Source organism: Rutidosis leptorrhynchoides, chromosome 1 (genome assembly GCF_046630445.1).
Source record: "Rutidosis leptorrhynchoides isolate AG116_Rl617_1_P2 chromosome 1, CSIRO_AGI_Rlap_v1, whole genome shotgun sequence".
Taxonomy (NCBI): Eukaryota; Viridiplantae; Streptophyta; class Magnoliopsida; order Asterales; family Asteraceae; genus Rutidosis; species Rutidosis leptorrhynchoides.
In genome coordinates, this window is record NC_092333.1 from 431,627,079 (window position 1) to 431,688,026 (window position 60,948).

Consider the following 60,948-nt stretch of genomic DNA (forward strand, 5'->3'; position numbering starts at 1 on the left):
TTCTTGTCTTTCACCGTTTTCGCTCTAGAATATTCGTTTTAGCTCCGTTTTTGACGATTCTTGTGCCCACGCGTTCATAATTAAATATTCTACAACATGAGTTTAAGTAATTAAACTTTTCCAAAAATTATAAAATAAGTTATTTAAGCGCGAGTTAATCGTCTTAGCTGATTTTGCTCGTTTTTCCTCGTTTCTCATCCGTTTTTAGTGATTCTTGAAACATAGCCTTTGTAATGACTAAATCTATCAAATTAACCAATAAAGTGATTATTTTGGTGATAAAGTTTGAAACTTTATGGTTTTAGGGCTCAATATCGGGGGTAAAAACGTGACTTTTTGGCCGATATCAGTGAGAATAATGGAACGGAAGAGTTTACTTTATAATGGAAATATCAGACAGAGTAATCGAGGCAGATCACCGTATTTAATTATAGAGATCTTAATTTCCTTACTTACCGAAGAATCAAATCTTATATAGATTACGAAGATTTTCTCTAAATTTCTTGAATTCCGGAAATCCACTGTGACTACGTCAAAAGTTAAGATGAATTCCTATTATCTCATTTCACTGTTCTGTAATAGCTTCACTCGTACACTTTGAATAATTGAAATCTTTTATCTGTATTACTCAATAATGATAAAACTCTATTTACCAACTAATATTCGTCATGAAAATATTCTTACTATTAGTTATGACGACCCCAATCAAATTTCGGGATGAAATTTCTTTAACGGATAGGTACTGTGATGACCCGGAAATTTTCGATCAAATTTAAACTTAAATCTTCTATGATTTCGACACGATAAGCAAGGTCTATTTAACCGAGTCTCAAAATGTTTGAACTATTTTTCATGAATGCATTTGACCTTGACTATTCTTGACGATTCACGAACAATTAATTGTAAATAGATATGTGTGTATGTTTATATAAATAATAATTCGAAATATAATTTGAAGTATTATATGTTGTTGTTATTAAAAATTAATAAAATAAAAATAGGATATTATAATAATTATTATTTAAAATATATCTCTATACATAAATAAAGTATATTAAAAATAAATATTAAATGATTGTAATACTCGTTTGATGTTTCGATTGATATTAAGCAAGTTAAATTCAAACTTATGTAATTTTAAAATAAACGGTGATACGAAAATGAGTTCTATAAATTTTACGCTTACTAAAAATGTATTTAGAAACTATTTATTGAATTTAAAATTTTTTATATTTTACTTAGGGTTGGGAGTGAATAATTGATGTAATTTTTATTTAAATAGTTAATGTTCGAATTTTATACCATAATGACCTAAATAAATAAATATAATTACTATGTAAATTTGAGAATTTTCTGAGTACTTTTATCCGCCACTGAATAACAAAGGACTATGAAATATACCTAATGAAATTGTCGGCAGTCTGATGTCTATATCTTTTAGCTGTAACCACGTTTTTAATTCTAGTGATTCATAAGAGGTACACATTTAATATTATATATTACATATGCAAGAACATATTGACACACACATTTAACAAACTAAAATTCCCTTTGACAAACTTCACTAACCATCACCAACCATGGGTGTTCTTACGGCAACCATCATCGACCACCAAACAATGGCAACTATCAACACCACCATCTAGGTCACCAATTAAACCCCTATAATCATCACCATCACCAAACGTAATTGCTAATGCTTCTGTTTCTACCCGATTTCAATAACCAAATCAAGTCCACACACAAGATCATCGTGAATTGCTATTGAGAACCCAACAACCGTCACCCAACACCATCGAAACCCACCAAAAACCTGCAACTATACATCGTGTTTCTGTGATGATGAATGATACGATGATGATGAGGTGATAATGATTGATGATGTTGTTTGATGATGATGAAGATTAGATCATAATGATTATGATCGTGATGATATACGATTAGATTAGGATAAGAATGATCATGGTGACGATGTGTATGATTACGTTTATGATGATGAAAGTAAAAGCAATTGGTATATAAATTTGTTTGATTATAATTATATGTGTTAATATATATATATAAATGATATAGGTTCGTGAATCTGAGGTCAACCATGCACTTGTTCAGTGACGTCGTATGCATATTTTTACTACAATATATCGTATTGTGAGTTTCATTTGCTCCCTTTTTAAATGCTTTTGCAATATATATTTTTGGAACTGAGAATACATGCGCTGCTTTTAAAAATGTTTTACGAAATAGATACAAGTAATCGAAACTACATTCTATGGTTGAATTGTTATACCAGATATCGCCCTTGTTGAACTTGGTAGCCTAAGAATTGGTGTTTATTATAATTGCCACCAATTGACGCGAATCCTAAAGATAGATCTATGGGCTTTGACACGCCCCAGTCTGAGAATTTGAACTGCTTTAGTACTTCGATGTTTATATGTTTGGGGATATTCTAGATGCATTTTGTTAATGTCGGTTACCAGGTGTTCAATCCATATGAATGAATTTTAAACACTTGCGAGTGTATGATTATTAAATGAAATCTTGTGGTCTATTAAAATGATGGAAAATATTGTTTATGATAAACTAATGAACTCACCAACCTTTTGGTTGACACTTTTAAGCATGTTTATTCTCAGGTATGAAAGAAATCTTCCGCTGTGCATTTGCTCGTTTTAAAGATATTACTTGGAGTCATTCATGGCATATTTCAAAAGACGTTGCATTCGAGTTGTTGAGTTCATCAAGATTATTATTAAGTCAATTATAGTTGGATATATTATGAAATGGTATGCATGCCATCTACTTTCGATGTAAAGAAAGTTTGTCTTTTAAAAACGAATGCAATGTTTGTAAAATGTATCATATAGAGGTCAAGTACCTCGCGATGTAACCAAATGTAATGTATTCGTCCAGATGGATTAGGACGGGTCGTTATATAGACGCACATGTGTCCATGGTCCAACCCGAGTTACCATAGTCGGGAAGAGTGGTGGCGTTAATAGGTTGCGGAATTAATGTTTCCTGATCGGGTCCTTGTTGGGCTGCTGTAAAGGGGTCGTAGGCCTGTGTGTTAAGGCCAAAAGTCTGTGCTGGCCCACTGCCGAGGATGGACTGCCCATTGTAATTGGGCTGTTGTGTTTGCCGAGGCCCAATAGTAGCCAGGCCTGCTGTGGTTATTGGACTGATGTAGTTAGCCTGGTGAGCTGGTGATATAAAGCTTAGTGGAGCATTATTTTAGGCCGGGGGTGTACGTGGGCCAAACGAAGTAAATAGGGGCATGTTGGGCCGAATAAGTCCCTGTTGAGTAATATATTGTTGTTGGGCCGCAATAATCCCAAGTAATTGGGCTTGAGTGTTACCATGGGCTTAGGTGTTACCTGATGATCTATTATTATTGGAGATATACCTAGATGAGCTTCGATAGGTAGAATGCAAGTAGCGACATTTTTCTCCAAATCGGCAATTGCCTTGGTTAAAATTGCGGCAATATTGAGTGTTGGGCGCTGTTGAACGAGACTTATTCATCATTGGGGCTGCTTGTGCAAGAAGAGCTGATGGAGCAGAAGGATTGCTGGACAGGTTCACGGTTGAACTAGAGGGGTTTGTTCGATTGAACTGCAGTTCCTCCATTGTTAACATGGAGCGAACGGTTTCAAAATTTGGAAAAGGATCTCGATGGAGAATTATGTGAGCGGCATGAGGGTATTTGCCATTAAGGCCATTAACAGCATATGTGACAAGGTTGGGATCCTCGACGGTCGATCCCAAGTTCTTGAGTTGGGTTGCGATTTTATCAATCCGGCGAAAGTATTCATCTATCGTTTGATCCCCGATAGCGATGGTCCTTAGTTCGGCAGTAAGCTCTATCGTCTTGGAACGTTTATTATCTTGAAACACCTTTTGTAGAAAAGTCCATGCTTTGAAATCATTGGTTGGTTCAAAATTAAGAACCCGCTCTAGTAACGATTCTGAGATAGTTGAGAAGATCCAGGTTTGGATAACGGCGTCAGCTTTTTGCCAACCCTCCGTTGCTTGTTCTTCGGCTGTTGGTGCGGCCTTGATGAAATTCCCAACATCAAAGCCTTCACAATGGACAGTAAATAGTTTGCACCAATGGAGATAGTTAAGTTTAGTGATATCAAGTTTGATTGGAATGAGGTGAGAGATCGAAGTGACGGTATAGACTTTGTCATATTTGTTCATTGTATTTGCAAAGGAGAGATTGAGAATAAGAAGTTGATTGCTTGTAGATGCAGATGTAAGAAAGAAGCAGTCTTGGGATTTTTAGGGTTTAGGAAAGAAAAAAAAAGGCTCTGATTACCATGTTAAGTGTACAAACGATATGGAAATAATAATGAATGGGATTTTTATTACTGAATCAATAACACAACTCATCATGCGTACATATATATAGCAAATACATAAAACCTAATGTAAACATGGGCCCTTATAAGTGGGCTTCCAAAGAATATAAATGGGTAAATGTAACAGGGATCCATCTAGTGATATGTACGTCTAACACTAACCTAGCCGGACAAAAACAACCCAACGAGAAAAACTATATACAAAGAAATATAAAGACAAACAAACGATCCAAATCAACCAATTCCGGATCTAGATGCCAAAGTGACATACGAGCATGGATTGATAAGCCATTGGGACCAATCAAGGGAAGTCTTTTTGAGGCGCTTTGAAATCCAAAAGAAAGAAGTTGTTTAGATGGAATAAATGATGTTTGGAATACACCACGGGACTTTGTTAAACACTAAATCATTTCTAGCCTTCCACAAAGAGTAACAAACTACCCACTTAAGGCCTTGCCAAATGCATTTTCCAATCGAATTCAATTGGGATGAAAATAGCGAATAGTCGTCCATGATTTGTTCAGTAGATAAACTATTGATTGTAGGTAGATTCCACCATTTAAGGACGTGATTCCATAACTCAATACCACGGGAACACTGAGTGAGGAGATGGTCTACGGATTCAACATAGTTATTGCATATGGGACAAAGCACGGAATCTAAATCAATGCCTCTTTTATCTAGCTCGACTCTAACCGGTAACCTTGATTGTAAAGCTCTCCAAATAAAGATTTCCACTTTGAGAGGGATAGCTTTATTTTTGAGAGTTTTCAAATGAGGAGTCGGGATTGTGGACAATAGCGAGATGTCAATTAGATTTGATAACCCTTTTGTTTTAAAGATACCATCCGATTCCAAGTTGTATTTCCATGAATCATTAGCGTCACTTAAATACCCATTTGCTGTAATCATCGAACATAGAACCTGTAACATGCTATTAGAACGACCCCGAACACTACTAGACCAATTCCAATAGAAGGTGATGGATCCGTTTTCGTTTACCACTCGATCTGCAACCGACACGTCCTTGATAACTTCTAGTGCGAATAACCTGGGAAATTTATCCTTTAAGTTGAAATCACCAAGCCATGAATCAAACCAAAACATAGTTCACTGCCCGTTCCCTATCACTTTGATGAATGAAGCTGTGAAAACCACCTCCTTTGCATCGATTATAGATCATGCTTTGATGATGTTGCACCAATTTGTATATCCAAAGCGTGACCTGTCAAAGTTAGTATCACTTAATCCCCCATCTGCCCCATAAATACTTGAAATAATTTTAACCCAAAGTGAGTTTGGGTTTGTTTTGAACAGCCACCACCACTTGCCCAAAAGAGATAGATTTTTTGCATTTAGAGACCCAATGTTTAACCCGCCCAAATCATAAGGTAGAATCACCTTGTCCCATTTGACCCAAGAAATCTTTTTTCCCTCACCCGTCCCGCCCCAAAAGAAATTGTACCTCAAGGATTCAAGGAGCTTTGGAACACTTGCGGGAGCTCGGAAGAGAGAGAAGAAGTAGAGAGGCAAGCTACTTAGCACCGACTTCACAAGGGTTAGCCGTCCATCGAAGGATACCGATTTAGATTTCCAATCTGATAGTCTTTTTTGGAACTTTTCGATGACCGGTTGCCAAAAGTTAGCTTTGCTCATTTTAACACCAAGTGGAAGACCCAAGTATTTCAATGGGAAGGATCCGGGGGAACATTGGAATCTGTCGGCCATGTAACAAAGCTCAGAGTAATCTACCCCGACCCCGTAAAGACTACTTTTTTGGAAGTTTACCTTGAGCCCCAATAGTTTTTCAAAACACTTTAGAAGCTTCATGATGTTGTTTAAGTTTAATGCGCTCCATTCACCGAAAAGAATCGTATCATCGGCGTATTGTAAATGAGAAACAACCACCCTATCACGACCGACATGAATACCCTTGATTTCACCCATGTTAATAGCATTTTGTAAGAGCAAGTTTAAACCTTCCGAGGCAATTATAAATAAGAAAGGATATAGAGGATCTCCTTGCCTAACGCCCTTTTTCGGAATAAACTCACAAGTTGGAGAGCCATTAACAAGGATGAAAAATCGATGTAGATGAAAGACAAGCCGAGATCCATTTAACCCACTTTTCTCCGAAACACATTGAGTATTTTCACTTTGATGTATTCACTCTAACCTGATCTAATCAGATTATGTGACCTTTTCTAAAGCCCAAGTATTTTTGTACATCCAGGAGGCTTTGTATTTTTACACCATTCAGGAGGCCGAATACTTTACTCTCATTAATTGATGACTTAGAGTGCATTTAATAAAATTGAATGATTTAGCGAAGCAAAGAATGATTCATAATCTAAATGATTTAGAGGTTCAGTGAAGTTCCTTCGGACAATAACATGTTTGATAACCTTTTAAATGGATAATGTAAATGATGTAAAATTATCTTATTAATCTTTGACATTAATAAAAATTATAAAATAGTTGTTCAATCCATGTTATTGATGTAATTTAAAAAGAACTTCACATTTAATTTAAGTGTTTAACGGTTAAAAGAGAATTCCAGCACTGAAAACACCAAATGTTGAATCGTTCGACACCATCTATTATTCAGAAGTAAAAAATGGCTAAATGCAAAATGGTTAGAGATAGGTAAACAAACACACCCGACCTTAGCTTGCAATATGTATAAATGAAGTCATATTTGAAATTAAGATTAAGATAAGATCACTTTTTAGATAAGACTAGCCAGTGAGAATTGGACGTCCTTTAATAATTCTTTTTTTTTTAACAGCCAAAAAGATAATATAAAGGGAAGACTAGCAAGGCGCTAGCAACAACCAAAAACAAGGAAACAACGACCAAGAGAAAAGAAAAAACCTACAACTAATACAAGGCGCTCATCGGGTTTTGCAACCACACAGTCCAATTAATACTACTCTTATGAAAACGTGAATACAACCAATCAAAAGCACTGACTACTATGCGATCAAACACGTGTGATTTTTTGAATTTAGCATCATTGAAAACATGACTATTCCGAAGTTGCCAAATGTTTCAGAAGGAAGAAATAATGATAATTTTCAGAATTAGACGCTCATTGCCACCAATTGGAACCCTATCGACCCAAAGCCAAGCATCCGCAATAGAAGGCCAAGAGGGGAAGTTGTAGTTGGTCCAACGACTAACTCTTTGCCAAATTTGAAGAGAAGTATCACAATCAATGAACAAATGTACTTCATCTTCGTCACTTTGATTACAAAAACCACAAATAGTATTCTCCAATTCAACACCACGCAACATAAGGTTAATCTTGGTAGGAATGCGTAACAAAATCAATCTCCATATAAACACGTTTATTTTAATCGGAACAAACCTGCACCAATTTGATGAAAAGGAAGATGAGGCAATATCATGTTTATCAATAAGTTTCTGGCGCTTGAAACCGAAAATAAGTGGGTGGAGTCTTCAACCCAAAACCAATAGTCTGGAGCATCAGAAATGATAACACTCTCAAGTAAAGAAGTAAGCTCGTCAAGTTGTGAAGCTTCAGCTCCACCACGTGGAGGTCGCCTCTAAAACCAAGTCCAGTCGTTTGAAGAAAATCGGTCAGCCACCTTACTGTTCTGGAAGGAATCGAGCATGAATAACCGAGGGAAACGACTAGCCAAGGAGGTGCCATCCATCCAAGGGTCATGCCAAAAACTTGAAGAGAGACCATTCCCAAGTTGCAAGCGAATGCTCTTAATAGGAATGGTGTTGGAATCATGTAAACCTGAAATGCATTTAACAATGTTCACCCATGTTCCAGAATACGAAGTCTTGACTGGAAGATAACTACCAAGACCCGGGCCATGAATAGCCGTAATAATAGAAGCCCAAGAAGCATTTTTGTTAATCAAAAATCTCCACCTCCATTTGTAAATCATGGCCAAATTCAAAGACATTAAGCTCGCCACGTTTAACCCGCCATGTTCTAGAGTATTAAGGACTTTTCGCCATTTAACCCAATGAATTTTCCGATCACCATCTTTTTCACCCCAGAAAAATTTAGCTCTGAGAGATTCAAGTTTCTCGATAACAATCTTCGGGGCCTTAAATAAGGAAAAGTAATACGTTCCGAGAGAACACAAAACAGATTTAATTAAAGTCAGGCGTCCCCCCATTGAAATCATGTTCATTTTCCACGAAGACAGTCGTTTTTTAATCTTTTCAATAATGCAATCCCAACTAGCAATTCGATTCATGTTTTGGCCAACCGGAATACCAAGGAAATGGAAAGGAAGATTACCTGCCGAGCAGCCTAAGATCGAGGCGATTCGACTCACCTCCTGCTGGATTACTCCCACACCCATAATAGAAGATTTATGGAGATTTATTTTGAGCCCTGAGATAGCAAAGAAGCAACCAAGGATAACAATTAAGTTGGCAATGTTTATCTCGCACCAGTCACCCACAAACAAAACGTCATCAGCGTACATATTAAGCGAAAAAGGGACTTCCTGAGAGGAGATGCCAATTCGAAGACCTTGGTATAAGCTAGCATCCGAAGCGTCCTGGATAGCTGCTTGTAATCCTTTCATTCCAATGATGAAAAGAAAAGGAGAAAGGGGGTCTCCTTGCCTCAAACCGCGACCAATAGGAAATTCAGACGAGGGACTGCCGTTAAGTAGCAGAGATGCATGTGAAGAGACGAGGCAAGCTCTAATCCAAGAGATCCATCTCAAGTTAAAGCCAAGGTGATGGAGCATAGATAAAATATAATCCCAGTGTATAGAATCAAACGCCTTATCAAAATCAATCTTAAATAACATCGCTTTCTTCTTGCGTTTCTTGCACCAATTAATCAACTCATTAATAATTAAAGGACCATCCAGAATTTGCCTGCCTTTAACAAAAGCAGTTTGTTCCGGACTGATAACCTCATTAATGACCTCAGCCAATCGACTAGCAAGACATTTTGATATGATCTTGTATTGGATTCCAATGAGACTGATCGGACAGAAGTCATTAACAAAGATAGGATTATCTTTTTGGGAATTAATGAGAAGAAAAAAGAATTACAGCCTTTCGGGATCCTCTCTGAGTTTTGAAAATCTCGAACCATAGCCACGACATCATCCTTGATAAGATGCCAAAAATGTTTAACGAATTTAAAATTGAAACCATCCGGACCCGGAGCCTTGTCACTACTGCAAGCCCACACAGCATCTTTGATTTCGGAAAAGGTAAAGTCAGTGGAAATTTGATCAGCCGAGTTAGAAGACAACCTGAGCAGATGGCAACTCCGAGAGGTAAGTTTAACACATTCTGCCGCCTTGAATTTTAATATAAAGGAATCCAAAAACACATCCTTAACCAGATTCGGATTTGTGACCCAGTTACCATTGTGCATAACCCCCACAATTTGTAACTTCTTTCGTTTACGATTTAACGAGGCATGAAAAAAAGAGGAGTTTTCGTCGCCCAAACAATGCTTAATCCTTTTATTTTTCTGAGCCAAGTCATGAGTTTCTAAAACCTCAAGATCAGACAACTTTTTGATAACCGAAGCTCTATCAACTGCTAAAGTCGATGGGTCAGCTCCATTGTCTAACAGAGAATCTATGACAGAAAGTTTAATTGACAATTCTGATTTCTCAGCCTTCAACGATTCGAGCCGCTTTTTGTTCCACAGCTTTAGAGCCATCTTTACATTTTTAAGTTTATCTTTGAACAATAATTGAGGATTGGAACCGGGCATAGAAGTAACTTCGTTCCAGGCTGTTATCACTGTATTGTCAAAATTGTTACCTTCAAACCAAGAATTGAAGAGCTTAAATGGAAAGGGACCATAGTCAAGAGGTTGATTCTTTAGGATAATAGGGCAATGATCGGACCAAATGTTTGACAAGATGGTCCCAATCAGATCAGGGAAAGCAGCAAGGACACCATTAGAAATAAGGAAACGGTCAAGCAATGCTCGTTGAGTGAAAGATTTGTTTGTTCGAGTGAAAGATCTGCCACCCAAGGTGATATCAGAAAGACAACCATGTGCAATAAAACTGTTAAAATTCCAAAGGACAAAAAAGGGTGCCATATCTTTCGTGAGAGAAACGAACAGCGTTAAAGTCACCAAAAACAATGTAATCACCAATGTTATTAGACATGAAGGAGGAAATATAATCCCACAGAATACGTTTCCTTACAATACTTTGAGGCGCGTAGATGTTGATAATAAAGAACTTTGAAGAACGGCCAGAGAAATGCCCTTCCACTATAAGAATGTTGGGAAAAGAGATTACACGGTTACTAACAAACACGGAAGGGTCCTAAATGGTAAGGATACCGCCCGAGCGACCGCGAGCAAACAAGGCTCTAATAGCAAAATGGTTCAAAGAGTGTAGCTTCGTCTCTTGTATTCCTAAGATAGTGATCGCATGCTCCTGACAAAGATTGAGAATCCAGTTTTGTTTATGAATTGAAGTCACCCCTCCTCCAATATTAATGGACATGATATTCATGATATCGTGTTAAAACCACCCATACTCAAAACTACATTTTTGAGGTCCTTCGAACCATTTTTTAAATCATAACCAAGAACCTCACTGAAACTGATGTACCTGTCAAGATGGACAGCAGCATCACCATTTGATTAATCGAAGCACTTGAACTAGGAGAGTGAGAGCGAACTCTAATGAAGCCTGGAGGTTTAGACAAGGATCAAGATTGTGTTGATCCAATACATTGCTTATTCTGACTATTGCTTTCAACCGGGATAGGAAGTTTGATCTCTTGGAACTGAGTTATGGTTTCATTAGGTTCAGGTATGTTAATCTCTTTTTCTTCGGGAATACTGTCAGAAATGTGAGTGACATTTTCATTAACATTGGTATCTAAATGGCAAGGTGCTTCTGTTTCAACATGGGCATGATCCTTCGATCCAACAATTACGGCTGCACATGGGTTAGCAGTTTCAGGAATACTTTCGCCTGTGACAGATTCATCATCCGAAAATTCACTTGATGAAACATCATCCTCTAATCCCAACACGGTTGCAATCCAGTTGGAAGTTTCACGCACCAAAACCTTATAAACTTTCTTCTTAACAGTAACCGAAATGACATCATGTATATAGTCCATTCTCTTAGTGACTATACAAACTTTGCCACAACCTGGATCATCCTTATGTTCCATAGTGAATGAATTGTACCCAAACATACGGGCAACTTTCCAGTACGATCCATCCGTCCACGCACAAGCAGGTAAACCAGAGATGTCAATCCAAACCGCTCTCTCGTTAAAGGTAAAAAATTCATCAAAGTCCTTACAGATTTCAATGTAAGATTGAACGGAATCGTTAGATTTGAAGTTAACCTGAGATTCGGGAGTGGGGAAAACAATGTCCACCCAGGATCCACCAAGGTGATGAATGCTAAGATCTTCGAACCCGAGGACATTCCATATGCAGCAGATATGAGTGATCAAGGCCGAATCTTTGATTTTTGCGAAAAGTAACAGAGGAACATCATTCTTTTTTATAAGCTCTTCACAGAAGGTTGTTTAGCAAGTGGTGAGGCATGCCCATGTAGTGTGGATGCGTAAGATTTCCTAGGCAAAGGAGGAAAACCCTCAAAGTTAGGGATCCTGGAAGGATGGATCGAATGAGTGCCAACAGTAGGGGGTACGAAACCAGACTTCTTCTTAAGATCATCTCTACCAAACCTGGCTAGGGTGGCATAAAGATGATAATTTCCGATCCAAACCGATGATAGCTTAAGTTCTAATGATCGAACAGAATCAACATTGAGAAACCGGACGAAAGCGAATCTGCAGCCGCGTTTCGTCAATCTTCTAGCGATGTAAACATCAAAGATCGTTCCATGTTCTTTGCACACCTCTCTTAAATCATTGATGCTGAAGTTGTTAGGGAAATTGGTCACGAACAAGGTTGTAGCGATCTTGGCAGCGTTAGAATGATCCGAGTGAGACGGCATGATGATGAAGATCACAGACGTTTGATCCCGCCGTGATCTGAGAGAGAAGATGAAACAGCGATTAAGGATTGGCAGGTTCAAATCGACGACTGAATTGGAATTTTCAGCTTGGCATTATGTCGAACAGGTGGTGTTGGAATTATTTTTTTTGATTGGGTGGTTTTTAGTTGTGGTGGATTGAGAATATTTCTTAAACACTCAACTACTAGGCCGCCATAAACACCAACTACTAGGCCGCTATTATGGTTGATTCATCATAGACTTGATTAACAAATTAAACATAATATCTGAAAAAAGATTTATGAGATTTTACATAAATTTGACATTCATGAAAACAACTCTAATAAATTACATGAAACTTTGCACTACAAAATAAAAATAAAAATATACTATAGGAACAACTTGTAATTATATACCTACACAAGAAATTTGAACTTGAACATATTGTTGTATATATTTGTCACATATCAACTTTACAAACCGGAGACCCAACCAAAGGAATTTGACCCAAAACTCCAATCTGTTAGTGCATAAATCCCGAGTTCTATTACGTTTATTGTTCTATTTGTTATGTACTTGATATTTCAGTCATATATGTACGTGGACACTTATACTTTGTGTTTATGATGCTTAGTATAATGTCGTGAATAGGTCAAGCAGTCGGTTAGCTGCTCAAGACCATCGACCGATGGTAGGGACCATCAGTCGAGGGACTGTCACCATCAGCCGAAGGTCCCCGACCACCGGCCGATGGTCGCTGTATTTAGTATAAATACGGGTTTCGTGGTTTTGTGTTAGGTTACACACCATAAACCCTTAGGCAGTCGTATTACTTGCTGCTAATCGTCCCAAAACCCTTACCAACCGAATACACAGTCTTAGGCATCGATTCTATCAATTATTCATTGGTTAATTCGATCCCGTTAGTCTAATACGTATTCGACTCATTCTAATTAGTGTTTCCGCCATTAATCTAGATACAACGTAAGATCTAAGGTCCAAACTACATCTACAAAGTGGTATCAGAGCGTTGTGTTGCTGATCCATACGTTTTTGAGTCGAATTTTTGATTTTTGTGATTAGGGTTTGTGTCAAAACGGGTTTCAATTAAAAGGTTGGAACTTTTACGTTTAAATCCAGTGTTTTCGAGTGTTTTTGTGTTCAAAGGTGTTTTTGTGAAGTTTTCATCGGTTTTGTTTGAGTCCAGAACGTTAGAATCAATCAAAATTTGAGTTTTGGCCAAAAACCCTAGTTTTTTCTGCCCAGATACGTAAGAACTACCCTCGGCCGATCGTCATTGACCATCGACCGAGTGTCTTGACCTTCGACCGATAGTCACTCACACTCGACCGATCGTCTTAAGTTGAACCGGAGGACAGTTTGTGATAACCTTGAACCGTTTGTCTAGACCATCGACCGTTCGTCCTTAGACCATCGACCGATTGTCTCAGTCCTCCGACCGATCGTCTCAGTCCATCGGCCGATCCTCTTTTAATCCAGAATAATTTAATTAATCCATAATTAATCACTTAATCAGTTAATAATGTCTGATACAAACGAGAAATTAACAAACGAATACAGTGCACTTGTTATTGCACCCGGAATTCAAAGACTATTATTAAGCGAAAGTGAATCAGGATCTAACAATAAAGTTCCGAGGCTTGAAAACTTAAAAGACTTTTTAGAATGGAAAGTTAGGTTTGTGATTTACCTTAATGGACAAGATTCTCGACTTTGGGAGTGTATTGAGACTCCTTTTGTTTGGCCATCAGGGGCTGACGGTGAACCTAAAGAAACTCATGATTTTGATCCCGCAGAACGCGAAGGGTATAATCTTGAGTGTCGGTGTTATGCTCAGTTAACGCAAGCCTTGTCTAAGGAAATCTTCGGTCAGTTTAAGAACCGTTATAAGACGTGCTATACTCTTTGGCAGGCTATTGTGTCCGCAACTGAGGGTACTGCTACTTATAAAGCAACTAAAGGTAAAGTGTTGAAGGATGAGTGGAAGGTGTTTGCAGCCCTTCCAACAGAAACTTTGAGCCAGACTTTAGAAAGGTACGGGTTATTGGTTGCCGAGATGACGGATTATGGGATTGAGGTAAAAGATGATAAGGCAATAAAAGTGTTGGCACTTGGTCTTCCTGAGAAGTGGGATTATGAAGTAGAGAAGATCCAAAACCTATATGTTGCTTCTGGACGTCCTTTGACATTGACTGCATTTACTTCAAAGTTAATGGAGAAGGATATTCAGGTTGAGGCCAAAAGGAAAAGGCTTGGTACTATAGCAGCCAATGTCACATCTAGTGCTTCTTCTTCTGGTCATGCTCCATTGCAGACAGCGTACATCACAGTAAATACAAATCAGATATCTGCACCAAAGTCACAATCTGGTTACTTTAATGCCAAAATACAGAACTCTACAATTAAGATGATTGAGGACGTTCCGACTCAGCAGACTCAGATTCCACCTCAGACTCAGACTCAGAGTCCTATGTTTCAAACTGACAATATCAGGAAAAGATCTATTGAGTCCATTCAGGAGGACATGGCTTTAGCTGCTATCGTTGTTAACTCTTACAACGATATGATTAGTGGACAGTTTCTTAACAATCATCTCGAGAATGAAGATTATGATCAGATCGATGAAGATGAGCTAGAGAGGATGGACATTCTGTACTGTATGGGTAGCATTGTTAGGCGTGCAAGGAAGTATTTAAAGAGAACTGGTCAACGATCTTTGAGTTTAAACAGGGATTCTAAGTTTGGTTTTGACATGGCGAAGGTTAGATGTTACAACTGTGATGAACTTGGTCACTTCAAGAAGACTTGTACTAGACCACCAAAGGCTGGTTATCATGATCCTTTTCTTAGTACAACCATCTCAGTGACTCCCCAACACGTCATTGTTGAGAAGGAATCATCTGGTTCTGCTCAACCTAAAGCCTTAACTGGTTCCACAATATATCCTGATGAAGTTTGTGACTGGTCTATTCCAGTTGATGCTCAGAAAGCTAATGTTGTATTTGTGGAAAAGAGTCCGGCTGAAATTGAGGAAGAAAGAGTAGTTCGAAGAAGAGCAGGTTGTAAGGGTAAAGATAATCCAAACTGCACATGCTACGTGTGCAAGTGTGATGCAAGGTTAAAGAGAGCTGAGGAGCTTATGAAATGGTGTTTCAGAAAGAGGGTTAAGGAACAGCTGTATGATAAGTTCCGGAAAGCCAAGGATTTGTCAGACATTGAGTTTACTACTGATCCATCCGATGAAGAAGAAGGTAAAAGTTGTCATGAGGGTACTTGGTTCAGAGAAGAGTTGGGTCATTTGCTCAACCGTGATTTTATGAGTGGTGATAAGAAAGTTGTGACGGTTCAAAGTCAAGTTAGTTCAGATAATAGTGAGGGTAAGGAAGGTTATGAAGCTGATTATTCGGACAGCACAAGTTCGGAGTACGAATCAGAGTCAGATGCAGAATCACAGGATGGAAGGAATAACTATGCTTTTATGGCTAATACTTCCAGTAACGATAAGGTATGTACTGATTCAATTTCTAAATGTGCTTATTGTTTTGGTTATGAACAGGAAATTGAAAGACTTGAATGCGTTATTTCTAAGCTAAGTGAAATACCTGTTACTTGTGAGACCTGCCCTAAACTTAGGACTGGCCTTAAGAACCTAAGCTTAGAAAATCAGACCAACAAGAAGAACTATGAAGATGCCCTTTTCTACCTTAACAAACAGAAAGAATATGTTGAGGTGATTAAGTCTCTAGAAAACCAAATAGGTCACATGAAATCAACCATTAGAGATGATGAAAAGGTGATCACAATGTATTTGGGGCAAATAGAGACTCTTAAGGCTGAAAAGGATTCTTTTAAGTTAAAATATGAGTCTGAGAAAGCTAGAATAGATAACTGGCAGAGGATGTCGTATGTGACTCAGACTTTTAATCATCCTAAACGGGAGGGTCTGGGATATTCTGAGGTTGCACCACCTCTTATGGGTGAGTATGTTAATAAGCCCGTAGAGAAGTTTAAGGAACCAGAGGTGGAACCACCATATGGTAAACCTAAGGAGACCCCAGTAGTTAGTGCTAGTAAGGTTGTTGATTCTAAGAACCCTACAGAGGTTGTTTATGAGACTGAGTCTGATACTGACATAGACACTGAGAAAGATAGCAAACCATTTGTGCTAGTGACTAAGCCAGTTACGATTCTTAAGAATCCAAAACACAGAGAGAATAGGAGTGAGAGTCTTAAGATGCCGACAAAGAGTGTAGAAAGGCCCAAACAGAGTAAGAAAAAGACCACTTTGTCTACTCCTATTAAGTTTGTTAAAAAAAATAATTCAGGAAAACAGCAGGTTAGTGTTCCTAAGGTAGAACAACCACCTAAAGGTAGGAGTTCTAATTCTGAGAAAGTGTCCAAGTATGTTCCGCCTAGTCGGCGTCAGACTGTTGAAAAACAGGTTTTGACACCCCCTACGATTAGACAACGTACTGAACAGCCTAGGAGACAGTTTTCACCGATTAGACGCAGGTTGTTTAACGTTAATGATTTTGATAATGTTAACTGTTTCAAATGTGGGAGGTTGGGACACAGGGCTGTGGATTGTGGACCCATTAGACAGACACCCCGCAGGAAGATTGATCTCAGCCCAAATCGTTCTTTTTATAGAAGATCATCTTCTCCTGTGCACAATTCAAATGTGAAAGTAATTGATTCAAAGGTTTTTCAAACTAACGATTATTATAGAAAACCATTGCCTAAAAATACAGTTTGGAGACCAAAATCTGAGGTGAAGGGTGTTCAACGTCCTGCAGGTCCTTCGGGATCCAAGGGACAATGGGTGGAATTGCCAGTTGTTGGCATTGACAGGAAACCCACTGCCATTAGGGCATGGGTTGCCCTTTCTAACTAATCCTCTTACTTTAATGTGCAGGTCGCCTACAATCCACGCTGCAGTACATGGATTGTTGATAGTGGGGCGTCCAGGCACATGACAGGGAACTTGTCCTTACTTTCTAATGTGAAAACAGTGGATGGTGGACCGGTTTCTTTTGCTGGTAGTGAAGGAGGGTTTATTACTGCTCAAGGTGTAATCGCGAATGAAAATGTCAGCTTTGATAAGGTTAATTTTGTGGAGCAGATGTCAAACAATCTGCTTTCAGTCTCTCAGGTTGCTGACAAGAGGTATACAGTAGCATTTGATGATAAACAATGCTATATTTTGAAGAAAGAATTTGTTATTCCGGAAGACATGATTCTGATGACTGCTCCCAGATGCAAGGATCTCTATATCCTTGACATGCATAAGGCTCATGTAAAGGAAGCTACTGGCCATCAGGCTTTCGTTTCTAAAGCTACTGAACAAGAGTCTATCATATGGCACAAGCGTATGGGTCATTTGAGTCTGAGGAAGATGAACAATCTAGTCCACAATGGATTAGTTGAGGGTGTTAATCTTAAAAGTTTTCATATTCCTGATGTGTGTCTTCCATGTAAACAGGGGAAACAAACGAAAAAGTCACATGCTACCAAAAAGCATCATTCTATTAACATTCCTTTGGAGCTGTTGCATATGGATCTCTTTGGTCCAGTCAACTGTAAAACTCTCACAGGAGAATCCTATTGCTTGGTAGTTACTGATGAATATTCACGTTTTTCTTGGGTGGTGATGTTGAAGAATAAGTCGGATACTTTTGAGCATATTAAGGTGCTGATTCTAAAGCTCGAAAGTTTATATAAATTGAAAGTGAGAAAGATTCGTACTGATAATGGTACGGAGTTTAAGAACAATCAGATGCTGCAGTTTTGTAACGAAAAGGGGATACAACAGCAGTTCAGTCCTGCTTATACACCACAGTCAAATGGTGTTGCTGAGAGAAAGAACAGGACTTTGATTGAGACCGCAAGAACAATGTTAGCTGATTCATGTCTTCCGATTGCCTTCTGAGGTGAAGCAGTGAGTACAGCGTGTTATGTTATGAACAGAGTTCTCGTGGTGAAGCGTCATGGTAAAACTTGTTACGAGCTGCTGCATAAGAGAAAACCTAATATTAAACATTTCGAACCCTTTGGCGCACCTTGTACTATTTTGGTACGTGATGCTGGAGGAAAATTTAATTCAAAGGTTGTTTCTGGTATCTTCTTGGGTTACGGGAATCCGAACAAGCGGGTGTACAACAATGAGACAAAACGTCTGGAAGAACAGTTTGAAGTTGATATTCAGCGCAATGCACCGCCTCGTGTCAGTAAAGGTTATGCATGGCAGTTTGAGTATGATAAGCTTTTTGATTCATTCAATCTTCCACCAGGTGCTACAGAGGAAGAACTTCTGACTCAGATATTGTTTGATTCTCGGAATTCTTCAGAAAATGTTATCACTATTCCTACGCAGGTTCAGAATCCGGTTTCTAGCGTGCAACCAAGTCCACAAAGTGTTCAAGGTAATCTTGAGTCTAATGAGGACGGGGTAGTTGATACAGATGAAGATAGTGAGTTAGATGATGATGTGGAACGTACAGTATTGACAGAGAGACATCTGAATCCTCTATATAACCAACCATCTACTGTGACTGATCCAGAACAGATAGCAGATGCAGGAGGTGTACGGAGATCGAATCGTGTTATTCTGCCACCAAAGCGTCTGGCAGACTATTATGTGGATACAAGAGGACTGCCTAGTGTCAATCCTCCTCAAACTACTACATCTGGGGCATCCACGTCAGGAGTTATCTCTACATCTGAGGTTCCCGCGGTTACTGAAAATATGACTGTAGTTGAAGATGTTCAAAGTGAAAGTGCGAATTTGGTGACAGCTTTTTATTCATCATTGAACAAGACAGGGAGAGTGTTTGTTCATGCCCACTCGTGTTATGTGTGTCAAATCGAGCCGGAAGATGTATACGAAGCTTTAAAGTACGATGAGTGGGTAAGTGCTATGCAGGAAGAGCTGTTGCAATTTAAACATCTTAAGGTTTGGAGGTTAGTCAATCCACCGCATGGTTGTGTACCCTATGGTCTTCGTTGGGTTTTGAAGAATAAGAAAGATGAGCAGGGTATAGTGATTCGTAATAAAGCTAGATTGGTGGTTAAGGGATATCAGTAAATCCCGGAAATTGACTATGATGAGGTTTTTGCTCCAGTTACGAGACTGGAGGCTATCAGGATTTTCTTGTCCTTCGCGTCCTATATGGGTTTCAAAGTTTATCAAATGGATGTGAAGAGTGCGTTTTTGTATGGTGAGATAAACGAGAAAGTGTTTGTTGAACAACCGCCTAGTTTTGAGGATCCGCATTTCCCAGAAAAGGTGTATCGACTAGAAAAGGCGCTATATGGTCTACACCAAGCTCCTAGAGCTTGGTATGCAACGTTGTCCAACTACATGCTTGAAAATGGTTTTCGGAGAGGTGTCATTGATCAGACACTTTTCATCAAGAAGAAAGGACAACATCTTATGTTAGTGCAGGTCTATGTTGATGATATTATTTTCGGGTCTACAGATCAGAGTATGGTTGATGAGTTCGAGAAGGTTATGCAACGGAAGTTTAAGATGAGTTCCATGGGAACTATTAAGTTTTTCTTAGGTTTGCAGGTAGCTCAAACGGATTAAGGCATCTTCTTACATCAGACGAAGTATGTTGCTGATATCCTTAAGCGGTTTCAGGTAGATACAGAGAGACCAGCTAAGACTCCGTTGTCGATTAATCATGGGATTTCACCAGATAAGGAGGGTGCTCCAGTGGACCCTACTTTGTACAGGGCTATCATAGGTTCTCTAATGTACCTAACTGCTTCTAGACCAGATATAATGTTTGCGGTGTACCTGTGTGCTCGTTATCAGGCAAACCCTAATGTTCATCATATGTTAGTGGTCAAGAAGATTCTGAGGTATCTAAAAGATACTCCCAGCTTAGAGTTATGGTATCCGTGTGAGGATGGTTTTGATCTCACAGCGTACAGTGATTCAGACTATGGAGGTTGCAAGAAAGATTTCAAGTCAACATCAGGAGGGTGTCAATTTCTTGGTAGCAAACTAGTAACCTGGCAGTGTAAGAAGCAGACAGCAGTGGCTCAGTCCACTTGTGAAGCAGAATATATTGCCACGGCCAGCTGTACATCACAGGTTATCTGGATACAACAGCAACTACGTGACTACGGTTTGAAAATCTCTAACACTCCTATTTATGTTGATAATACTGCTGCCATAGCTGTCACTAAGAATCCCGTAAATCACTCTAAAACGAAACATATAGGGATTAAATACCATTTCATTAGAGATTGCTATGAGAAAAAGTTAATTGATGTAGTGCAAATTGACACTACAGCCCAAAGGGCTGATCTCTTCACAAAAGCTTTTGATAAACCACGTTTTGAATTTCTATTAAATGAGATAGGTGTTAAGTTGCTTCAAGATGTAGTTCCTGAAACTGAAATTCCTGAAACTGAGGTTCCTGACACAGAGGAATCTAAGCCTGAGACTGAGTTGTGAATGGTTAGAAACTGCTTGTAGAGTTTGAATAGTTTTGCATGATAGCTTCTAGATCATTTGCATTTTTCGTTTGCATGATAGATTAGTTTTTACTGAAATTTGCATGTTTGCTTATGTTTTTAGATAGTTTTATGCTTTTGTACAGAGAAAATCAAAAAGCCATAAAAATTGAAAAACCAGAAAAACAAATAAAAATTAGAAAAATAGAAAATCCATAAAAAGTGAAAAATCAGAAAATGAGTTGCTTGTTATGTTTGTGGGGAAGTGATTGCAATACTGAACTGACATGTAAGTTGTGAAAAACAAGTAATACAGGATGATTGATAATATGTTGGTAAACTTTATTGATCTAATTCTAGATAGAGATGATCACACTAATAACGCGTAAATATCATGATGAGGAAATCGTGGAAAGGTTTACAGCGGTTGAGGGTAGTCACCTACTTATCACTGAATATGTACCGAGAAATGATTGAACAGAAACTCGACAGACGGTTGAGGTCTCCCCTACTACGATTTATACTCGGTAGCAAAAGGATAATTTTGTGAGTCCCCAAGGTGAGCATATTTTGTCTAGGATGCATACTTGTTTCTATTTACCTTTATTACTTGGACCGAAATCCAACAACATACATATCGGGTACCCAAAGGGAGGTGTTTTCTCTAAAAGGGTTGAGAAGTGCAGTTTTGTATCACAGACACAGAATGATTTTTAAAAGGCAACATCATCTGGTTCTAGATTTCCACATACGAAGATTGGTTTTCCGTGCAGTTATAACAAATGTCAAAGACAGTGGTGCGTCATCATCATGTTTAGTTGTAATCATTTATTTATTTATTTTGTTTATGTATTGTAAGGAGAAAATGCAACATCAGAAAATCCAAAAAAATAAAAATAAAAAAAAAAATAAAAAAATTTGTAAGTTATGGATTGTTTATGTTTATTTATGTATTTATTTCAATTTGTAAATAACATGATGCACTACATAGCTGCAAGAGAATCATGGATCAAGAATTGAACAGAGTTTCAGAGATTCCTCGGTTATCAATGTTTGAGACAACATACATTCCAATCGGAGACTTATTTGAACGATTTCGTTATCTACATCCGAGGGGGAGAATTTATCAGATCATCAGATATAGAGAACTTAAATCATTTAGTTCACATCTCAATTAGTGAACTTTACATCTTTTGTCTGTGATATGGGATTGTGCCTATTGACCTGGATAGAAGGAATATCTTCTGGAAGGTATCTTAGCGTTCCATCACTCAAATATATATATTACTTCCATCCATCCAACACCATACATCATACTATTTCTGTTTAAGTATGGGGTTTATAGCGGCCGGTATGCGTCCTTAACAGAGTATGCAATAAATTTGAGATTAACAATGTTATCTGAAACGAAAGGTATAAGTTTAAGGTAGAAGCCAAAGGCTGACAGGGTTGCTAGAAACATCGTGAGATGGTTCTGTTCAATAGAATCGAAAGTACATTGATGTGATAAGAGGACAGCGTCAACAGGTTTGTGCTCAATTGTTCTACCCGAGAAATCGTGCGATCTCAAACGAGGACTGACTTTGTGATATAAATCTGACATTGAAAAATGTTAAAGTAATTAATCTAACGTGATCATCGAAGTCTAGGGTGAAAGTTGATGAATGTTTATTGATATATTTGAAGGTTGTTCTGTATATGCTTTAATGAATAAGTTCGTGAATGAACTATGGAATAACATGTCAATATAGTTCAGTTCTGATCCCCGAATCAAAAAGATTCAATCAATTTTATATGCCAACTCACAAAAAGATATGTTATTCTTCTGGAAGTGTGACTGATGATAAGCAGTATTATTTGTTCCTATGCTGATAACATCATGAATTTGTTAATTTTAATGCTTTATGAAACTGATGTTAAAGGTTTATTATCCACAGATCTAAAAGGTTAAATGTTACTGATTATATCTGTTATTATATTGCTGATCATGATACACTTGATCTTGTACAGTTATTTGCTTTGTGTATTTGCATGAGCATGCATTTCTGAATTAGTTTGCATTCATGTGTTAGTTGCATGTGCATTTATATTTCATCTTTTAAGTCCACAACTCAGCTCTGGGTAAGGTTTACTGTGAAAGGAACCTTAGGTTTCTTATTGTTTTGAATATAAGTTGTTTTGAGCTTAAAGGAACAAAGCGTGATGTTTTTTATTGTGGAGATCAGTCCCAGGGGGAGTTAGTGTAAATGGGTAAAAGTCTGATATTGAAAAGTGTTAAGTTTTAAAAGTTTTCAAATGTCAGACCACCGGCCGACAGTCTTTACATCCGGCCGATGGACTCAGACCCTTGCCCGAGTGTCAAGACCATCGGACCGACGGACTTGACCATCGGCCGATGGTCACTGACAGGGTATAAAATGTAGTGACCCGAACTTTTCCATGTTTATATATATTAATTGAGATTGATATTTACATGATTAAATGTTTCCAACATGTTAAGCAATCAAACTTGTTAAGACTTGATTAATTGAAATATGTTTCATATAGACAATTGACCACCCAAGTTGACCGGTGATTCACGAACGTTAAAACTTGTAAAAACTATATGATGACATATATATGGATATATATATAGTTAACATGATACTATGATAAGTAAACATATCATTAAGTATATTAACAATGAACTACATATGTAAAAACAAGACTACTAACTTAATGATTTTTAAACGAGACATATATGTAACGATTATCGTTGTAAAGACATTTAATGTATATATATCATATTAAGAGATATTCATACATGATAATATCATGATAATATAATAATTTAAAATCTCATTTGATATTATAAACATTGGGTTAACAACATTTAACAAGATCGTTAACCTAAAGGTTTCAAAACAACACTTACATGTAACGACTAACGATGACTTAACGACTCAGTTAAAATGTATATACATGTAGTGTTTTAATATGTATTTATACACTTTTGAAAGACTTCAATACACTTATCAAAATACTTCTACTTAACAAAAATGCTTACAATTACATCCTCGTTCAGTTTCATCAACAATTCTACTCGTATGCACCCGTATTCGTACTCGTACAATACACAGCTTTTAGATGTATGTACTATTGGTATATACACTCCAATGATCAGCTCTTAGCAGCCCATGTGAGTCACCTAACACATGTGGGAACCATCATTTGGCAACTAGCATGAAATATCTCATAAAATTACAAAAATATGAGTAATCATTCATGACTTATTTACATGAAAACAAAATTACATATCCTTTATATCTAATCCATACACCAACGACTAAAAACACCTACAAACACTTTCATTCTTCAATTTTATTCATCTAATTGATCTCTCTCAAGTTCTATCTTCAAGTTCTAAGTGTTCTTCATATATTCTACAAGTTCTAGTTACATAAAATCAAGAATACTTTCAAGTTTGCTAGCTCACTTCCAATCTTGTAAGGTGATCATCCAACCTCAAGAAATCTTTGTTTCTTACAGTAGGTTATCATTCTAATACAAGGTAATAATCATATTCAAACTTTGGTTCAATTTCTATAACTATAACAATCTTATTTCAAGTGATGATCTTACTTGAACTTGTTTTCGTGTCATGATTCTGCTTCAAGAACTTCGAGCCATCCAAGGATCCGTTGAAGCTAGATCCATTTTTCACTTTTCCAGTAGGTTTATCCAAGGAACTTAAGGTAGTAATGATGTTCATAACATCATTCAATTCATACATATAAAGCTATCTTATTCGAAGGTTTAAACTTGTAATCACTAGAACATAGTTTAGTTAATTCTAAACTTGTTCGCAAACAAAAGTTAATCCTTCTAACTTGACTTTTAAAATCAACTAAACACATGTTCTATATCTATATGATATGCTAACTTAATGATTTAAAACCTGGAGACACGAAAAACACCGTAAAACCGGATTTACACCGTCGTAGTAACACCGAGGGCTGTTTTGGGTTAGTTGATTAAAAACTATGATAAACTTTGATTTAAAAGTTGTTATTCTGAGAAAATGATTTTTATTATGAACATGAAACTATATCCAAAAATTATGGTTAAACTCAAAGTGGAAGTATGTTTTCTAAAATGGTCATCTAGACGTCGTTCTTTCGACTGAAATGACTACCTTTACAAAAACGACTTGTAACTTATTTTTCCGACTATAAACCTATACTTTTTCTGTTTAGATTCATAAAATAGAGTTCAATATGAAACCATAGCAATTTTATTCACTCAAAACGGATTTAAAATGAAGAAGTTATGGGTAAAACAAGATTGGATAATTTTTCTCATTTTAGCTACGTGAAAATTTGTAACAAATCTATTCCAACCATAACTTAATCAACTTGTATTGTATATTATGTAATCTTGAGATACCATAGACACGTATACAATATTTCGACCTATCATGTCGACACATCTATATATATTTCGGAACAACCATAGACACTCTATATGTGAATGTTGGAGTTAGCTATACAGGGTTGAGGTTGATTCCAAAATATATATAGTTTGAGTTGTGATCAATACTGAGATACGTATACACTGGGTCGTGGATTGATTCAAGATAATATTTATCGATTTATTTCTGTACATCTAACTGTGGACAACTAGTTGTAGGTTACTAACGAGGACAGCTAACTTAATAAACTTAAAACATCAAAATATATTAAAAGTGTTGTAAATATATTTTGAACATACTTTGATATATATGTATATATTGTTATAGGTTCGTGAATCAACCAGTGGCCAAGTCTTACTTCCCGACGAAGTAAAAATCTGTGAAAGTGAGTTATAGTCCCACTTTTAAAATCCAATATTTTTGGGATGAGAATACATGCAGGTTTTATAAATGATTTACAAAATAGACACAAGTACGTGAAACTACATTCTATGGTTGAATTATCGAAATCGAATATGCCCCTTTTTATTAAGTCTGGTAATCTAAGAATTAGGGAACAGACACCCTAATTGACGCGAATCCTAAAGATAGATCTATTGGGCCTAACAAACCCCATCCAAAGTACCGGATGTTTAGTACTTCGAAATTTATATCATATCCGAAGGGTGTCCCGGAATGATGGGGATATTCTTATATATGCATCTTGTTAATGTCGGTTACCAGGTGTTCACCATATGAATGATTTTTATCTCTATGTATGGGGTGTGTATTGAAATGTGAAATCTTGTGGTCTATTAATATGATTTGATATATATAGGTTAAACCTATAACTCACCAACATTTTTGTTGACGTTTTAAGCATGTTTATTCTCAGGTGATTATTAAGAGCTTCCACTGTCGCATACTTAAATAAGGACGAGATTTGGAGTCCATGCTTGTATGATATTGTGTAAAAACTGCATTCAAGAAACTTATTTTGTTGTAACATATTTGTATTGTAAACCATTATGTAATGGTCGTGTGTAAACAGAATATTTTAGATTATCATTATTTGATAATCTACGTAAAGCTTTTTAAACCTTTATTGATGAAATAAAGGTTATGGTTTGTTTTAAAATGAATGCAGTCTTTGAAAAACGTCTCATATAGAGGTCAAAACCTCGCAACGAAATCAATTAATATGGAACGTTTTTAATCAATAAGAACGGGACATTTCAGTTGGTATCCGAGCGTTGGTCTTAGAGAACCAGAATTTTGCATTAGTGTGTCTTATCGAGTTTGTTAGGATGCATTAGTGAGTCTGGACTTCGACCATGTTTACTTGAAAAATGATTGCTTAACAAATTTTGTTGGAAACTATATATTTTTAACATGTGAATATTATGTGATATATTAATCTCTTAACGCGTTTGATATTATGTGATAGATGTCTACCTCTAGAACAAGTCCCATTGACTCACCTAATAATAATGAAGAATCAAATGTAAATTGGAATGATTCGTGGACTGATTCACAAGTTCCCGAAGAGGAACCGGAAGAAGAGTCGGAACCAGAAGAAGAATCGGAACCGGAAGAAGAATCGGAACCGGATGAAGAAATAGAACCGGTGGGGGAAATAATAAAACGGTTAAGTAAAAGAAAATCCTCAACCAACCGACCAAGGTTAATTATGGTCAATGGTGTTTCCGCTAAGGAAGCAAAATATTAGGAGGATTACCAATTCTCCGATGAATCGGATTCTGACGAGAATTCCGATGATGTTATAGAAATTACCCCAATTGAATTTAAAAAGGCAAAAGAAAATAATAAGGGAAAGGGCATAAAAATAGAGAAATCTAATTCCAACCCCGATGAACTTTATATGTATCGTCAACCCCCGAAGTCCTTAAGTTGTAACAATGACCCGGGAACCTCTAAACCACCAGGTTTTTCTAAACCAATGTGGAAAATTACGGCTCATATTAGGGGAACATCATATATCCCTAGAAAGTTGACAAAACGAACCAAAACCGAAGAAGAAGAAACAAGCGAGTCGGAATAAGATAGTTGTATTCGTGTGGTGTAATATATGTAATATAGTGTGCTTATGCTTTATAATATATGTAAAAATTGCTTGTATTAATAAGTATTTTTTTTATGAATCTAACTCTTGTCTATTTTACAGTATAAAAACACAAAATAGATTGACAACCCAATATTTTACGAGACCTACCCGGAGACATGATTGATGAAATCTTGTCTAGAGTCGGTCAGAATTCTTCGGCACAACTATTTAAGGCGAGATCAGTTTGTAAGACATTCGAAGAACGTTCCAAGAATGCCTTGGTTTATAAAAGGCTTTCGTTCGAAAGATGGGGGATATCACATTGGGAAATCCATAAGTTACGATGTGTTTACTTTGATGCATATATTGCGGGGAACCCAAATGCTATTTTACGCAATGGGTTAAGAAATTATTTTGACTCAATATATCCGAATATTGGACTTCGTGATTTAGAAAAAGCGGCTAACATGCAACATAAAGAAGCATGTTATGCTTACGGATTAGTAATGTTCGCTTCTCACCAAAGTGAGAACAAGAACATCGGCCTACAACTATTAAACAAAATGTTCCCACAAGTGACGGAGTCGGTAATTGGGGTAAGAAATGAGGTTTTTAGATTGTTACGGGACTGTTGGACATTACGTAACCCTCGTCCATTTGACGACGTTACAACACGCTGTCTTATCAACGGCCATAACGGTTATGTTCCACAAGACCAAGGATGGGAAGTAGTCCTAGTAAAACCAGAATGCATGACTTGTTTCTGGACGTATGAATTACGTGTCTTTATTGCCTTTGCTGAACGACTTGTGTACTAGCTAGAATTATCTTCACAACTATCTTGTATCAAAGTTATTGTGTGCTATATTTCATGCTTTATGTAAAATAAGCGGTATTGTAAGTTTGTAAAATATTGTATAAAAGTTTGAACGCGAAATATTATTATAATCAGTTTTTCATATAGAATTGTAGTAGTTGAATTGTATATTAGCTACTAAGTATGAACTTAACGGGTAGGTACTACCCGAATTTAAACTTATAAAACGCTAATATGAAGAAAAAGCTTTTATAAATGAGTTCATATTATGCTACGAAATACTATTAACTACTCTTAATATTCTGTATGATTAACTTGTTCCATTTGACTATTTTGAAGGAAATGGCACCGACTACTCGACACACCGTGAATATGAATGAAGAGGAATTCCGTACTTTTCTAGCTTCAAACATAGCCGCAGTACAGGCTGCGCTACATACCAACAATAACCTTGGATCTAGCAGTACAGGAAATCGTGTAGGATGCACCTACAAAGAATTCACTGCCTGCAAACCTTTGGAATTTGATGGAACCGAAGGACCGATCGGATTGAAACGGTGGACCGAGAAGGTCGAATCGGTGTTTGCCATAAGTAAGTGTACTGAAGAGGACAAAGTGAAGTACGCTACGCATACCTTCACAGGTTCTGCGTTAACATGGTGGAATACCTATCTAGAGCAAGTGGGACAAGATGATGCGTACGCACTACCGTGGTCAGCATTCAAGCACTTGATGAACGAGAAGTACCGTCCCAGAACCGAGGTCAATAAGCTCAAGACAGAACTTAGAGGGTTACGAACCCAAGGATTTGATATTACCACGTATGAAAGACGATTCACAGAATTGTGCCTATTGTGTCAGGGAGCGTTTGAAGATGAGGAAGAGAAGATCGACGCGTTTGTGAAAGGATTACCGAAAAGAATCCAAGAAGATATAAGTTCACACGAGCCCGCCTCCATACAACAGGCATGTAGAATGGCTCACAAACTAGTGAACCAGATTGAAGAAAGAATTAAAGAACAGACTGCTGAAGAGGCCAATGTGAAGCAAGTCAAAAGAAAGTGGGAGGAAAACGGTGATAAGAATCACCAATATAACAACAACAGCAATTACAACAATAATCGCAACAATTATCCCAACAATCGCAACATCAATCGCAACTACAACAAACGGCCCAACAACAACAACAACAACAACAACAACAACAACAACAACATCAGCAACTACAACAATCATCCCAACAACAATAATAACCGCAACAACAACAACAATCAGAAGCAGCTATGCCAAAGGTGTGAAAAGTATCACTCGGGGTTCTGCACCAAATTTTGCAATAAGTGTAAAAGAAATGGTCATAGCGCGGCGAAGTGTGAGGTCTACGGACCAGGGGTTAATAGAACGAAAGGAACAAATGGTGTCGGAATGAGTAATGGTGGAGCAAGTAGTGTCGGAGCAAGTTATGCCAATGTAGTTTGTTATAAATGTGGAAAACCGGGCCACATTATTAGAAATTGCCCGAACCAGGAGAACACGAATGGACAAGGCCGCGGAAGAGTTTTCAATATTAATGCGGCAGAGGCACAGGAAGACCCGGAGCTTGTTACGGGTACGTTTCTTATTGACAATAAATCTGCTTACGTTTTATTTGATTCGGGTGCGGATAGAAGCTATATGAGTAGAGATTTTTGTGCTAAATTAAGTTGTCCATTGACGCCTTTGGATAGTAAATTTTTACTCGAATTAGCAAATGGTAAATTAATTTCAGCAGATAATATATGTCGGAATCGAGAAATTAAACTGGTTAGCGAAACATTTAAGATTGACTTGATACCAGTAGAGTTAGGGAGTTTTGATGTGATAATCGGTATGGACTGGTTGAAAGAAGTGAAAGCAGAGATCGTTTGTTACAAAAATGCAATTCGCATTATACGAGAAAAAGGAAAACCCTTAATGGTGTACGGAGAAAAGGGCAACACGAAGCTACATCTTATTAGTAATTTGAAGGCACAAAAACTAATAAGAAAAGGTTGCTATGCTGTTCTAGCACACGTCGAGAAAGTACAAACTGAAGAAAAGAGCATCAATGATGTTCCCGTCGCAAAAGAATTTCCCGATGTATTTCCGAAAGAATTACCGGGATTACCCCCACATCGATCCGTTGAATTTCAAATAGATCTTGTACCAGGAGCTGCACCAATAGCTCGTGCTCCTTACAGACTCGCACCCAGCGAAATGAAAGAACTGCAAAGCCAATTACAAGAACTTTTAGAGCGTGGTTTCATTCGACCAAGCACATCACCGTGGGGAGCTCCTGTTTTGTTTGTCAAGAAGAAAGATGGTACATTCAGGTTGTGTATCGACTACCGAGAGTTGAACAAACTTACCATCAAGAACCGCTACCCACTACCGAGAATCGACGACTTATTTGATCAACTACAAGGCTCGTCTGTTTATTCAAAGATTGACTTACGTTCCGGGTATCATCAAATGCGGGTGAAAGAAGATGATATTCCAAAGACTGCTTTCAGAACACGTTACGGTCATTACGAGTTTATGGTCATGCCGTTTGGTTTAACTAATGCACCAGCTGTGTTCATGGACCTTATGAACCGAGTGTGTGGACCATACCTTGACAAGTTTGTCATTGTTTTCATTGATGACATACTTATTTACTCAAAGAATGACCAAGAACACGGTGAACATTTGAGAAAGGTGTTAGAAGTATTGAGGAAGAAAGAATTGTACGCTAAGTTTTTAAAGTGTGCATTTTGGTTGGAAGAAGTTCAATTCCTCGGTCACATAGTGAACAAAGAAGGTATTAAGGTGGATCCGGCAAAGATAGAAACTGTTGAAAAGTGGGAAACCCCGAAAACTCCGAAACACATACGCCAGTTTTTAGGACTAGCTGGTTACTACAGAAGGTTCATCCAAGACTTTTCCAGAATAGCAAAACCCTTGACTGCATTAACGCATAAAGGGAAGAAATTTGAATGGAATGATGAACAAGAGAAAGCATTTCAGTTATTGAAGAAAAAGCTAACTACGGCACCTATATTGTCATTGCCTGAAGGGAATGATGATTTTGTGATTTATTGTGATGCATCAAAGCAAGGTCTCGGTTGTGTATTAATGCAACGAACGAAGGTGATTGCTTATGCGTCTAGACAATTGAAGATTCACGAACAAAATTATACGACGCATGATTTGGAATTAGGCGCGGTTGTTTTTGCATTAAAGACTTGGTGGCACTACTTATATGGGGTCAAAAGTATTATATATACCGACCACAAAAGTCTTCAACACATATTTAATCAGAAACAACTGAATATGAGGCAGCGTAGGTGGATTGAATTGTTGAATGATTACGACTTTGAGATTCGTTACCACCCGGGGAAGGCAAATGTGGTAGCCGATGCCTTGAGCAGGAAGGACAGAGAACCCATTCGAGTAAAATCTATGAATATAATGATTCATAATAACCTTACTACTCAAATAAAGGAGGCGCAACAAGGAGTTTTAAAAGAGGGAAATTTAAAGGATGAAATACCCAAGGGATCGGAGAAGCATCTTAATATTCGGGAAGACGGAACCAGGTATAGGGCTGAAAGGATTTGGGTACCAAAATTTGGAGATATGAGAGAAATGGTACTTAGAGAAGCTCATAAAACCAGATACTCAATACATCCTGGAACGGGGAAGATGTACAAGGATCTCAAGAAACATTTTTGGTGGCCGGGTATGAAAGCCGATGTTGCTAAATATGTAGGAGAATGTTTGACGTGTTCTAAGGTCAAAGCTGAGCATCAGAAACCATCAGGTTTACTTCAACAACCCGAAATCCCGGAATGGAAATGGGAAAACATTACCATGGATTTCATCACTAAATTGCCAAGGACTGCAAGTGGTTTTGATACTATTTGGGTAATAGTTGATCGTCTCACCAAATCAGCACACTTCCTGCCAATAAGAGAAGATGACAAGATGGAGAAGTTAGCACGACTGTATTTGAAGGAAGTCGTCTCCAGACATGGAATACCAATCTCTATTATCTCTGATAGGGATGGTAGATTTATTTCAAGATTCTGGCAGACATTACAGCAAGCATTAGGAACTCGTCTAGACATGAGTACTGCCTATCATCCACAAACTGATGGGCAGAGCGAAAGGACGATACAAACGCTTGAAGACATGCTACGAGCATGTGTTATTGATTTCGGAAACAGTTGGGATCGACATCTACCGTTAGCAGAATTTTCCTACAACAACAGCTACCATTCAAGCATTGAGATGGCGCCGTTTGAAGCACTTTATGGTAGAAAGTGCAGGTCTCCGATTTGTTGGAGTGAAGTGGGGGATAGACAGATTACGGGTCCGGAGATTATACAAGAAACTACCGAGAAGATCATCCAAATTCAACAACGGTTGAAAACCGCCCAAAGTCGACAAAAGAGCTACGCTGACATTAAAAGAAAAGATATAGAATTTGAAATTGGAGAGATGGTCATGCTTAAAGTTGCACCTTGGAAAGGCGTTGTTCGATTTGGTAAACGATGGAAATTAAATCCAAGGTATATTGGACCATTCAAGATTATTGATCGTGTCGGACCAGTAGCTTACCGACTTGAGTTACCTCAACAACTCGCGGCTGTACATAACACTTTCCACGTCTCGAATTTGAAGAAATGTTTTGCTAAAGAGGATCTCACTATTCCGTTAGATGAAATCGAAATCAACGAAAAACTTCAATTCATCGAAGAACCCGTTGAAATAATGGATCGTGAGGTTAAAAGACTTAAGCAGAACAAGATACCAATTGTTAAGGTTCGATGGAATGCTCGTAGAGGACCCGAGTTCACCTGGGAGCGTGAAGATCAGATGAAGAAGAAATACCCGCATCTATTTCTAGAAGATTCGTCAACACCTTCAACTGTTTAAAATTTCGGGACGAAATTTATTTAACGGGTAGGTACTGTAGTGACCCGAACTTTTCCATGTTTATATATATTAATTGAGATTGATATTTACATGATTAAATGTTTCCAACATGTTAAGCAATCAAACTTGTTAAGACTTGATTAATTGAAATATGTTTCATATAGACAATTGACCACCCAAGTTGACCGGTGATTCACGAACGTTAAAACTTGTAAAAACTATATGATGACATATATATGGATATATATATAGTTAACATGATACTATGATAAGTAAACATATCATTAAGTATATTAACAATGAACTACATATGTAAAAACAAGACTACTAACTTAATGATTTTTAAACGAGACATATATGTAACGATTATCGTTGTAAAGACATTTAATGTATATATATCATATTAAGAGATATTCATACATGATAATATCATGATAATATAATAATTTAAAATCTCATTTGATATTATAAACATTGGGTTAACAACATTTAACAAGATCGTTAACCTAAAGGTTTCAAAACAACACTTACATGTAACGACTAACGATGACTTAACGACTCAGTTAAAATGTATATACATGTAGTGTTTTAATATGTATTTATACACTTTTGAAAGACTTCAATACACTTATCAAAATACTTCTACTTAACAAAAATGCTTACAATTACATCCTCGTTCAGTTTCATCAACAATTCTACTCGTATGCACCCGTATTCGTACTCGTACAATACACAGCTTTTAGATGTATGTACTATTGGTATATACACTCCAATGATCAGCTCTTAGCAGCCCATGTGAGTCACCTAACACATGTGGGAACCATCATTTGGCAACTAGCATGAAATATCTCATAAAATTACAAAAATATGAGTAATCATTCATGACTTATTTACATGAAAACAAAATTACATATCCTTTATATCTAATCCATACACCAACGACTAAAAACACCTACAAACACTTTCATTCTTCAATTTTATTCATCTAATTGATCTCTCTCAAGTTCTATCTTCAAGTTCTAAGTGTTCTTCATATATTCTACAAGTTCTAGTTACATAAAATCAAGAATACTTTCAAGTTTGCTAGCTCACTTCCAATCTTGTAAGGTGATCATCCAACCTCAAGAAATCTTTGTTTCTTACAGTAGGTTATCATTCTAATACAAGGTAATAATCATATTCAAACTTTGGTTCAATTTCTATAACTATAACAATCTTATTTCAAGTGATGATCTTACTTGAACTTGTTTTCGTGTCATGATTCTGCTTCAAGAACTTCGAGCCATCCAAGGATCCGTTGAAGCTAGATCCATTTTTCACTTTTCCAGTAGGTTTATCCAAGGAACTTAAGGTAGTAATGATGTTCATAACATCATTCAATTCATACATATAAAGCTATCTTATTCGAAGGTTTAAACTTGTAATCACTAGAACATAGTTTAGTTAATTCTAAACTTGTTCGCAAACAAAAGTTAATCCTTCTAACTTGACTTTTAAAATCAACTAAACACATGTTCTATATCTATATGATATGCTAACTTAATGATTTAAAACCTGGAGACACGAAAAACACCGTAAAACCGGATTTACACCGTCGTAGTAACACCGAGGGCTGTTTTGGGTTAGTTGATTAAAAACTATGATAAACTTTGATTTAAAAGTTGTTATTCTGAGAAAATGATTTTTATTATGAACATGAAACTATATCCAAAAATTATGGTTAAACTCAAAGTGGAAGTATGTTTTCTAAAATGGTCATCTAGACGTCGTTCTTTCGACTGAAATGACTACCTTTACAAAAATGACTTGTAACTTATTTTTCCGACTATAAACCTATACTTTTTCTGTTTAGATTCATAAAATAGAGTTCAATATGAAACCATAGCAATTTTATTCACTCAAAACGGATTTAAAATGAAGAAGTTATGGGTAAAACAAGATTGGATAATTTTTCTCATTTTAGCTACGTGAAAATTTGTAACAAATCTATTCCAACCATAACTTAATCAACTTGTATTGTATATTATGTAATCTTGAGATACCATAGACACGTATACAATATTTCGACCTATCATGTCGACACATCTATATATATTTCGGAACAACCATAGACACTCTATATGTGAATGTTGGAGTTAGCTATACAGGGTTGAGGTTGATTCCAAAATATATATAGTTTGAGTTGTGATCAATACTGAGATACGTATACACTGGGTCGTGGATTGATTCAAGATAATATTTATCAATTTATTTCTGTACATCTAACTGTGGACAACTAGTTGTAGGTTACTAACGAGGACAGCTAACTTAATAAACTTAAAACATCAAAATATATTAAAAGTGTTGTAAATATATTTTGAACATACTTTGATATATATGTATATATTGTTATAGGTTCGTGAATCAACCAGTGGCCAAGTCTTACTTCCCGACGAAGTAAAAATCTGTGAAAGTGAGTTATAGTCCCACTTTTAAAATCCAATATTTTTGGGATGAGAATACATGCAGGTTTTATAAATGATTTACAAAATAGACACAAGTACGTGAAACTACATTCTATGGTTGAATTATCGAAATCGAATATGCCCCTTTTTATTAAGTCTGGTAATCTAAGAATTAGGGAACAGACACCCTAATTGACGCGAATCCTAAAGATAGATCTATTGGGCCTAACAAAACCCATCCAAAGTACCGGATGTTTAGTACTTCGAAATTTATATCATATCCGAAGGGTGTCCCGGAATGATGGGGATATTCTTATATATGCATCTTGTTAATGTCGGTTACCAGGTGTTCACCATATGAATGATTTTTATCTCTATGTATGGGGTGTGTATTGAAATATGAAATCTTGTGGTATATTAATATGATTTGATATATATAGGTTAAACCTATAACTCACCAACATTTTTGTTGACGTTTTAAGCATGTTTATTCTCAGGTGATTATTAAGAGCTTCCGCTGTCGCATACTTAAATAAGGACGAGATTTGGAGTCCATGCTTGTATGATATTGTGTAAAAACTGCATTCAAGAAACTTATTTTGTTGTAACATATTTGTATTGTAAACCATTATGTAATGGTCGTGTGTAAACAGGATATTTTAGATTATCATTATTTGATAATCTACGTAAAGCTTTTTAAACCTTTATTGATGAAATAAAGGTTATGGTTTGTTTTAAAATGAATGCAGTCTTTGAAAAACGTCTCATATAGAGGTCAAAACCTCGCAACGAAATCAATTAATATGGAACGTTTTTAATCAATAAGAACGGGACATTTCATAAAAGGACCCAGTGACTAACGGGTCAGTCACTCTGGCCAAAATTGTGTGATTTTACCCTAATTTTCTGAAGTTAAGGAGAAAGGTTTTGATCCAGTTTTTATTATTCATCTTTTCTTTGTGATCTTAGCGCCGTAAACAAGGTAACATAACTCTTAATCGTTTGTTTGTAATCGATGATTTAGTGTTCGAAGTATAAACTTTAAATCGGATGAGTTTTATTTGAGATCTGTTGAAATTGATGTTTGATGTATGATAAACGGCCCCTTTAGCATCTGTTATAACAGGAATTTGAACTAGAAACGTCAAATCGGACGATTTGATCAATTTCGAGTCACAGATCTGATGAACTACCTCCGGCCGAGGGTCTCTGACCATCGACTGATGGTGTCCATCGATCGGCCGTACATCTTGTCACTCGGCCGAAGGTCGTTATTTGACCAGTGTGTATATGTGGTTAGACCATCTGCCGTAGGTCTAGACCATCGGACCGATGGTCTCCACCATCAACCGATGGTCATTCTGTTGGACCGATGGTAGATTATTTTGATTAATTTTAATTGAATGATTGGTCTCTGATAATTTCTGTGATGCCCATCTAATGCTAGTGCTTGTAGTTTGTATTAGAATGTCAGGTGGCTCATTTGTTGGTCAATGGATGTTCAACATCGACCGTAGGAGGATCCTAGCTAGATATCGACCAATCTTAGTAGAACAAAAGGTCATTGCAACTCGACAGACTTATAGTCCTTGGGAACAGATTGGGTGTCAGGCTTTCATAGATATTGGGGATTATTACTGTCCTGCTCTACTTAGAGAATTTTACGCCAATGTTGCTTTAGAGGATGGTAAGAAGAAGTTTGTACACTCGGGTCTATTTAATCAACAGTATAGGTGGACTTTAGAGGAATTCTCAAACCTGTTAAACGTTCCTCATACTGGGGTTAAGATACTGTACCCTAGCAAAGATATCAGAAAGATTCCCAGTAGATTCAGATTGTCAGATGTTATTGTTAGGATATGCAAGCCAGAGAAGGTAGTGTATACTGGTAGAGTTGAGGTTAGTGATGAAGATATCTTGCCACAACATGAGATACATTTGAGAATCATCAAAAGAAATGTGACTTTTAGGAGAGAAGGAGATCATTTGCTGTCTGGTACTGAAGTCTTGTTTCTATATTGCCTACTAGAGGGTATTCAAGTGAATGTGGGACACTTTCTCATTCATGTGATGAAAGATTTTCTTGAATCAGAAGAACCATTCCCATATGCAGCTTTACTGTATAACTTGTTTGAGAAACTTGGTGTGATTCAACATGAAGAAAAGTTAGTGCCAGAGGATCCCATAATGGGATGATTGATTCTGATGTTATGTTTATGTTTGATTATTTTCAGATTATTGTGTAATTTGATAATGCTAGCCTGTTAGCATTGATACAGTATCTTATGTCTGTAATGATCTAACTTTGAACATGTGATTATGTAACCGTGATCGTATTAATGTGATATGTTCTGTGATGATAAATCAGTGATACTTAATTAATCATGAATTTAACACTGATTAAGAATTGTGTTTGCAGTTTTTGTTAATCATGTCAGGTGCACAAATGGATCAAGAACAAGCTGTCCACAGTTCTGAGACTGAATCATCAGGAGGACCCACATCTGCTAGTCTTCCAGGGTTGAAGGCGAGCCCTAACTCTAATCTGATGGCGTGTCTAAATGACAAAGGTCCAAATGCTAGCAAGTACAAGACTGTGATTGAATTCTTGAAGCGTTCAAGGATATTTGCTGCGGTGTCAATGCCATGTACTGCTTATTATTCTCATCAGAGAGAATTCTGGGCTAACGCTAGAGTGGAAACTGTTGATAATAAGCCTGTGATAGTAAGTCGAGTATGTGATCAAGTGGTTAAGATATCTGAGTATACTATTCGGAACACGTTTTTGTTTGAGGATGATGAGAAAATGCCCAAGAGACTGTCGAAGACTAAGATTACTGGATGTGTGCTGAGATGTGAGTATGCTGGTGATATTACACGTGCTACGATCAAAAGAAGCGGATTCACTCCACCGTACAGATATCTGTCTTTAGTGATTGTTAAGTGTTTGAGTACGTTACAAGGCGGATTTGATGAGCTGAGTGAGATTTATCAGGGAATGTTTGCTGCCTTGATTCTGAAAGCTGATTTCAATTTTTCGGGTGTTATCTTTGATCTGTTGATGGAGAATGTTACGAGCCAACAATACTTGATTTATCCGAGGTTCCTGCAGATAATGATTAATGCTTAAACTATGGATCTACCGAGATCAAAGAAGGACGTCATCGAGCTGAAACATATGACTGATCTTACGTTTAATCGATTAAATCAGAAGAAGAGTGCTAGTGATGGAAAGCTGGTGTGTCATCTTGCGAGGGAAGATTATCAATGTCCACCAGGCAAGAAGTGGAGGAATGAGAACAGTCTATCTGGTCATGAGCCTGATTTTGAGATAGTAAACAGTGATGAAGAGGTTGATCAGCCGATGAATACTCAGGGTACAGGTGGTTCTGGTACTGGAGGTTTGGCTGATGAGCCCGTTGATGTTAATACTGGTATTGGTGAAGAAGCTCCTAGAGGTGAGAGGAGACGTCTGGTAGAAGATGAAGGTTCTCAGGTTTCTACAAAGATGAGACCGAGCAAGAGGTTTAAGTTGGTTTTGAAGAATCCAGGTGGTTCTGCTACAGGTGCTACACAAAGAACTGCACCTACTCAAGCACAAAGTCAACAACAGCAACAAAGTCAGCCACGGCAACAAACTCAACCGCAACATCAATCACCGCCAATTGTTCAACAATTGTCTCAAGAGACTGTGTCTACTCCAACTCCGGAGGCACCACATACAGGAGCAGAAGGAGGAGTTAGTTCATCTGCGCTTCAGAATCTGAATGATTTGTATGTTCAAGCTATGGCTGATAATCTGAGAATGAAGAAGGATATGGATGCGAAAGTGGAGGAGTTGAGAGAAGAGAATCGTGTGAAAACTGAGGATGTTACTAGGTTGAGAACTCAGGTTGATTTGTTACAGAAGAAAGTTGGTGATCAATCATTGTTGTTAACTGCTGCAAAGAAAGAAGCTTCTGAAGCTAGAAAGGTGGCAGAGTCGGCTTTGGCTAAGATTACTGCTTGGGAAGAGAAGTTTGATCTGGTTGAATTGCCAGAGGGAGAAACTGATGTTCAAATGGTGTTGGCTCCTGGTACTTCAAAAGAAACAGCACTGTCAGTAATTCCTTTACAAATTGATTATAGTTTTAGTGAATTCTTTTCTAAACAGGATGAGCTCAAGCATTCTGTTGTTTATGATGATTTAGAGGAGGGTGAGATCCCTCACAACTTCACCAGAGCTGAGCTGGACGAGCTGGTGCGTCTAGAGCAAGAAGAAGCTAAAGCTGCTGACGCACAGTCCGATGATCCTCCATCAGAGGATGATTCTTTTGGCCTTGAGATTTCTAAGGATATCGATGATGGGGAAGTTGATGGTTTAATGGAAGATGTTACTTTTGAAGAATATCCTACGTATATGAATGATAGGAATAAAGATCTTCCTGGTTTTGAGGAGTTGTTTAGAACAGATGACGAAGTTTTGAATCGAAGGTGTAAAGAGAAAGAGAGAACTGAGGTTTTGCCTGAAGGGTTCTTGCCAGTCAAGTATAATGATGAGGTTGCTGCGAAGTTAGAAGCTGACTGGCATGATATTTTGAGGATTCGAAAGTATTGTGAAAAACCGAAGCTTGAGCCAAAGTATTTGAAGATGATAAATTTGAGGAAAGGTGCGAAAGGAAGGATCTTGGCCTGGGCATACATTGAAGAATTCAACATGTTTGCAATTAAACGAGAGTTTGGAGTTGACTACATTAAACATGGTCATGAGTTCAAGTCACTGCCGTATTTTGAGCTTATGCAGATTGCCAGGTTAAAGATGTTGTATTGTGGAATGAACGATCGCTCATCATTGTTGGTTAAGAAAGTTCGAATCGCGTACAATTCGAATAACTGGAAGGATTTTAGACCACAGTATCCGAGGATTAAGTACAGGGTTGATCCTATTAATGGAGTATCTCGACAAATTTTGAAGTATAAGCCGGCAAAGACTATGAAGAAGGTTCCGTTAAGAAAATTGCCGCAGAATTGGAGTCAGAGATTTCGTTGGTGGTTTTATGATGATCGTTCTGAGGAAGCTGTGATTGTTTTAGATAAGCTGAAGAAAGATGATATCGATTGTATTCGTGTGTTGGATCCGATCTGGTTAAGGAACTGTACCAAAGCTGATATTTTTACTTTGTACTATAACCGTATGCTTTATCGTCGTGAAAACAGGATACAGGCTGAACAGTATGTTAAAGTGGCTAAGCTGTGCTACTTGAACAACATGGTGATCGATCCGTATGATGACTGAAGACTTATGGAATAGAACTAGGTCTTAGGGGGAGTTTGTTGGTGCATAAATCCGGAGTTCTATTACGTTTATTGTTCTATTTGTTATGTACTTGATATTTCAGTCATATATGTACGTGGACACTTATACTTTGTGTTTATGATGCTTAGTATAATGTCGTGAATAGGTCAAGCAGTCGGTTGGCTGCTCAAGACCATCGACCGATGGTAGGGACCATCGGTCGAGGGACTGTCACCATCGGCCGAAGGTCCCCGACCACCGGCCGATGGTCGCTGTATTTAGTATAAATACGGGTTTCGTGGTTTTGTGTTAGGTTACACACCATAAACCCTTAGGCCGTCGTATTACTTGCTGCTAATCGTCCCAAAACCCTTACCAACCGAATACACAGTCTTAGGCATCGATTCTATCAATTATTCATTGGTTAATTCGATCCCGTTAGTCTAATACGTATTCGACTCATTCTAATTAGTGTTTCCGCCATTAATCTAGATACAACGTATGATCTAAGGTCCAAACTACATCTACACAATCTTTAACCCAACCAACACATCACATCCTACATACACCTTATTCCTTCCACTTTTCACATCTCCATATTTCCATCTCAACTTTCCGGTTAAAACCAACCTTAAACTCACCGGAGCCCCATCACTCCCCAACCCATTAACCACCTCCGGCAAAACCGGCCAAACCGGCGATACAAGTACTGTAGTATCCTTTTTATGATGCAAAGGTGGTAGCATTAAAATGGGAGTAACAGGTTGGTTGTTATAAGAAACAAAAACAGAAATATGGTCATAGTAAATGGACACACGGTTATTAGGGTTTCTTGTGACTAAAGCTATTTGCATGGCAGTTATGGACGGTGGTGAGGACGTGTTGACACCGTAAACGGTGGCTCCGACAACGGTGAAGGTGGGTTTGTGGGGATGGTAAAGTAACCATAGAATGAGGGCGGTTATGAATAGTATTAGTAGGATGATGACAATGATTGTGGAGACTTTACGGTGAGTGGTGTTAGTGGTGTAAGGAGGTGTGGTTTTGTGGTTATGGTGGTCAGACGGTGGTTCATCGGCCGTGTGTTTTTCGCCGTTTCCCATGGTAGTGGTGGTGTTTTTTGTTTATTGTGTTAGTTGTGATGTTTTAATTGAGAAGTGAAGAGGTGGGAGGTGTGTACGTCGTAAACCAAATATGGGACAAGTGGTCATGAAGATTGACATCTATATTTGGTAAGTTTCTGATATACGGAGTGTTAGAAATAAAATAAAATAGAATGTTGGGATCAAGCTCATCATTTCCCATTATTACAAAAGCAACCTTTTACAAAAAGGAGAACATACTTTATTTTCTTAATGATTTAGGCATAGAGCCGTTTGGCTATTTTCTGTATAAGATAGCATTTATCTTCAAAATGTAAATACAACTGAATTCAGTCAAAATATTCATATTCAAAGCAAATACAATTACAATTCTTATTTTGAACATGACATCAGAGCAAGTGTTGATGATCTAGGATCATTCAAATCACTGCAACTCAATCATTTGCCTTCTCTTTTTTTCTATTTTGAGTGGTTATCAAGTCAGGAAACGATGACATCCAAACTCAAAACACCCAACTTATCACAGAACTAACTAGTCAATTGGCTAGAATTCTTCAAACCAACAATGAAAATCAATCACAAAGGCATCCTGATTCTTTAAAAATCAGTGTTACCCTTAACAACTCAAATTATTCACTTTGGTCTCGTATGATCAAGGTTGCCATCGGAGGTAAATCTGAGGCCCTCCTCAATCACTTAACAGAAGATCAACCAACAAGCAACAACCAGAAGTGGAACCAGGAAGACTTGGTGGTCTTTTCCTGGATCATTCAAAACATAGAGCCACAGATTGCAAGCAATCTTACTCAGTTTCCAACAGCAAAAACACTATGGAATGCTCTAATAACAACCTACAGTTCTGGAAAAGACAAGCTGCAAACCTTTGATTTACATGTCAAAGCCAATAATATCAGGCAAGATGGTAAATCAATTGAAGAACTGTGGTTGAAATTGCAAGGAATCTGGGGTGAAATCGACATAAGAGATCCAAATCCAATGGAACATCCGAATGATATTGTCAAGTATAATAACATCAGGTCAGAACAAAAACTATTCCAGTTTTTAAATTCTTTAGATCATAAACATGACAATATCAAACGTGAGCTATTAAGAACCGATCCATTACCCACTGTCGAAGGAGCTTACGCTGCCATTCGAAAAGAAAATGCACACCAATTTATATTTAACAATAAAACGGATGCCCTTACCCAATCTGGCATAGCCACTGGCCTGGTAGCACCGGCATCAAAATCCAAGGATTTCGACGGCCATGGGTTGCTATCAAGAAATCAACAGTGCCGGTCAGACTCCACGTCATCATCCCGGGATAAAGACAACCTTAAATGTACAGAGTGTGGTATGAAACGACATAACAAAGATCAATGCTTCAGAATCGTTGGATATCCCGATTGGTGTCCTGATGGACACAAAAAGGGAAAAGCTTCGATGGTAACGACAGCTACAACCAGAGGCAAACAAGGAGATAACGAAACCGGCACCATCTCTCAAGGTGGTTTTGGTTTACTTGCTGCCGATCCACCATCATCATCATCTGGTGAAGGTAACAAGGGGTTGGGATTAGGGTTTAAATCCCCAAATTTCATACCCACCAACATAAATAAAGTGGGTAGGTTAAAAAGAGATAATGGGATAGATGATGAATCTGGTTCAAAGTCGACACCCACCACTGAAAATAATGCGTCAAATAATAAATATGTGGACCCAAATAATATTCTTGTAAAAATAACAAAACCTTTGTTAATAAAACGTTTTTAAACAAAACTTGTTTTAAACAAAACTTTTTTAAAACAAAACATTTTTTAAATAACACTAAAGATTTTAAAGTTAAAAATAACGTTTCGTCAACTAATATTGTTTCAAATAAAACCAAAAGTAATGAGTGGATTATTGATTGTGGTGCCACCGATACTATGACTTTTAATAAAAATGATATTATTATAAATACAAAACCAAACAAAACCTAAATTAAAACCGCTAATGGCGGTATTATACATGTCAAGGGCGGGGGAACAGTTGAAATTTCACCAAATTTAAATTTAAAAAACTGTCTTTATGTTCCCGATCTTTCCCATAAATTACTTTCTGTTAGTCACGTGACAAAAGAACTTAATTGTACCGTCTTATTACACCCTACATTCTGTATCTTACAGGACATCAGAACGGGGGAGATAATTGGGCATGGTACTGAACGGGATGGTCTGTACTATGTGGATGAGGTCACTAAAGATGGTAGGATCATGCTAGCTCACGGGACTCCAGATAGACAAGCATGGTTGTGGCATAGACGTCTTGGTCATCCGTCTGCTGGATATTTGCGCATTTTATTTTCTAAATTATTTTCTTCAAATAATAGTATTGAGTGTGAAACTTGTATTTTGGCCAAAAGCCATCAAAACTCGTTTAAAACTAGTAATACAAAGACCGAACGTCCCTTTGCTTTAGTTCACTCCGATGTATGGGGACCCGCAAGGGTTAATGGGGGGCACAATTTTCGATATTTTCTTTTATTTATTGATGATTGTACTCGTATGACTTGGACATATTTTTTAACTAACAAATCCGAAGTATTTGATAAATTTACTACTTTTTCCAACATGATTCAAACACAATTCCAAAGTAAAATACAAGTTTTAAGATCCGATAATGGTGGTGAATTTGTCAACAGTCAAATGAAACTTTTTTGTGAAGAAAGGGGTATTATTCATCAAACCACGTGTCCACACACACCTCAACAAAACGGGGTGGCTGAAAGGAAAAATCGTATTTTATTAGAAATAACCCGTGCTTTAATGATTGAATCTAATGTTCCAAGGTCTTTTTTGCCTGAAGCTCTTGCCACCGCAACTTATCTTGTAAATAGACTCCCAACTAGAGCTTTAGAACTTAAGAACCCTCTTGAAACCTTAACTAAATTTTATAAACCTCCATCTAATCTCACCCTAAGACCTCGAATATTTGGGTGCACGGTTTTTGTTCACATTCCTATAATAGAACGAACCAAATTAGATGCGTGTGCTGAAAAATGTGTATTTGTGGGATACGGGGTAAATCAAAAGGGGTATAGATGCTATAGTCCAAAAAGGAAACACATGTACACTACAATGAATTGTGATTTTTTGGAAACTGAATACTTCTATACCCAACACACAAGTCAGGGGGAGACAGACTTTGGTGATGCTGTGAGTTGGCTAGATATTCCATCATCTGAAGAAGTGACTCATCATACCACTCCACAAAGTCCTCCTCCAGTCAGTACTACGGTTAATGATCTTCCCGACCATACAGAGGTAAACACCGAATCTCCTGATATAACTAATCATGAAAATTTAGAGGAGATTTTACAGGAAAATAGTGATCAAGTATATCCTGAAAATGAAACACAACAACAAGAACGGGAACGATATGTTCTTCCTCCAAGAATCAACCGAGGGATTCCTCCCAGGAGATACTCTCCTGAGAGAACAGTCTCAAAATCAAGATATCCAATGGCAAATATTGCTAGAGGAAATCTATCAAAAGAAGCAACAAAGTTCACTTCCGCATTATACTCTGAAGAAATCCCAACAACGGTTGAACAAGCTCTAAAATCAACATACTAGAGGAAAGCAATGGAAGATGAAATGGAGGCTCTCAAGGTAAATAATACGTGGGAAAAATGTGTCCTTCCAGAATCAAAGAAACCGGTAGGATGTCGATGGGTATTCACAATCAAACACAAAGCCGATGGATCTGTAGAAAGATATAAAGCGCGGCTTGTTGCCAAAGGGTACACTCAAACCTATGGCGTTGATTACTCAGAAACTTTCTCACCAGTTGCAAAAATTGATACTATTAGAATCCTTTTCTCCGTTGCCGCAAACAAAGACTGGCCACTTCACCAATTTGATGTTAAAAATGCCTTTCTACATGGAGAACTCAAAGAAGAAGTCTATATGGAAGGTCCTCCCGGTTTCACATCAGAATTCAAAGAAAGGGAAGTTTGTCATCTTAAAAAATCTCTTTATGGTTTAAAACAATCCCCTCGGGCTTGGTTTGGGTGTTTTACTATTGATATGAAAAATTACGATTTTAAACAAAGTAATTTCGACCATACTTTATTTTTTTAAAAAAAAGAGGAAACCTTATCACATGTCTCATTATTTATGTTGACGACATGATTATCACAGGAAATGATCAAGAGGAAATTACAAACTTAAAAGCTAACCTTTTTAAAGAATTTGAAATGAAAGATCTCGGAGGTCTTAAATACTTTCTGGGAATCGAAGTTTTACGTTCAAAAAGAGGGATTTTTATATGTCAAAAGAAATATATACTTGATCTTCTTGCAGAAACAGGAATGGTCCACTGCAAACCCGCGGATACTCCTATGATTCCAAACCTAAGGTTATATATAGAAGATGATTCCAAAGCAGCGGATCGAAGTCAATATCAAAGAATCGTGGGAAAACTTATCTACCTAGCTCACACTCGTCCAGATATATCACATGCTGTTGGAGTTGTTAGTCAATTCATGCATCAACCCCAACAACACCATATGGATGCAGTATGGAGGATTATCAAATATCTAAAAGGCACTGCAGAAGATGGAGTCCTGTTCGAGAAAAACAATCATCTAAAAGCACAAATATTCACCGATGCGGGTTACGGAGGAGAAAAGGGAGATAGAAAATCAACATCCGGATACTTTGCCCTTGTTGGAGGGAATTTGGTTACCTAGAAAAGCAAGAAACAAAAGGTTGTCGCCCTGTCTAGTGCTGAAGCTGAATTTCGGGGAATTTCACGAGGTGTAACCGAGGCTTTATGGATTAAGAAACTTTTGACAGAAATTGGTTTTCCTCCTAATACTTCGATCAAGATCATGTGTGACAACGAAGCGGCAATTGCAATTTCAGAAAATCCAGTTCAACACGATCGAACCAAACATATAGAAATTGACAGACACTTCATTAAAGAAAAATTAGAAGCCGAAATCATATCTTTACCTCACGTCCGATCAGAAGACCAACTAGCAGATATCTTAACCAAGTCAGTCAACGGAAGACTCTTCAAAGAAATACTCTCCAAGTTGAACATCGGAAACCCCACTATTCAACTTACGGCGGAGTGTTAGAAATAAAATAGAATGCTGGGATCAAGCTCATCATTTCCCATTATTACAAAAGCAACCTTTTACAAAAAGGAGAACATACTTTATTTTCTTAATGATTTAGGCATAGAGCCGTTTGGCTATTTTCTGTATCAGATAGCATTTATCTTCAAAATGTAAATACAACTGAATTCAGTCAAAATATTCATATTCAAAGCAAATACAATTACAATTCTTATTTTGAACACGGAGTAATAATTTAAATAACGTTTTTAAATATCAAACTTATGGTAGTATTTTACTGCATGTATTCAACTCAAAATAATTGTCCTCATTTTTAGAGTTTTTAGTTATCAACTAGTATGGGCCGCGCTCCGCTGCAAACTTTGTACTACCGCTATATAACAAACTAGTTTTATGAGCCCATACATTGAACGACAGTTGTATAAATTAGTACTCGATAATGTTAATATTAATACTTATCAAATGTATAATACAATTATAATGAAAAATCCTATTTATCACTAAGGCCGTTAGTTAGAACCATTTTAACCTCAAATGACAAAATAATTAATAAAACACCAAGTATGAATCCATAAGAAAATTGTTTTAAAATTGACTATTAATTAATAATAATATATTATGTGCACTTACATTATATATCCTTTTAGTTCAAAGTAATTATATTTATATATATATATATATATATATATATATATATATATATATATATATATATATATATATATATATATATAAATATCATAATATTAATATTAATTTAATAACATAAATGAGAATAAAACTATTAATTTAAAATATGTCATAGTTAGTGTTATATTAATTTTTTTAGGTTTTAATTAAAAAACCATTTCCCTAAATGGTTGATTATCAGTTATATATAATATATAATTATTAGTGGTATGGTATACTTAGACTTACCAATTTTAGCTCACATTCCTATAATTAATAATAGTAATTAATAATAATATTATACTTCGTAGGTAATATTCCTTCACATTCCAAGTTTAAAATATTTTTTAAATCTAAATGATATATTATACCATATTAAAAAAATTGGAACTATAGAGAGAACGAAATGTGACAACATTAAATACGAAGGTGACGTGGCAGAATTTAATCAGGGAGTGACATATAGGATTATTGGCATATAATTTATTATATGTATAGATAGATACATATTATAGAAATGTGAGCTTGTTCCCGTTCAAAGTTTCGCAAATATTGCAGCAAACATTGTTGAAATCTAAACTTGTTCCCATTAACTATTGAGAATCTAAGTCTAAATTAACAAATATTGCAGCAAACAAAACACAAACTCATTACCTACTACAAATAAAGTTTCAATTTAGTTTTAATATATCTAAAATCTGAAAACGTACAATAAAAAAAGACATCAAATGTAAACTACAAAATACATTTTCACCTCATCTCATTTGAGAATACATGTTCAAGCCACAACGTAATCCACTTCACCTTAATCCCATGTTTAAGTTCCTAATATGTACCTTTGATTCGGTGCATTTCAGGGATTTGAACTGCAAAACTGAAGCGACAATCCCATTTTTTGGTTCACAATTGTCTATTTTCAAACTTTTGTTTTTGATCATTCTCTGTTTTTAGTTTGCAATTACAATCACCTACCAAAACATACAATTAGATATCTGCTAATATGCAAGTTTATGCTAAACTTTAAATATCGGTAACATTCTGTTTTTAGTTTGATAAAAGTCAGTAAAATCGAAAAAAAAGAAGATAGTAATTAACTCATTTATCCGCCGCTTTGATCATAGCTTTATTTAGGACTTGAATTATATTCATCTTTGCAACAACTCCAACAACAAACTACCATCGGAACTCGTTTTGACAACAGAAATCTTAACTCATTTGCTTTTGCCAGCAAAAGGAATCTAAACTCGTTTGTTTGTTCTGGACGCACAAACATACTATCCATAAGTACTCTTTCAGTTTTAATCTCGGATACATGTAAGAACTAACGACCGGGAACTAAAAAAGTAATATATAAAAACAACTAACAACAATACCGGGAACCAAAACGTAACATACTTATATAACAACTTGTGGATACTGTGGTTAGTTTTTATATAGATTCAGACAAACCTGCATACATAAAAACATACTTATATAACAACTCAAAAATCAACAACTTACAATATTTGTATTTCAAAAAAAAAGTATGCACCTAAGATTAGGAAGTGTACCTCATTGATGCTGAAACGAATAAACAAAAATACATATAAGAGTAAAAATCATAGACACAACGACACTACTCAAAGAATATCATAACGTAACAATAGTACTTACATAGTATATGATGAAGGGTTAACAGTTTATGATAAACAACATACATCAGCAGGAGGGAAACAGTTCTTAAACAGACTTTTTTTAATAAAAAAAAAGTTTTACGATAAGTAATACATCACCGGGAGGGAAGTTCATATAGCCTGATTATTTTTATACGGTAACCAAATTTTCAATTCATTAAGAGTGATATATTAACAGCATAACCAATTTTTAAGTTTTAAGAAGGAATTGATGAATCAATTTGGTAGCAGCTACACTACATATTTGATCATCCAAATTGGTAAAAACTATAGTGATGTTACAATCAAGTTGCCTTCAAAAGGTACAAATCAAAGTCTTATTGATGACTACCTGATATCTACACGATGTTATATATATGAATATAGATCCATAAATTTGAGACTTTACAGTTGCACAATCATCATAAATGCTTTAATATGTTAGTTCTAAAATTTGTCAAATCATACATTTCATAAACACATAATTTTGAATCCCTTTCATAGTTCGTTAAGTCTTAAAAATCATCTCTTCTACTTAAAATAGACTATAGATATATTTGCCAAAAAGAATAATCTCATGATCAAATTATCATCAGACGTTAACCACTACGAAAAAATACTACCTCCGTCTCATTCCAATAGTCCACAGACAAAAAACACGCAGTTTTAGGAAATCCCACTAACTTCATTTCTCCACCAATGAAATATCTTCTCTCTCCAGATCCACCAATGAAATATCTTCTTTCCTTTCTATTTATGGAAGTGGACTATCAGAATGGGACAGCCCAAAATGGAATACTGCCCTATTGGAATGAGACGGAGGTAGTATAAGCTTAGGAGTCGACAACTAAAAACCTAAATGCCTGAAAACATGAAAAACTTGTTGATATAGATTTCAAAATAAAACTAAAATGAAATAAAAAACAATTAAATGTGTACCGGATAAACCATAGAAACAAAGGAACGACAATAAGGTTTGTTATAAGTATGTTTCTTACATAATTATGCAATTGACCACTTCTTTATGATCTACACATTGTAGGGTTCCGGCAGTAAAAACACATGAAAATCACCATCCTAACGGCCATAATAAAACCCAACCACCATCCCGAAGATAAAAATCAACCATGACAACCATCCCGTCGGTCAAAATCAAGCCCCGCATCCATCTGAACGGCCAAAATATTGATGAGCAGAAATTAACGCCATGGACGGAGGTAGAAATTAACCGTCGGAGATGTTTGCATCTGGTATAGGAAACCGTATTTTGATGAACCGATGAAACGGTGATGCAGAAATGTCAAGCAACGTCGATGATGACCGTCGCCAGTAACACCGCCAACACAACGGGTAGCGTCGAAGATGTTAGCATCTGGTATAGAAAACTGTCGTTGATGAACTGATGAAATAGGGGTGTGGAGATGTCAGGCAACAACGATGGAGACCATCGCATCGCCAAGACGCCAACAGAACGGGGAGGTGAAGGGAAATAAAATGGAGGTTCAAACCCTAGCAAGTATAAGTATGGGGTTAGGAAATGACGAAAATACCCTCGAAAGAAATGGTAATATGACAAATCAGTCTAAAGGGAACAGTAACTCGACAACATCTGTAGGCATTATGTGAATTAGTATGTTGGATAATTTTAATTTAAAATATATTTATTTATATTATATAATATTTGATGAAAATTTTAATAGTAAAAAAAGTTTAAAAACTAGTCCGTTCGATTTTATAAAATATTATGTAAAATATATAATAATATTTAAGATTAAAGTTATGTAACGGTTAAATGAGACAGTTACTTTAAAATAGATAGAGTATATCTATACATCTATACACAACTATTTTATGTATGTAAAACTGCTTTCATATGTCTTACACCAACATCAGTTAAGTCAGATTATGTTTAACCACCGAAGCCTTAGCTTGAGTGGTATGAGATGAAATTCAACTTGAAGTACTGTTAATCCAGGTTCAATTAGCACTCTAAGCGGGAGTTTCCAATCTTTGTTGATATGGTCAACATCAATGCGATTTGGAAAGGTCTCGGGGGGTTTCCTATCATTCGATGGTATTACCGACATCTTACTGATTTGGAATTCCTCCTGACGTGTGTGTGAGTGACATATGATCGCGAATGTGGTTAAGTCTCCTCTGAGAGATGTCGATATCACTGTTCGAAGAAAAACGAGTCTTATTGTGTTTAAAATTTATTTAATTTAATAAGTCTTTTAAGTTAAAAAGTGTTTAAATAAAGTAAAATGGAGATATATTTAGTAAGTGGAAGATTAGTCATTATGATAAATCCATAATTTATTAAAAATTGATTTAAAGAGTTTTGAATCATCAACAAGCTTTTCTCACTCTTTTTCACCCTGTCTAATTTCTTGGGCAAAGGAATTTCAGATGAAAAGCCTGATATATCTCATCTTTTTCTCACTTCACATATCTCACAACCCGATACAAAAAAATATCATAGACTCTTAACCATTTTAGAACATATTTAAACTTACTACACATATAGTATTTAACTTAATTATAATTATATATATATATAAATCAAAGTTACAATGGATAAGCATCTTCTTATATATAAAAGGAAACAACCAAAGGGTTAGAAACGGCAATGGAGTATTTCTGATGGGCTGCGTACAGTAAAGAGTATGAGATCGGATTATTCGTTCTTCCATATAAACTGTACAAGAAAAATCTTAGAACTTTTATATCTAAATGGAAAATCATCTTATTATTTAGTCAAAAAATTGAATATCGACCTTTAGATGAGTTGATAATTATCAATCTCAATCATTGATTTGGATAATGATGTTTTAGTGTCTCTTTCTTCAAATCAACCATTAATTATTAATGTGAATTTCAAACTTTGATGTGTAACAAACTTAACCACCGCTCTTATATATAAAACTAAAACATACTCAATTATATTTATTCTCTTTAACGTATAAACAAAAAACATATTTTATTTTTATGACATTATTAACATTAATTTTAACATTCATATCAAAATTGAATAAATAAATTTAGTATTAATATAGATAATTCAATTAAGTTACCATATAAATCAAGATATTATCTCTCTCCGATGGATGGCCCAAACTTGTTTTTTTTTTTTCAAAAAAAAAAAAAAAAAACAAACAAACGCTTTTCCCCAATTCCTTATCTATAACTTTTTATCTATGGAAATCTGGATCTCGCAATCCTTCAACATCCAAGATCGCCTCGTTCACATAATTGCTTCTTTTGACGGAATTTCATGAAATGTGGTCGCCTGTTTCCGATGGTGGTCCGATGGTTTGAGTTGAATATTAGTTCAGATCAGGTTGAAACCGAGAAGGTTGATCTTAAGGGCTGACAATTTCCATTGCTAGGCTCGAGAAAGAAGTTAATCGAAACAAGATTGAAAGTGTTTTCGGGAAGGTAGGTATGATTGGTGACATCAAATTCTGGACTAGTCGTAGCTACGCCTTCGTTACCTTTCAATCGTCAGTTTCTACCACTAGGGCGGTGCAGACCCTGAATGGCTGAATGGTAGGGATGGCATCAAGGCGAGTTTGGGCCGGGTATGGGTAATCACGGACCCAAACCCGATTAAAAGACCCCTTCCCAAACCAAGTCCATACCCGTCGGGTCCCCATTAATAACTACCGGGTAAATGGGTATCCCACTGGTATTCGGGTCCCCGTTTACATAGTAACTAGCGGGTAAACGGTATTCCCACAGGTATATTGGGAGACAGAGAGTAGAGATTAGACTGATCCAGTAGTCTCTTCTTGTGACAACAGAAGAGAAGGAATTGCCTTTTTTCCTCTCTATTTCGCCTTTGGCCTGGTCAAAGCAAAAAACCACTACCAACTATGATTTCCATTTGAAAATTCCCAACATTTCTCACCTCCGCTCCCTCAAAAGAGAAAAGAGAGAAACTGTGAAACTAAGGTGGACGGGCGTCGACCCAACCTTATAAGTATTCGTACTATAAAATTTCTGATGAACAGTCATTCAGCCAAGTATGGTAGCAAGTCCAATCAATCTCAAGATCAAGCCAAACTGGAGTTCTGGAGAGAATGCAGTGAACGGAGTTGGCGGTTCGAGTTGTTAGAGGGACGGATGGGACCCAAAGTTAACAAGCAGCTTGGCTCAACGAGCCAGGGAAAGAAAGGAGAGAGAACTACTATTGAAAGAAGGCGAATCGCTACGTCCCTCTTTTATACCATTTAAGTTTCGAATGAAAGTTCAGTTTTAGAATACGAGTCCTTACTTGAATCTATCTTCTTTCTCCAAGGCTATGCACAACATAATCTTTTGATGAATGCCCTTTGGCTTATATAAGTGTAGTAAATAAAAATACATAAATAAATCAAGTAAGCTTAACAATAATCTTAACGGGTCATTTATAGCTTAAGCCCTACTTTATGGGCCAATGCACCCCCGCCCTATACAATTCATAAAATTGGCACCTAATCGATTGTATGTATTCGCTCAGGTCGGATAATCGAAATGATTTTGCAACATTATTAAAATCGGTGTCATGTCTAGTTTCACTAAGATTACAACTTAATTATAAGTTGTCCTATTAACTATAACAATTGAAAATTTAATATATATATATATATATATATATATATATATATATATATATATATATATATATAATCATATAAATCTCTAAAATGATGATGTCATAAATAAAGATTACTCAAGCTTAAAAAAATTCAAAAATAAAGAAAAAATTTCTAAGCCACTCATGATGATGTCATTAAAATAATTAATTATTTTTAATAAAAAATATTAACATATTAATTGTATAATATATTAAGCATTATGTACAACCTTATAATAAAATACCTCATGACCATATGTACATTATTTGAAGCATTATGTACAACCGTATGATAAAACCCCCTCATGACCATATGTAAAAAATTTGAAACATTATGTACAACCTTATGATAAAACACCCCCATGACCATATGTACAAATTTTAAAACAAATTGTACAATCTTTTACAAAATACCCCATGAACACATGTACGAATTTGAAGCATATTGTACAACCTTCATATAATAATTGTATTTTATTTTTTTTTATAAAAATTAAAAAGGAATTTGTTATTACTAATAATTATTATTTAAAATATAAATACTCAATTTTAGAGCAAAATTTATTATTATTATTATATTAATATTATTCAAATATGGGTTCTATTTACGGGATTAATTACATTACATATGTATGCGAAATACATGTCTCAATAAAATATTGTAATGTACTCTCTCCGTCCCAAAATAATTGTCTTGTTTTGACTTTTTGAGTCTTTTTTTTAACTTTAACCTTAAATATATTTCTTTTTGTTATATAATATTAAATGAAAGTTATAACAAATGAAAATACATTCGAAAATAGATCTATGCATATAAATTTCATCAAATATTCTATAGAAAAACCAACAAATTATTAAAGTCAAAACTTAATAAATTGACTTTGAAAAGTCCAACAGGACAATTATTTTTGGACGGATGGAGTAGCTTTTATGACAAGAAAAATAATAATTTTGATGAAAATTTAAAGAAAGTGGTGGGAGAATAAATGTAGTTCATTTGTTCTGACCAAGTTAAATATATCAATATGTTTGTTAAAACAACGACAAGTTTCTTAGTCAGAATCTGTAGTTCAACGGGTCATTAAACTAAATGACTTTAGCATTACGTTCACTTAATACCTAAAACATATCATTAAACTATTTCATTTAAATAAACTCGTAATTCCACGGGTCATTTCACTAGTGTATATATATATATATATATATATATATATATATATATATATATATATATATATATATATATATATATATAAGTTTTGTAAATCTCGTAAAAATGTATATAAATGTACATAAATGTACATAAATGTATTTATTTCTATTATTAAAACTACAAAGTCAACGTAAATCAATGCCCGAGATGTCTCCGAGATTTTTACGAGATGCCGAGATCTCTCCAAAAATGTCCAAACGAGATCTCTCCGATCCGAGATCTCCAGCCTTATATATATATATATATATATATATATATATATATATATATATATATATATATATATATATATATATATATATATATATATAAGGTTCAATACAGAACCAATAAATTACATAACCAACTAATGTGCATAGAAATACACTTGTGTACAATGGTGCGCATTAAAAAAGTTTTGTATTTGTGCACAAAAATACACTTGTGCACAATGGTGCACATTAAAAAAGTTATGTATTGAACCTTTGGCTATATATATATATATATATATATATATATATATATATATATATATATGTATATATATATATATATATATATATATATATATATATATATATATATATATATATAGGGTTTATCACCAAAATGCCCAAAAAAATTTCACCCCTTGCACTGGAGCCCAAATTTTTTTTTTTTGACAATTTGCCCTCGCAAGACGCAAGTGACCTTGTGACCTTGCGTCCTTTGCTTAAAAATTTAGGGTTAAATGACAACTATTACCTGGCATTCCACACTTTTACATGAATTCGCAAACACGTAAAAACACACATACAAAGCCGATCCGCAAAAATGCAAGCACAAACGCAAATTTCTCTTCACCATCATTCGCTACTACCATATTTTCCTCCATCATCACCTCCACTACCACCAAACCCCCTTTAGCCACCACCGGTCACCGTGTGAGCTTCTATTCTCGTCGCAACAAGCCCAAGCTTTCACGCAAAACAATTAGGGTTTTCAAGAAAAATCAACCAAATAATCACCCTTGCAACGATGGCGAGCAACCAGGCTAGTGATTAGTTCGTTGTTTATTTGTGTTTTATACGTTTTTTTGTGTTCGATGGTAATTGTATAAGTGTGCACACCAACTGCTCGATGAAATGTCTGTTTGAATTGTGTTTATGTTTATTGAAGTACATACGTGGATTAATGATATTCAATTGTATTGTGTGTATATGTTGGGGTGAAACAAACATTATTAGCTCGTAAAAACATGGTAATTGACCAGGTGCAAGAACTAGTTTGCGTCCTTGCGTATCGTACGTTAGGGAACGCAAGGGTTTGTTTGCGTCCTTGCGTGTGCACTTTAGATGACGCAAGGTCAAAGTTAGTCAACAAAATAACCTTAAATGGGTTTCAATACTTCCATAATCACTAACTTAAGTCATTAAACCCAATTTCAAGCTCTCAACATGGCCAATTAGTTCACCAACCCACAATCCACCAACCATTAACAATAAACCCGATTACTAGCATCACAAAACCCATTTCATCATCTAAAAGGGTTTTACAACAAACTAACTCAAAACCCTAATTTGAATAACAAATCCAATAAATGAAATTCGGAGTTTGAGCTTACCAATACTATCACCGCGTAGCCAAGAACGAGAGGAACAACTTTAGAACTCGAGCTTTTGATCCAAACGGCCTCCTTCTTTTCCAAAACCCCAAATCTCTCTCTAGAATCTCTCTCTCTCTCTAGATAGTTGGGAGTGATGGATGGATGTGAAAATGATCCAAAACTGATCCAAACCAGCTAATATGGCTCACAAATCCGGCCCCAAGTGAAATTACCCAATTGCCCTTCATTTAAAACAATTAAAAAGAAGAAGAGGGCTGTCTGCGCGATCTGGCGCGGCGCGCCCCAGACCCGCGCGGCGCGCAAGTAGCCAGTTTCAGATTCTTTTACCTTTTTAATTACATAACAATATTCAACGAAGCCCGTTCTCGAATGTCATAAGTACACAAGTATACAAGATAAATATTCGGGTCTTACAACTCTCCCCCACTTAAACTCGATCACGTCCTCGTGATCTTCTCCACTTAACCAATCCGGACCTACTCAACGATCCTCACTCAAGTCCCAGTACGAACTTTCCTAGAAAATTCTTCCCAATGAATCACCTCTAACAACCAAAATCGTCACACGCGATTTAACAAATCACAATCCGAGTACTAAAACCATGCTCAATCCCTCACATCGGGAAACTCAACCAATCTCGAACCGAGATATCAATTCCTTAGCGTACCTTTACCACGGACAACGCTAAAAACAACCAAATATCGACCTAAGGTCAACAACCCGAAACGATGAAGACCGAACCAAACGAACCCTTACGGATTACACCAATCACTAAACATCCCTTGTAGTGCGTCATACGACCAATACACAACTACCGTAACATCATAATCCAACGGCTAGAACCGATAGCGCCCAAAACGACTATGGAAACGCAAAACCCAAGGTGTACGAAATCAACCATCGTCACACCCGTAACAAACATGTGTGCGAAACACGGCTATCGCCTCACTAATCCCACAACATGGTCCTTACGACCCTACCATTGGTGTATCAAACAACCAATAGATCACACGACACGAAGGCTGGCCGAAAACACACGCGCCCTAGTGAATCCGAACTACACGCGACTCACTACCTTCACCACAACAACAAATCGGGAATGGCCGAACTACACGCGCCATAGTGAATCCGAACTACACGAGAGTCACTATCCCGGAGGAATGACCGAACTACACGAGTCATTTGTGAATCCGAACTACACGAGACTCACTCCTCAATACAATGACCGAAACCACACGAGTCATTTGTGAATCCGAACTACACGAGATTCACTTCCACAACATCGAGGTTGGCCGAACTACACGAGCCTTAGTAATCCGAAACCACACGAGATTACTACCTCAATAAGATGACCGAACTACACGAGTCACCATGAATCCGAACTACACGAGATTCATTTAGTTAAGATGACCGAAACTACACGTGTCATCGTGAATCCGAAACCACACGCGATTCACAATCTCAACATAGGAATGGTACTCGCATTTCCCACCAGTACTTCGCATTTCCCGATAGTGTTACACCATACTGACATAACACTACTCCCTTGATGAAGTCAGCGGACCCCGAAGGTCATGCTCCACCAATCACAACACCGGATGAAGTCAGCGGACCCGAAGATCATGCTTCGCCGATATAACATCACGCTCATGATGAAGTCAGCGGACCCCGAAGGTCATGCTCCACCAATCACGTATTCCTATGATGAAGTCAGCGGACCCTAAAGATCATGCTTCATCAAACAACCATACCATAATCGAGCAAGAACCACCTATACCAAACATAGGTACCAAACAATAATTCTCCACAAGAGAACCCGACACACACCTCCCTTAACCGGAGGATTTCACCTTGCTCCCAAAACACGTCCATTATCTCTCAACGAGATTTACCACGTTACCACCTCGGTGATGATTCAAATCCAAACCATAAGTACAATCTATCCGAAATTTTACTCTACCACAAATCGACCCAACCAGGTCTCGACAACACTTTCCGGATCTACCAAAAGCATCATCCGAAATCTCACACTAAAACTTCCTCGTGCGGGAGTGTAACTCATCCTCTTGGAATTACGTTCCATAACCGCATCTCGTACACCCGTACAATGCTACCACATGTAGACTTTACCAACGATTGGGCTCACACGACCCATTACCACATCTTGCTCTAACCTTGAGCACACGAAGGATTTTAACCAACCCTTAAACACTTTGAACGAAAAGTGTACCGCAACACAATCGGAGTCGAACACCACGCTAGTAGGTATAAAAGAGGCACCTAATGTCGCGTCATAAAGACTCCATTACCAACACCCATCGAGATTTAAAACACTCGATCTCAAGGGTTCCAACCAACCGACGAACCTCATGATTCGTCACTTCAACATCAAAGCGAACACGCGCTTAACAACCAAACACCAAAACCATTTCCGTGGCTTGGTAGAAACGTTTCCCAAATACTAAGGAATGCTTGGTTACGCCAAGTCTTACGCCCTTCGCCCGTCAATCAAACATCAACACAGGGTACTTCCATTAGGAACGTCACCCGTAGCATAACGTGCACAACAAAGGCACGCAACTCAAACTCAAACGGCATTTAATAAATAATCAAAAGACATATTTATCAAAATTAAACGTACCTTAACGTCTCCTGGCCGCACCCGTCCCCGCTAACTTGGGACATTTCGACTTACGATGTCCTTCTTTTTGGCAATTGAAGCACACCATACCATCACCCTTTGGTACCGAACATTCCCAAGACTTGTGACCCCTCACGCCACAATTGTAACATCTAGCCGCACTAGAATCCGACATACCCGCTCGCGTACCACCCGTGCTCACACTCGGACCCTTAGCCCTCTTACTCGGAGCACCATAAGAAACGACCCTTCGCTCACTCGAAGGTTCACCCTTTTTCGATCGTGAATACGACTCGAAACCTCTAGCCAAGTCGAATAATTCCGAAAACGATTTCGCTTGACCCCGGCTAATTTTACTTTTCAAGTCATCATTCAAGGTCCGATAGAAATCTCCCATCAACAAACGATCATTCCCCAAATACTCCGGACAAAAACGAGCCTTTGCCATAAAGGTCGTCTTGAGAGTACTCAAATCCATAGATCCTTGTCGCAAATTTCGCAACTCATTACGCAATTCCCACAAATCGGCCGAAGTCCGGAACTCCTCAAAGAATTCCTCCTTAAAGTCGTCCCACGATAAAGCCATAAACGTCTCGCCACCGACAAGATCAATCTTACCATCCAACCAATCCCTTGCCCTACCCCGCAACAAACTCGTAGCGAGTCTCGTCTTTCTCTCCGGAGGGCAATCAATAGTACGGAAACACCCTTCGACGTCTGAAATCCAAGTTGTGCTTATCAAAGGATCCGGTTTCCTGTCATACATCGGGGGTTTAGTCCTCATGAAGCTCTTAAGATAACGCTCCATTTCACTACTACCCCGAAATTCGGAATACTTCCTATCCATTTTTTCTTCCAACGCACCCATTTGCTCCGCAATGGCGGCCGCAACCCTAGCATTAAACTCCTCGTCATTCGTCTCGATCTCATTTCGCGTCGTCATTCTAAAGAATGCAAAACGATTAGTCCACGAACGTGTAAAACCGTACGCACGACACAGCCCCATCTTGCTAAACACTCATCGTACATCACTTGTTAGACACGATTTGCACCCGTAATAAGGTTTGCAAGTTCTTATTACGCTCACATGCCGCATCAACTCGTTAGTACAACGACCGTCTCGCTCGATGATATACACAAACACAACCAAAATTCTACGCGGTACAAACACACGCGAGAATTATTATCACAACACAACAACATATTAATAATATCCGCATTACTAATATAAACGTTAGTTAACCTATAGCCAAGGCACTAACCAAACCCATTCCGACCCGTAATCCTACAAGTCCCGCAACAATTTAAGCACACACAAGTCTAAGTCTAGGCACCTATCTCAAGTCACCTAAATCCCTTAGACCATGCTCTGATACCACTTGTAACAACCCAAACCATCCAACGACAAAACCACGTGAAAACAGCAAAATAAAAAAAAATTGCTGAACTGCCACCTGGCGCGGCGCGCCATATAGGCCGCGCGGCGCGCCAAACCTGACTGTCCGGAAAGTCTTTAAATGCGAAAATGTTTGACTAGTTCCCGACGTATT

At 36.9% G+C, this 60,948-nt stretch overlaps 2 protein-coding genes across 2 annotated transcripts; one reads left to right on the forward strand and one right to left on the reverse strand.

Annotated features, from left to right (window-relative positions):
- Positions 1-41,310: 41,310 nt before the first annotated feature.
- LOC139902467 (NDR1/HIN1-like protein 12) lies at positions 41,311-41,889 on the reverse strand. The gene has a single exon (XM_071885092.1). It carries the CDS (start codon positions 41,887-41,889, stop codon positions 41,311-41,313), a length of 579 nt encoding a protein of 192 aa, XP_071741193.1.
- A 91-nt stretch (positions 41,890-41,980) lies between these two features.
- Positions 41,981-45,509, forward strand: LOC139902477 (uncharacterized). The gene is made up of 4 exons (XM_071885101.1): positions 41,981-42,018; positions 42,151-42,175; positions 42,370-43,626; positions 44,061-45,509. The coding sequence occupies exons 1-4, from the start codon at positions 41,981-41,983 to the stop codon at positions 45,507-45,509; spliced, it is 2,769 nt and encodes a 922-aa protein (XP_071741202.1).
- Positions 45,510-60,948: the final 15,439 nt, after the last annotated feature.

Coding starts and splice junctions, on each gene's coding strand:
- LOC139902467 (XM_071885092.1), bottom strand. CDS start 41,889: ATGGGAAACGGCGAAAAACACACGGCCGATGAACCACCGTCTGACCAC.
- LOC139902477 (XM_071885101.1), top strand. CDS start 41,981: ATGGGACAAGTGGTCATGAAGATTGACATCTATATTTG. Junction 42,019..42,150: donor AAGATTGACATCTATATTTG/GTAAGTTTCTGA, acceptor TTAATGATTTAG/GCATAGAGCCGTTTGGCTAT. Junction 43,627..44,060: donor TGGACCCAAATAATATTCTT/GTAAAAATAACA, acceptor TGTATCTTACAG/GACATCAGAACGGGGGAGAT.